At 44.3% G+C, this 64,485-nt stretch overlaps 1 pseudogene across 1 annotated transcript; it reads left to right on the top strand.

The window, feature by feature from the left end:
• Window positions 1-23,133: 23,133 nt before the first annotated feature.
• Window positions 23,134-64,262, top strand: LOC311137864 (E3 ubiquitin-protein ligase TRIM62-like; annotated as a pseudogene). The gene is made up of 6 exons (XR_014615468.1): window positions 23,134-23,190; window positions 24,222-24,803; window positions 52,469-52,564; window positions 55,692-55,948; window positions 56,767-56,882; window positions 61,664-64,262. The product of XR_014615468.1 is annotated as an E3 ubiquitin-protein ligase TRIM62-like (transcript).
• The last annotated feature ends 223 nt before the right edge of the window (window positions 64,263-64,485 follow it).

Genomic DNA, 64,485 nt, shown 5'->3' with positions numbered 1-64,485 from the left:
AATTCTCTAAAACAACGCTGGAGGCGGCTTAGGGTAGAGACATTAACATTAAATTATCTGGCAACAGTTCTGGTGGACATTCCTGCAGTCAGCATACCAATTGCACGCTCCCTCAAAACTTAAGACATCTGTGGTATTGTGTTGTGTGGAAAAACTGTACATTTTAGACTGGCCTTTTAATGTCCCCAGAACAAGGTGCACTTGTGTAATCACATCAAATCAAATTGTATTTGTCACATGCGCAGAATACAACAGGCAGTTTTAAGAAAATAGAGTTAAGAAAATATTTACTCAATAAACTAAAGTAAAAAAATATAAATAAAAGTAACACAATAAAATAACAATAATGAGGCTATATACAGGGGGTACTGGTACTGAGTCAATGTGCGGGGGTACAGGTTAGTCGAGGTAATTTGTAAAAACAAACGCAGATAGTCCGGGTGGCCATTTCATTAATTGCTCAGCAGTCTTATGGCTTGGGGATAGAAGCTGTTAAGGAGCCTTTTGGACCTAGACTTGGCACTCTGATACCGCTTTCCGTGCGGTAGCAGAGAGAACAGTCTATGACTTGGGTGACTGGAGTCTTTGGCAATTTTCTGGGCCTTCCTCTGACATGCCTAATATATACAGTTGAAGTCGGAAGTTTACATACACTTAGGTTGGAGTTTTTCAACCACTACACACATTTCTTGTTAACAAACCATAGTTTTGGCAAGTCGGTTAGGACATCTACTTTGTGCATGACACAAGTCATTTTTCCAACAATTGTTTACAGACAGATTATTTCACTTATAATTCACTGTATCACAATTCCAGTGGGTCAGAAGTCTACATACACTAAATTGACTGTGCCTTTAAACAGCTTGGAAAATTCCAGGCTTTAGAAGATTCTGATAGGCTAATTGACATCATTTGATTCAATTGGAGGTGTACCTGTAGATGTATTTCAAGGCCTACTTTCAAACTCTGTGCCTCTTTGCTTGACATCATCGGAAAATCAAAAGAAATCAGCCAAGACCTCCGAAAAACAAATTGTAGACCACAAGTCTGATTCAATCTTGGGAGCAATTTCCAAACGCCTGAAGGTACCCCGTTCATCTGTACAAACAATAGTACGCAAGTATAAACACCATGGGACCACGCAGCCGTCATACCGGTCAGGAAGGAGACGCATTCTGTCTCCTAGAGATTAATGTACTTTGGTGCAAAAAGTGCTAATCAATCCCAGAACAACAGCAAAGGACCTTGTGAAGATGCTGGAGGAAACAGGTACAAAAGTATCTATATCTACAGTAAAACGAGTCCTATATCGACATAACCTGAAAGGCCGCTCAGCCAGGAAGAAGACAGTGCTCCAAAACCGCCATAAAAAAGCCAGACTACGGTTTGCAACTGCACATGGGGACAAAGATCGTACTTTTAGGAGAAATGTCCTCTGATCTGATGAAACAAAAATAGAACTGTTTGGCCATAATGACCATCGTTATGTTTGGAGGAAAAAGGGTAAGGCTTGCAAGCCGAAGAACCCCATCCCAACCGTGAAGCACGGGGGTGGCAGCATCAATAAAGTCAAGGTATTGGAGTGGCCATCACAAAGCCCTGACCTCAATCCTATAGAACATTTGTGGGAAGAACTGAAAAAGCGTGTGCGAGCAAGGAGGCCTACAAACCTGACTCAGTTACACCAGCTCTGTCAGGAGGAATGGACCCAAATTCATCCAACTTATTGTGGGAAGCGTGTGGAAGGCTACCCGAAACGTTTGACCCAAGTTAAACAATTTAAAGGCAATGCTACCAAATACTAATTGAGTGTATGTAAACTTCTGACCCACTGGGAATGTGATGAAAGAAATAAAAGCTGAAATAAATCATTCTCTCTACAATTATTCGGACATTTCACATTCTTAAAATAAAGTGGTGATCCTAACTGACCTAAGACAAGGAATTTCTACTAGGATTAAATGTCAGGAATTGTTTTAAATGTATTTTGCTAAGGTGTATGTAAACTTTCGACTTCAACTGTAGGTCCTGGATGGCAGGAAGCTTGGCCCCAGTGATGTACTGGGCTGTACGCATTACCCTCTGTAGCGCCTTACGGTCGGATGCCGAGCAGATGCCATACCAGGCGGTGATGCAACCAGTCAGGATGCTGTCGATGGTGCAGCTGAAAGCGGCAGCTCTACCCTTTAGTTCAGTGCGGATGCTGCATGTAATCAATGGCTTCCGGTTGGGGTATTTATATAAGGTCACTGTGGGCACAACATCGTCAATGCTTTTATTGATGAAACCGGTGACTGAGGTGGTATACTCCTCAATGCCATTGGATGAATCCCGGAACATATTCCATTTTGCTAGCAAAACAGTCCTGTAGCGTAGCATCCGTGTCATCTGACCACTTCCGTATTGAGCGAGTCACTGATACTTCCTGCTTCAGATTTTGCTTGTAAGCAGGAATCAGGAGGATAGAATTATGGTCAGATTTGCCAAATGTAAGGCGAGGGAGAGCTTTGTATGCGTCTCTGTGTGTGGAGTAAAGGTGGTCTAGAGTTTTTTTTTCCTTTGGTTGCACATGTGACATGCTGGTAGAAATGAGATAAAACTGATTTAAGTTTGCCTGCATTAAAGTCCCCGGCCACTAGGAGCGCCGCTTCTGGATGAGCATTTTCTTGTTTCCTTATGGCCTTATACAGCTTGTTGAGTGCGGTCTTAGTGCCAGCGTCGGTTTGTGGTGGTAAATAGAAGGCTATGAAAAATATACATGAAAAATCATTTTTAGGGGGTAGATCAGCTTTAATATTGCATATATATTGTAACTTCCATCAATGTAATTGTCTGCATCACTTCCAATCCCCCATATGTTTTTTTTTCTTTTTCGCATATATATATATATATACACATACATATACATATACGCATATACATACATATATATACAGTGGGGGAAAAAAGTATTTAGTCAGCCACCAATTGTGCAAGTTCTCCCACTTAAAAAGATGAGAGAGGCCTGTAATTTTCATCATAGGTACACGTCAACTATGACAGACAAATTGAGATTTTTTTTTTCAGAAAATCACATTGTAGGATTTTTAATGAATTTATTTGCAAATTATGGTGGAAAATAAGTATTTGGTCACCTACAAACAAGCAAGATTTCTGGCTCTCACAGACCTGTAACTTCTTCTTTAAGAGGCTCCTCTGTCCTCCACTCGTTACCTGTATTAATGGCACCTGTTTGAACTTGTTATCAGTATAAAAGACACCTGTCCACAACCTCAAACAGTCACACTCCAAACTCCACTATGGCCAAGACCAAAGAGCTGTCAAAGGACACCAGAAACAAAATTGTAGACCTGCACCAGGCTGGGAAGACTGAATCTGCAATAGGTAAGCAGCTTGGTTTGAAGAAATCAACTGTGGGAGCAATTATTAGGAAATGGAAGACATACAAGACCACTGATAATCTCCCTCGATCTGGGGCTCCACGCAAGATCTCACCCTGTGGGGTCAAAATGATCACAAGAACGGTGAGCAAAAATCCCAGAACCACACGGGGGGACCTAGTGAATGACCTGCAGAGAGCTGGGACCAAAGTAACAAAGCCTACCATCAGTAACACACTACGCCGCCAGGGACTCAAATCCTGCAGTGCCAGACATGTCCCCCTGCTTAAGCCAGTACATGTCCAGGCCCGTCTGAAGTTTGCTAGAGTACATTTGGATGATCCAGAAGAGGATTGGGAGAATGTCATATGGTCAGATGAAACCAAAATATAACTTTTTTGGTAAAAACTCAACTCGTCGTGTTTGGAGGACAAAGAATGCTGAGTTGCATCCAAGGAACACCATACCTACTGTGAAGCATGGGGGTGGAAACATCATGCTTTAGGGCTGTTTTTCTGCAAAGGGACCAGGACGACTGATCCGTGTAAAGGAAAGAATGAATGGGGCCAAGTATCGTGAGATTTTGAGTGAAAACCTCCTTCCATCAGCAAGGGCATTGAAGATGCTGAAAGTCTGTTGTCAATTTGTTTACTGTAAAATAGCATTGTATCTGGTCAAACACAAATTTTTTCCAAAAGTTTACTAAGGGTTGGTAACAGGTTGATTTGGTCGGCTATTTGAGCCAGTAAAGGGGGCTTTACTATTCTTAGGTAGCGGAATGACTTTTGCTTCCCTCCAGGCCTGGGGGCACACACTTACTAGTAGGCTTAAATTGAAAATATGGGAAATAGGAGTGGCAATATCGTACTCTATTATCCTCAGTAATTTTCCATCCAAGTTGTCAGACCCCGGTGGCTTGTCATTGTTGATAGACAACAATATTTTTTCACCTCTTCCACACTGACTTTACGGAATTCAAAATTACAATGCTTGTCTTTCATAATTTGGTCAGATATACTTGGATGTGTATTGTCAGCATTTGTTGCTGGCATGTCATGCCTAAATTTGTTAATCTTGCCAATGAAAAAATCATTAAAGTACTTGGCAATATTAGTTGGTTTTGTGATGAATAACCCATCTGATTCAATAAATGATGGAGCTGAGTTTGCCTTTTTCCCTAAATTTAATTTAAGGTGCTCCAAAGCTTTTTAGTATCCTTCTTTATGTCATTTATCTTTGTTTCATAGTGTAGTTTCTTCTTCTTTTTATTCAGTTAAGTCACATGATTTCTCAATTTGCGATAGGTTTGCCAATCGGTTGTGCAGCCAGACTTATTTGCCATTCCTTTTCCCTCATCCCTCTCAACCATACCATTTTTCAATTCCTCATCGATCCATGGGGATTTAACCGTTTTTATAGCCATTTTCTTAATGGGTGCATGCTTATTAGTAACTGGAATAAGCAATTTCATAAATGTGTCAAGTGCAGCGTCTGTTTGCTCCTCATTACACACCATGGACCAACAAATATTATTTACATCAAGAACATAGGAATCACTACAAAACGTATTGTATGACCTCTTATATACTATATTAGGCCCAGCCTTTGAACTTTGTTTTTCCTAGATATGGCTACTATATTGTGATCACTACATCTGATGGATCTGGAAACTGCTTTCAAGCTAATTTCTGCAGCATTAGTAAAGATGTGATCAATACATGTTGATGATTTCATTCCTGTGCTGTTTGTAACTACCCTGGTAGGTTGACTGATAACCTGAACCAGGTTGCAGGCACTGGTTACAGTTTGAAGTTTTTTCTTGAGTGGGCAGCTTGATGAAAGCCTGTCAATATTTAATTCACCCAGAAAATATACCTATCTGTTGATATCAAATACATTATCAAGCATTTCACACATGTTATCCAGATACTGACTGAGATCCTTGTCCCCTCCCCACTGACGTTCTACCAGGGGTGCGTTCAGTTCGCATGAACGTTTGTTACGTTGTGGAAAGGCTTGTACTGAACGCCACGATTCCCCAAAACGTTCTTGTACGTTCTTGAACAGACTTTGAGGTACGTTTGCTCCCGTTTTGTGGGTGTGCTGGGGTGTGGCTTGAAGCAATGAGTGACGTATTTAAAGGGAAGCGGTGCATTTTGAACCCATAACCCAACCCCACCCTGTTTTTCAACTTGTCGTTCAGTAGAGCACCGTTTCCGTTCAATTGAACATTTTATTAAGTTTTTATGTACTGAACGCAGCCCAGCAGTATCAACTTTGATAGTTTCCAGGTTAAAAAATCATCAACAAAAAAGCTTTCTAACCAGCTAAGTACAGTACTGTATTCAAATAAGTCAAGATCACAATTCTTTCTATATGCAATCATATAGCTAACAACATAGCACGGTTAACATTTAAAACATTTGTTTGGCATATTAATCTAATTTAGGTTGCAGCAATAGAGATAGATGCTTTGTATCTGTGCTATTATAGCGTCTGTGACAGCATGGGCAGCGCCTTTGAGGCAATCTCCATTTTGAAGTAGTACATTTTATTTTTCACGATCATCAGATCCCTCCTGATGACCTGGTTGGACATGACTCCGCCGGGGTCACCAGGAGGGATCAGCCAATGAAGTTGGAAGTCCCACCCAGTTGACTACATTAAAATGGTGGAAGCCCTCTATGGCGCTGCCCATGCTAAATGACCTGCTGGCCACTAGAGGCCTCTATCATTCTCTATGGTTGCATGGTTGTACCTCCTACAGTTTAGTGCTGAGGTGTGTTCAGATCGCTTGAACGTTTGCTACAGAGCGTAACGGTTTGTACTGAACGACACCTTTTCCCCGAAATCTTCTTGTACGTTCTTGAACAGACTTTGAGTTACATTTGCTCCTGTTTGGTGGGTGTGGCTTGAAGCAATGAGTGATGTATTGTGATGGAAAATGTTTGTGCTTTTCTATTTATAAATTTCTGTGTTCTCTGTTTGTGCTTTTCTATAAACCAATTTCTGTGTTCATGCAAGTGACTGATTGAACGAATCCTCACTATCAGTATCTGCAATTTGGCAGTACGCCCAGCACCTTGTTTAGAGAAAGGGATATCTCAGTTTCAAGGTCTCAGCTTAGAGAGCCTCATGAGGGATTGGTCTGTCACATGCATGACCCTGTATTGGTAAGTCACATGAATGAAGCAAACGTTAATGATGAATTAATTATGAATACGCTAAATCGTGCAAATATGACTTGTCTGCAGTATATAAGAAAATTAACGGGACTGCACCATTAGAGCTCACTTCAGACCAGTACTTTATGCATCTACGTTTAACTGTGACCTCTCCAGCTTGCTGACAATAAATAATGATTCATTTAAGATTGACTTCGAGTGTCCCTGTGTAAGGATTTCCACGATAATATTTAAAGGGTAGTGGCCGTGCCGACAACGAGAGAGTTCTATTACGCTGGCCCAGGTTAAACCGGGCAATGGCCCGTCACGTCATCAGGCAAAAGCAGGGAGGGAGGAGCGCCTTCCTCTAATCAAACAGTAATCATGTTGTCAACAAGGCAACATGGTGCATCTTCCAGAAATATATATCTCTTTTCCATAAAATGTTTCAAACTAGTTTTAATTGGGAAGGATAAAGCTTTTTTATTATAAGCATTCACTTTTGCATGTGAAAGCACAGAATCATTTTTAACCCGGTTCAAAGTCCTCCCACCAGGGTAACCCGGGCCATATAAACTAACCTCCTCATAAGTGTGTGATTGCGGCCTGCAATTTGGGGAGTTTCTTCATGTGGGCATTCCTGCATCTGCAGGAACGCCCCCCCACCCTCGAACATTCTATTGGTTCCTGTGTGGTGATACTGATGGTTTGTCGGGACTGATGGTTTGTTGACAACTGTAACATTTTAGCTAAGCCTAACCCAGTTACAGACAGAAGTGACTTCACGTAGCAGGTTAGGAAAACTAACGCAGTAGGTTAGGAGAATTAACGTAGCATGTTAGAAGAATGAGGTTAAGGTTAGGAAAAGGGTTAGGCTTATCTAAAATGCTATAGTTGTCAACAACTACACAACAACTAGATGGAGCTGTGGGGGAAGTAAGTCGAAAAACCGCCGGTGGAAGATGGCGGATGGTTTGTTTGAAACTGATGGCGCGTCGAGTGGAGATGAGAGTGAGGAATGGACTGCAAAGGCGAACAAGAAGGAAAATAAGAGAAGTAAAGTGGTCATGGAATCTGGCAAAGCCAAGCCTTCCTCTGACTTTTTTAGTTGTTGGAGTGAGGGTTTTAGACCAATGGCGATATCTGGGAGATCTTGTTTGACATCCCGATGAATATCATAGATGCATTGGATAAAGTTGCGTCAGTGAGGATAAGAAGAAGTGGGCTTATTTTATTTTTTTGTGTGTGTTTCCGAGGAGCAGAAGGAGAGTGCAATGCAACTGAAAAGGATATCGGATTGGAATGTGTTGTGTGTGGATCTTTGTAGCAAAGTGCCTATTAAGGGGGCTGTCTTTGGAGTGGTGCTGTGTGCAAAGGATGTAACTGAAGAAATATACTGAACATAAATATGAATGTAACATGTAAAGTGCTGGTCCCATGTTTCATGAGCTGAAAAAAAGATCCCTGAAATTTTCCACACGCACACAAATATTATTCATCTAAAATGTTTTGCAGAAATGTGTTTACATCCCTGTTAGTGAGCATTTTATCCTTTGTCAAGATAATCCATCCACCTGACAGGTGTGGCATATCAAGAAGCTGATTAAACAGCATGATCATTACACAGGTGCACCTTGTGCTGGGGACAATAAAAGGCCACTCTTAAATGTGCAGTTTTGTCACGCAACACAATACCACAGATGTCTCAAGTTTTGAGGGAGCGTGCAATTGGCATGCTGACTGCAGGAATGTCCACCAGAGGTGTTGCCAGAGAATTTAATGTTAATTTCTCTACCATAAGCCGCCTCCAACGTTGTTTTAGAGAATTCGGCAGTAGGTCCAACCGGCCTCACAACCGCAGACCACGTGTAACCACACCAGCCAGGATCTCCACATCCGTCTTCTTCACCTGCGGGATTGTCAGAGACCAGCCATCCGTACAACTGATGAAACTGTGGGTTTGCACAACCAAAGAATTTCTACACAAACTGTCAGAAACCGTCTCAGGGAAGCTCATCTGTGCGCTCGTCGTCCTCACCAGGGTCTTGACCTGACTGCAGTTCGGCATCATAACCGACTTCAGTGGACAAATGCTCACCTTGGATGGCCACTGGCACGCTGGAGAAGTGTGCTCTTCATGGATCAATCTCGGTTTCAACTGTACCGGGCAGATGGCAGACATTGTGTGGGCGAGCGGTTTGCTGATGTCAACGTTGTGAACATAGTACCCCATGGTGGCGGTGGGGTTATGGTATGGGCAGGCATAAGCTACGGACAACAAACACAATTGCATTTTATTGGTGGCAATTCGAATGCACAGATACCGTGACGAGATCCTGAGGCCCATTGTCGTGCCATTCATCCGCTGCCATCACCTTATGTTTCAGTATGATAATGCGCGGCCCCATGTCACTAGGATCTGTACCCAATTCCTGGAAGCTGAAAATGTCCCAGTTCTTCCATGGCCTGCATACTCACCAGACAGACCATTGAGCATGTTTGGGATGCTCTGGATCGACGTGTACGACAGTGTGTTCCAGTTCCCGCCAATATCCAGCAACTTCGCACAGCCATTGAAGAGCAGTGGGACAACATTCCACAGTTTAACTGACATGGCCTAGAAAGAAAATGTCCATACACTGCCACATAGAAAAATCTGATTAGAAAATTCCTAATAATTCATCACTCACAGCTGAAGATAATTCATCACTTCGTCACTCTCAGCCGAAGATATTAACATTTTATATTCATCCAATATCTACCATTATTTTGAAGTAATGACGTCATCACTGCTTGCTCACTGTGCACACTGAGTGCTAGTGCGCATGTGAGTCCCCTGTAGCTCAGTTGGTAGAGCAAGGCGCTTGCAACGCCAGGGTTGTGGGTTCATTTCCCATGGGGGGCCAGTATGAAAATGTATGCACTCACTAACTGTAAGTGGCTCTGGATAAGAGCGTCTGCTAAATTACGTAAATGTAAATGTGATGTTGGTTGTATAATCTGGCTGCAACCCTGATATAGACTGTTCATGAATTGGAGTGTGCGAATGTGAGTAGATTAACTTGAAAACAACTGTCGGACATCTTGAACACAGTCTCCAGTTCTTATTATACCTCAGTGGTATCATCCATTCATTGGTTATTTGATTCAAAAGGAGACGTGGAAAAATTGAAAACGTCTCGTTTTACGTTTTTGGTTTCTGAATTTGAAAAACAAACATCGGAAATTGACTCGTTTTGTCAAAATTGGAACATGGAATAACGGAAAACGAATAACAACAAAATGAATTAAATGTTTTGATTTTCGTTATGCTCATACTCAGATTTTGTACGTTTGCCCACTGACAAAGACATGATCAGTCTATCATTTTAATTGTAGGTTTATTTGAACAGTGAGAGACAGAGTAACAACAAAAAAATCCAGAAAAACGCATGTCAAAAATGTTATACATTGATTAACATTTTTAATGAGGGAAATAAGTATTTGACCCCTCTGCAAAACAAGACTTAGTACTTGGTGGCAAAACCCTTGTTGGCAATCACAGAGGTTAGACGTTTCTTGTAGTTGGCCACCATTTTGCACACATCTCAGGAGGGATTTTGTCTCACTCCTCTTTGCAGATCTTCTCCAAGTCATTAAGGTTTCGAGGCTGACGTTTGGCAACTCGAACCTTCAGCTCCCTCCACAGATGTTCAATGGGATTAAGGTCTGGAGACTGGATAGGCCACTCCAGGACCTTAATGTGCTTCTTCTTGAGCCACTTCTTTGTTGCCTTGGCTGTGTTTTTTGGGTCATTGTCATGCTGAAATACCCATCCACGACCCATTTTCAATGCCCTGGCTGAGGGAAGGAGGTTCTCACCCAAGATTTGACGGTACATGGCCCTGTCCATCGTCCCTTTGATGCGGTGAAGTTGTCCTGTCCCCTTAGCAGAAAAACACCCCCAAAGCATAATGTTTCCACCTCCATGTTTGACGGTGGGGATGGTGTTCTTGGGGTCATAGGCAGCATTCCTCCTCCTCCAAACACGGCGAGTTGAGTTGATGCCAAAGAGCTCGATTTTGGTCTCATCTGACCACAACACTTTCACCCAGTTCTCCTCTGAATCATTCAGATGTTCATTGGCAAACTTCAGACAAGCCTGTATATGGGTGAGAACTTGCATGGAGCCCCAGGCCGAGGGAGATTGACAGTTCTTTTGTTTCTTCCATTTGCGAATAATCGCACCAACTGTTGTCACCTTCTCACCAAGCTGCTTGGCGATGGTCTTGTAGCCTATTCCAGCCTTGTGTAGGTCTACAATCTTGTCCCTGACATCCTTGGAGAGCTCTTTGGTCTTGGCCATGGTGGAGAGTTTGGAATCTGATTTATTGATTGATTGCTTCTGTGGACAGGTGTCTATTATACAGGTAACAAGCTGAGATTAGGAGTGCTCCTAATCTCAGCTCGTCACCTGTATAAAAGACACCTGTGAGCCAGAAATCTTTCTGATTGAGAGGGGGTCAAATACTTATTTCCCTAATTAAAATTCAAATCAATTTATAACATTTTTGACATGCGTTTTTCTGGATTTTTTTGTTGTTATTCTGTCTCTCACTGTTCAAATAAACCTACCATTAAAATTATAGACTGATCATTTCTTTGTCAGTGGGCAAACGTACAAAATCAGCAGGGGATCAAATACTTTTTTCCCTCACTGTAAGTACACACACACATCTTTGCTGCTAATAAATGTGCAAAAAACCCAAGCAACCAAGAATCTGTTTCGAAAGCGGTTTGTTATGCACGCATTTATGAACACTTGCAATCTCACCTTTGAGTAGCTGTCAGGAAGATTAGCCACCACCACACACACACACACACACACACACACACACACACACACACACACACACACACACACACACACACACACACACACACACACACACACACACACACACACACACACTGTGGGAGGGGTAAAGGTTTGGTGAATCTAGCATAGAAGGTGTTGGAGGAGTCTATGACCATTGGAAAACATTGAATTGTAAGCATATCTTGCTGTGGTTTAAAAAGTAGAAATGGTATCAAAAAGATTGTCTCAGGTAATGTAGTCTGAAGCAGTCTGTAATGTTAATTTGGTGTCTCTAGCTCAAAGGGTTTAGAGCAGGGTGGGCAGAAGAAAAAAGCACACTAAAATCCTGAAAGTACCACTGCTTAGTTTAGTAGCATAATGTGTGTGACTAATTGCATTAGTAGGTCAACATAAATAACTTAGGTGGAAAAATACTAATTTGTCAATGATTGTCAATTATTTATTGCTTACAACATAAAATATACGCATGGCCTACACACAATGCCCCATAATGTCAAAGTGGAATTCTGTTTTTAGATTATTTTTTTGACAAATTAATACAAAATGAAAAGCTGGAATGTCTTGAGTCAATGAGTATTCAAGCCCTTTGTTGTGGCAAGCCTTCATAAGGTCAGGAGTAAAAATGTGCTTAACAGTGGTTTAAAACAGTTACAGAGTTTAATGGCTGTGATAGGAGAAAACTGAGGATGGATCAACAACATTGTAGTTACTCCACAATACTAACCTAATTGATATAGTGAAAAGACGGAAGACTGTACAGAATAAAAATATTCCAAAACATGCATCCTGCTTGCATAAGGCACTGAAGTAAAAATGCTAAACATGTGGCAAATAAATTAACTTTTTGTCCTGAATGCAAAGCGTTATGTTTGGGGAAAATCCAACACAACACAAGTACCACTCTTCATATTTTCAAGCATGGTGGTGGCTGCATCATGTTATGGGTATGCTTGTCATCGGCAAGGACTAGGGAGTTTTTTAGGATTACAAAAACTGAATAGAGCTAAGCACATGCTAAATCTTAGAGGAAAGCCTGGTTCAGTCTGCTTTCTAACAGACACTGGGAGACAAATTCACCTTTCAGCAGGACAATAACCGAAAACACAAGGCCAAATATACACTGGAGTTGTTTACCAAGGCGACATTGAATGTTCCTGAGTGGCCTAGGTGCAGTTTGGACTTAAATCGACTTGAAAATCTATGGCAAGACTTGGAAATGGCTGCCTAGCAATGAGCTACAACCAACTTGACAGAGGTTGAAGAGTTTAAAAAATAATAATGTGCAAATATTGTACAACCCAGGTGTGCAAAGCTCTTAGACTTAACCAGAAAGACTCACATCTGTAATCGCTGCCAAAGGTGCTTCAACAAAGTATTGACTCGGGTGTGAATACTTAAAGTTGAAGTCGGAAGTTTACATACACCTTAGCCAAATACATTTAAACTCGGTTTTTCACAATTCCTGACATTTAATCCTAGTAGAAATGTCCCTGTCTTAGGCTAGTTAGGATCACCACTTTATTTTAAGAATGTGAAATGTCAGAGTAATAGTAGAGAGAATGATTTATTTCAGCTTTTATTTATTTCATCACATTCCCAGTGGGTCAGAAGTTTACATACACTCAATTAGTATTTGGTAGCATTGCCTTTAAAGTGTTTAACTTGGGTCAAACATTTTGGGTAGCCTTCCACAGGTTTCCCACAATAAGTTGGGTGAATTTTGGCCCATTCCTCCTGACAGAGCTGGTGTAACTGAGTCAGGTTTGTAGACCTCCTTGCTCACACACACTTTTTCAGTTCTGCCAACACATTTTCTATAGGATTGAGGTCAGGGCTTTGTGATGGCCACGCCAATCCCTTAACTTTGTTGTCCTTAAGCCATTTTGCCACAACTTTGGAAGTATGCTTGGGGTCATTGTCCATTTGGAAGACCCATTTGCGACCAAGCTTTAACTTCCTGACTGATGTCTTGAGATGTTGCTTCAATATATCCACATAATTTTCCTTCCTCATGATGCCATCTATTTTGTGAAGTGCACCAGTCCCTCCTGCAGCAAAGCACCCCCACAGCATGATGCTGCCACCCCCGTGCTTCACGGTTGGGATGGTGTTCTTCGGCTTGCAAGCACCCCCTTTTCCCTCCAAACATATCAATGGTCATTATGGGCAAACAGTTCTATTTTTGTTTCATCAGACCAGAGGACATTTCTCCAAAAAGTATGATCTTTGTCCACATGTGCAGTTGCAAACCGTATTCTGGCTTTTTTATGGCGGTTTTGGAGCAGTGGCTTCTTCCTTGCTGAGCGGCCTTTCAGGTTATGTCGATATAGGACTCGTTTTACTGTAGATATAGATACTTTTGTACCTGTTTCCTCCAGCATCTTCACAAGGTCCTTTGCTGTTGTTCTGGGATTGATTAGCACTTTTTGCACCAAAGTACATTCATCTCTAGGAGACAAAACACGTCTCTTTCCTGAGCGGTATGATGGCTGCGTGGTCCCATGGTGTTTATACTTGCGTACTATTGTTTGTACAGATGAACGTGGTACCTTCAGGCGTTTGGAAATTGCTCCGAAGGATGAACCAGTCTTGTGGAGGTCTACAATTTTTTTTCTGAGGTCTTGGCTGATTTCTTTTGATTTTCCCATGATGTCAAGCAAAGAGGCACTGAGTTTGAAGGTAGGCCTTGAAATACATCCACAGGTACAACTCCAATTGACTCAAATGATGTCAATTGGCCTATCAGAAGCTTCTAAAGCCATGACATCATTTTCTGGAATTTTCCAAACTGTTTAAAGGCACAGTCAACTTAGCGTATGTAAACTTCTGACCCACTGGAATTGTGAATTATAAGTGAAATAATCTGTAAACAATTGTTGGAAAAATTACTTGTGTCATGCACAAAGTAGATGTCCTAACCGACTTGCCAAAACTATAGTTTGTTAACAAGAAATTTGTGGAGTGGTTGAATAACGAGTTTTAATGACTCCAACCTAAGTGTATGTAAACTTCCTACTTCAACTGTATGTTAAATGAGATATTTCTGTATTTTATTTTCAATAAATGTGCAGAAATGTCAAAAAACATGTTTTCACTTTGGCATTATGGGGTATTGTGTGTAAATAAGTGAGAGACTGTCACACCCTGGCTCGGGGACTCATTATGTTGAGCCAGGGTGTGTTCATTCTATGTTTTCTGTTTCTTTGGTGGGTGTTCTAGGTTGTCTATTTTCTATGTTTGCCGGTGTGACTCCCAATCAGAGGCAACGAGTGTCAGCTGTCGGCTGGTTGTCTCTGATTGGGAGCCATATTTAATCTGTCTGTTTTTCTTTCGGGTTGTGGGATTTTGTTCGTGTGTGGTTTGTGTTTAAACCGTAGACGTCACGTTTTCATTTGTTGTTTTGATCGTGTGATCATTAAATAAATATAAATATGTTCACCTTCAACGCTGCGCATTGGTCTCTCCCTGACGATCGTGACAGAAAATCCCACCAGTACCAGACCAAGCAGCGTGAGGAGGAGAGAGGAAGGACCTGGGATCAGTGGAGTAGGAGTTTCGGCTGGGCCCCGCTAAGTGAAGAGAAGAGAGGCTGGTCTATGGAGCAATGGATCAAGAGCTTCGACTGGGTCAAGCCCATTGAGGAGCTGAGTGACGAGGGTTGGAGACAGAGGAGCGAGAGGTGGGCGAGAACGATGGAGGCCTGGCCCACGGGGAGGAGAGACCCCCAGAAAATTTTTAGGGGGGGGCTCACGACGTGGACGACGGGGCAGCAGGAGGCCGCGAGGGAGCGGTCCAGCGGGTGTGAAGAGGAGGCCGCCAGGTTAAGGGGGCCACTGGTCACAGAGGAGAGGGAAAGTGTGGAGGCACGGCGAGAGGTACTGGGGTGTGTTACCAGTCCGGTCCGGCCCGTTCCTGATCCCTGCGTAGGGCCAGTGGTGTGTGTCCCCAGTACGGTCCGGCCTGTTCCTGTTCCTCGCATCGAGCCTGTGGTGCGTGTCGTCAGCCCGGCCCGGCCTGTTCCTGCTTCCCGCACCGAGCCTATGGTGCGCGTCGCCAGCCCGGCCCGGCCTGTTCCTGCTCCCTGCACCAAACCTGTGGTGCGCGTCGCCAGCCCGGTCCGGTCCGTTCCTGCTCTCCGCACCAAGTCTGTGGTGCGCGTCGCCAGCCCGGCCCGGCCTGTTCCTGCTCCCCGCACCAAACCTGTGGTGCGCGTCGCCAGCCCGGTCCGGCCCGTTCCTGCTCTCCGCACCAAGTCTGTGGTGCGCGTCGCCAGCCCGGCCCGGCCTGTTCCTGCTCCCCGCACCAAACCTGTGGTGTGCGTCGCCAGCCCGGCCCGGCCTGTTCCTGCTCCCCGCACCAAGTCTGTGGTGCGTTTCGTCAGCCCTGTCCGGCTCGTTCCTGCTCTCCGCACCAAGTCTGTGGTGCGCGTCGCCAGCCCATTCCGGTCCATTCCTGCTCCACGCACCAAGCCAGGGGTGTGTATCGTCAGCCCGGTCCGGTCCGTTCCTGTTCCACGCACCAAGCCAGGGGCGCGTGTCGTCAGTCCGGCTCCTGCCAGCGGGGCTAGACAGGACCAGGGGTACTTTGGGGGGTTGGAGAGGAAGTGGGGATCAAGCCCGGAGCCGGAGCCGCCACCGAGGAGGAATGCCCACCCAGCCCTCCCCTGTTTTTGCTCGTATTTAGGCGCGGTCGCAGTCCGCGCCTTTAGGGGGGGGTACTGTCACACCCTGGCTCGGGGACTCATTATGTTGAGCCAGGGTGTGTTCATTCTATGTTTTCTGTTTCTTTGGTGGGTGTTCTAGGTTGTCTATTTTCTATGTTTGCCGGTGTGACTCCCAATCAGAGGGAACGAGTGTCAGCTGTCGGCTGGTTGTCTCTGATTGGGAGCCATATTTAATCTGTCTGTTTTTCTTTCGGGTTGTGGGATTTTGTTCGTGTGTGTTCGTGTTGTACCATAGACGTCACGCATTCGTTGTTTATTGTTTTGTTCGTGTGAGCATTTAATAAATAGAATATGTTCACTCGCAACGCTGCGCCTTGGTCTCCCTCATTAGACGATCGTGACAGAGAGAAAAAAAATCAATTTTGAATTAAGGCAACAAAATGTGGAAAAAGTCAAGGGGCATGAATACTTTCTGAAGGCATTGTAGATAAGATTAGCTTGGGTTAGGTTGTTTGCTACCTACCTAGCAAGCTTGCTAGCTAGCTAACTGTCTATGTGTTGAGTGCCTTATACAGTTACTGTTAGCTAGCTAGAGCTTTCTAGCTAATGTTACTGATCACATTACCTTCAATAATGCCTGGGTATTAAAGTAATGTTAAATCAGACTTAAAATTCAATGGTGTAGCTAACGTTACCTAGCTAGCTAACTTGCTCGATATTGAGAACAGTTTTGAAGTAGGCTAACATTATGTGGTGCAGTGAGTTTGTCCTTGGGAAAATTGTAGGTTGGAAATTAACGTTAATTACTAAAAGACACAAGACCTTAGCTGCTAGGTAACCTGTAGGTACACATTTAAAATGAAGCCAAATGCAGATTATGTAACATTATAGGCGCCAAAGATGTTAACAAAATCAGTAGCTAATACATAAAAGACAATAAATACAAATGCATTCATTATGGCCCAGGGGAGAAGGCTCCACAAGGAGCCAACTAGTGACTGGCTATGACTTGGCCTCGTCTACTGGCCTGAAAGATTATGGTCTTGTTTAGTTTGTATCTGATGTTAGTTTTGTGGATTTTGTTATGTAATTTGGCGATGTGGTACTGCCTGAGTTTGGAGTAGATGTCGGTGATGATTAGTGCGTAATGGTGGTTTTCAATGCCAATTTGTGTTGCTTTAACATAAAGATGATGGGGGCAGTAAAGCGTTGGGCCAGTAATCAAAAGGTCGCTGGTTTGAATCCCCGAGCTGACTAGGTGAAACATCTGCTGATGTGCCATTGAGCAAGGCACTTAACCCTAATTGCTCCTGTAAGTCGCTCTGGATAAGAGTGTCGGCTAAATGACGTAAATGTAGATGAGATGTCCCTGCTCCCTTTCTTTGCTACAACTGTGCTTTGTAGGAGCCGGATGGGACATTTCTTCCCTATCATCAGGACTTCTGTGTGCTGTCGAAGAGCCTCGGATGGGATCATTAACACCCCTCAGTTCCTCAGGTGGAGGAGGTAGTAGCTGTTGTCATGCATAAGTGGGAGCCAGGCTCTCCCTGCACTCGTTGCAGCTGAGGGAGAGCATGGCCTTGCAGACAACGAAGCCCGCAATGTACACCACTGCATTTCCTATTAGCGCGTTCATCTTAGTGTCTGGTGGTGGCGACAGTGACCAGGCCAGGCTCGTTGGTGAAGGGGGACTCCACCTCCCCGTCCTCAGTGGCTGGTGTTATTACTCTATCGGAGGCCACATGGACGAAGTCGGTGGAGTCCTGGCCGACCACATTGCCCTTCACCCCACACCTTGTGAGAAGGCGGTGGAATGCAGTCTGGAACTGCCCTATGTTCGGGTTGTTTTTCCAGCCTCCTATAAAGACAGAAAATGTATATGTATACACTCATTGGTGTTGTACACTGTAGGGTGAGACAAGGCAAGGTAGTTCAAAACTTAGTGGCTCCCCTTACTGCATTGAAGGACAGCTCCAGATGGTCTTGGCTGAATTTATATGTGAGGACATACTTCTGTTCTTGCAGGAGAGCAGGGAGGAGCCTGATGAGGGAATCTATGTTGATCACCCATCCGGTGACTGCAGTGTGTCTGGGAGAAAAAGGTTTGAATTATAATGAATTGTAGATGTTTAGTTCAAGGTGAAATACAAAAGTAGGTTTGATTCTTATAGGTGGTATGGGTCTGCACTTAATTCAGAAAGAAATAACATTATTTTTTATTTTTTTTCTAACCCGATCTGATAACAGGTCTTCAGTAGGTGCCTTGAGGAGGCATCAATGGACACATGCTTTTCCTGGCGTTTAGAGGCTTGTCCCCACGTTTTAAGTTGAGCAGGTACCTCCTTGCTTCTGTCAGGAATGTAACAGTTTGGTGCAGATTGTCAGTGTTGATGGCAGCCTTTGAGCCGAGGCCTCTGGAGCTCCTTGTGTTGAAGACGTCAAACAGATTGTCTATGTCTGTAAAATAACAAGAAATAGCTTGGTTTGCATTTCAGATGTAATTTCCTGAGATCAATGTGTGAGGTAAGATATATGAATACGAAATTATTACCTCACAGAACCTGACTGTAGGCATGCAATCTTGAAACTTGTGTTCCCCACACATGTACAGCATATTCAGGGCCTGAGCAACAGAGCGGCTAAGGTTTCCTGCTGCCAGGGAGACATGCCTCCTTGAGAGCTTGTTTGCTGCGTGCAATCCAGATTTCTCCTGCAGCTCATGGAGGTCGACAATGTGATCACCCCATTCTCGCTTTTGAGGCATTTATATCAGCGCAGTGAGTTCCTAACAAGCTTGAGCATGTGGCATGCATCTAAAAAAAAACGTGTTGGCTTGTCAACCCCAGATGGTGTAAAGGACGTTACGGTGGTCTCTTGGGTCTTAAGGTCGAACTGGCAGCCAAAAAGATCACACATTGTTGTGTTTCAATGCATGCCCATCCATGGTCAGCGTCTCCACATTTATATTGTCATTGCGGGTAGCAATGATGTGCTCTGTTAGTGTTTTTTGGACCTCCCCAGTAAGTGTCCGGGTGAAGAAGTAGGGCACTGGGGCCTTCCAATAGCCTTGAAGGCCCACTATCATAAACACCAAGGCTTTGCCGGGCTTCCCTCTTACTGCCCTTGTTGTCTGCCATGTCAACAAGGCCCACATTGTCATCTGATGTCGAGTTATACAGGACGTTCTGACGTATGCTCATCCCATCCAGCATCAGACAGCACCTGCATGGATGTGGTCATGATTATAGAAAACCATGTACGATATTGGTTTGTGTCTAGGCTGATTTTGAAAGGAATTCCTACCCACCACCCCTCCAAAGTGGCTGTGATGATAGATTAGGAATTCATGATTGATTAGGGATAATCACATCTCTCACCTGGTATATTGTTCGGGATCTGAGATGGCTTTGGTCTTAAGAGCCTCGATGACTGATTGGTTGATCCCTGGCTTGTCGTCAATTGTTTGCAGCCACCTAAAAGTTAATGAAAGGCTTATGCATTAAGTTATCGCCATGAAGAGTTTGAGGATGGGAAAGTGACTTATGCCGTCATTGCCAGATAATTGTATACCCAATCCTAAATCAATGCCTAGCCTCTACCCCACTGTACACTTGTATCTGAGAGACAATCTGGATTACATTTAATATTCTTTTTTATTATCTATGGACATGTGTATGCCCCCCCTTTCTGTGTCTCCCCTGCCGGAGGGCCTGAGCCCTTAGGATCACCGCAGAGGACACCTTGGCCTGATGACTTCAAGTCGTGCCTGGCCCAAGCTCAGCCGATTGTGCTGCTGAGCCAGGTCTGTATTTATGCTGCGATGGCAGCTTATATTATCAGAAGAATGTTGTGCCCCCTTCCCCCCCCCAAAAAAAAACCTCTATGAAAACCAATGTGACCATAGGGATGTGAAGTGTTTGTGCCCTTTATAGCCATTATGGATATTAATGATATTATTTGACCCTGTCCCTCTCTTATTCTTATGAATATGATGAACACCAAGTTGGACACCTGCGAACCATTTGGAGAAGAGACCATTCCCGTAGAGAATGTACAGTAGTCGATGGTCGAGTGTCCCTGGCACAGAATTCATATGTGCCTCTCATGATCTTTACAAGTGTATAGGGGGCAGGGGTTGATTTGGGATTGGGTGGCTTTCCTGCACTGACACCAGTTAATGAAGACCTTGTATTGAGCATCAACAGTACCACATTAAAGTCCTGGGGTTAGGTAAGGGTAGTTTCTCACTGAGAAAATAATATTATTTGGGACTGTACAGGTGCAGGGTCAAGGCGAAGTGGATTTGTTCTCTGAAGTACTGATGTTCAGGTCTCGTAAACAAATCCATGAGGAAATCTAAAAGAACAAACAATTGGCTATGTTGTGAAACACTTCTCTTATGCCTATGCATTTTAGCTGTGTTATTTCAATAACATTGTTAATGATCACCACCATGTCTTACCGGAGTACAAATCATCATTTATATTTTGCTTTTCATTCAGGAGGTTTCTTTCCTCTAACGGTTTAGTAACACTCCTGCAGGTAGCCCGCAGTCTGTCCTCCCTTTTTGTTTTTGGTGTGCAATTACCTGATTAGCTCATCTCTGTGCTCCTCTGTCTGATACAGCTTACTTTTGAAAGCCACTGCACTTTCAGAAGCGTAGCTATGATCTCCATGTTTACAAGAAAAATTGTTTCATTTAAAAATGTTATGTTTTATTTATCTATGTGTTGAGTTTACATTCTAAGTCAATAAGCAGGGGTGTACTATGGCAGTGGTTCAACTTATTATTGAGTACTTCAGGGGTACAGAAAATGTGATTGGGGTACAATAACTCAAAAAAGTTGAAAACCACTGTAGAATAGGATGCTTACACTGTAGACTGCCTTTTGCGAAGCTGATGGTGTTGGGCTAGTGATGAAATATCTTGTGTGCTGAACCACTGTCACTTTCACAAAGTTGTAGTAATAAAATGCTCAACTACTTAAGACATTGGCTCTTCTTCTTCGATGAGGTTTAATAACGGTTGGCAGCCAATAAATGTTGCATTAGCGCCACCTACTAGACTGGAGTATAACCCCCTTATACTTTGCTAGAATCTTTTTAATAAACAAATACCCTACAATCTAACACTAGACTCAAAATAAAATAAAATAAACACCCTACTCCACTATTTAAATCTATTTATTCCTACCTCAGGCCAACAGCCTGAAAGAATGGAACACCACCACTTAACACACCCTGTAACTCTTCTGACATCAAGTCTCGCACACCCAAATACCTCTCTGCAGCTGCCACCACAACCTCCATTTTCTGCGACTTAAGTTCCATCCCTACAGTACAGTTGATAACTATTGCTATAAATGCTAAAAATCCAATCTTACTGAAACATATATCACTTGTTGGTTTATCCCTCTGTACTGGTACAGATCCACTCCTCTCAGGATCCCTCCCCCTTGACCCATCTCCCTCTACTTTCTTCACTGCCTCAGCATTTGACAACTTCTGCACTACTCTAACCCTGGAAACCTCAACCTGCCTCTCTCGCATGGGACATTTCTGATCCCCAGCCCCATGGGCACCCCTACAATTAACACATACCACTACTTTCCCCAATGCTACACATTCATTTGTCTCATGTCCTTCTGCACACTTCTCACACCTAGGAACCTCCCTCCTACACACTACTGACACATGCCCATAAGCTTGACAGCTGTAACAACGTAACGTATTAAGCACAAAAGCTTGTACAGGATAACTTATATATCCTAACATCACTTTGTCCGGCAAAGACTCAACATCAAAACTCAAAAGAACAGAAAACGACTTTTCTGTTTCACCACTCACGCCCCCCTGTCTGCGTCGCACCAAACGACGAGCATCACAAACACTGGGAATCTTCCCCTTCAGTTGGTCAACTTTCACATTTTCTGCTACCCCAGTAATCACTCCTTTCAATGGCACCCTTTTTTTTTTTAACAAAACAATTCACATCTCTTGCCCCCATTCGTTTAACGCGGAGCGCCTGCTCCCTCTGACCAGCAGAAACACAAACAATTATCACAAGACCACTTCTGGTTACCCTCACCGATTCCACAGCACCAAACTCTGTTTTCACCCATCCTGAAACCACAAATGGATCAGTCAAAAGGCAAGGGTCCATTTTTTTCCAAAAACTTCACTCCTACTGTCACAGACTCAATTTTATCCTGACCCTCGGTGCAAGCCTCGGGCTCCGAGAACTTCACCACACCTACCACCTCTGATACTTCTCCCTCATTCACTTCCATTTCTCCTCCTGTCTTCAGCTCACTCTGCTTACACTTTCTACCATTCTTCTTTAACAAACCATCTCCCTTTTTCCCGCCATTTCTAACCGACTCAAGTTCACCCTCTTCCCTCTCTCTTAGACCTCCTCTGCCTCTGTTTTTCCCTCCATTCCTCCTCCGTATTCCAAGTATAGGTCTCCTTATGATAATACTGCATTTCTCCTGACATACATCTTGTTCTTGCCTTCTCAAGGGACGCCATTTAACATACAATCAACACAAACCCCTCGGCAGACATTGGCTCAAATCTAGATTGTGCCTTTAGATTTCGAGAAAATGAACAGCTAATGAAGAATCTTTCACTTCTGTCATTGACGTCTCAAACCCCAGCCTGGTCTGCTTGGTCTGTTTCGAAAGCGTTCCCGGAAGTCTTGCAATGTTGTGCCTCTGGTTTAGAAACTCTGTGACTTTACTGCCTTTGGAGTTAGTGCTGCTGTGCTGGCGGAACTAAGCTTTGTCTGTCAGCTGAGCGCGAGGAAGTTTGCGCGATTCCATTCGTTTATAGGGGTACAACATTTCTCTCCAGTAGTAGACAATGTTTTTCCTTCATCAATGTACTTGTATGTACGTAATCACTTACGCTTTCTACATTTTAACTCAAACAAACAAACAAATAACATGTGTATGTGAATACGCAACCACAGATTGAACGAAGAGTTTTGATGTGGCAGTGTGACCCCCATAGTTGCGCAGGTGGAGTCGTTGGTTTGTTCTATTGCTGTGTTTCATTCCTTTCTGAAGGAGAGTGAGACTGAATGAGCAGCAGTGGATGTCAGTTTGGGTGCAGTGAATGCCGGTGAGTGAGGTTGTCTGAAATTATTTACTTGATGTGGGGCGGTCTTCTTTGATTATTTTGGAAAATGTCAGACAGGGTCGCGTTAAAAGCACAATTATTTAAAATAACATTATTTAAGGAGATTTGCTATGGTAAATTGATCAACTTCTCTTCCCTATGAAGGAGGCAGATAGCTATGTTTACTAATCCAGCTGGGCAGCAAGGCAACTAGCTAGTTAGCCAATTAGACAGCTAAGCTAAGACAGTTTTTTTATTGAAAATATTAGCTGACAAGCGAAACAAAATGCAGAAATAGCCAGGTAACAAACGTGAATTAAGTAAGTTGTATGGCAAATGAAGGGAGCTTGCTATCTCACTTATTTCGTTTTTTTATAAACATGTTGATTCTTAGCCGGTGGTCATTATTGGACGTATAACTAGCTAACTACAAAGCATAACTAGCTAACGTTAGCTAACTTGCTAGCTTATGACATTCATTCGGCCAGTGTCCAAGGCAAGGGAGGACAGGTCAAAATACTGCAGTTGCTGTGTTGAGCGACTCCATCGTCGTATAAGACAATGCGAATGTAACCATGCTGTTAAAAAAGCTCTATGCTTTTGCTTTACCACAGATGCCATTCAAAGGCCATAGAATTGACAGTGGTTCAAATTTCCTAGTTAACAAGTGGTAAAATCATAACTTCCAGCGACCACAACCTATCCTTGCTGGCAATTGTTTACCAAGAGATGAATACTAGTCCCGTGTAGCTCAGTTGGTAGAGCATGTTGTGGGTTCGTTTCCCACGGGGGACCAGTATGAAAAAAAAGAAGAAGAAAATGTATGCACTCACTAACTGTAAGTCGCTCTGGATAAGAGCTTCTGCTAAATGACTAAAATGCAAAGATGGCTGGTTTACTGCTTTAACCCTTTATCAGATTTACTTTTATGTATCTATTTTTGCATGACGTTACCCATATGTGTGAATTGCTGCTTTCTGTGAATTAGATGGCTATGTCTGTATTTTGACATGGCAGTTTTTTTGCCTCAACAGGAAGATCAAAGAATAGTGGCCAAGATTCTGAAGTGGGTGTCATTGAACAGCCAGTCAAGAACCAAACCCTGACGTGATCTCTCAGGCTAGAACACTGTATTGAAAAATATAGCCAGGTGCATTCTGCTCCCAAGCAGTGTGCAGTTAGATGCATTTCAACCTCAGTGTTTGCAAATGGCTTGCTGTTTGAAGGACGAGCTTTTGTGTTCCATTTGCCTGAGTATCTACCAGGACCCTGTTAGTTTTGGCTGTGAGCACTATTTCTGCCGAAAGTGTATAACTGAGCACTGGAGCAGGCAGGAGCCCCACGGTGCCCGAGACTGTCCTGAGTGTAGGAGGACCTTCGCAGACCCTCTTCTCTCCCCAAGCCTCAAGCTGTCCAACATCGTGGAGCGCTATTCAGCCTTCCCGCTGGACGCCATCCTCAACGCACAGAGGAGCTCCTATCCCTGCAAGGACCATGAGAAGGTCAAGCTCTTCTGCCTGAGCGACAAGAGCCTGGTATGCTTCTTCTGTGACGAGCCAGCCTTACACGAGCAACACCAGGTCACCACTATTGACGAGGCCTACGAGGAGATACAGGTCAGTTCCATTGGACGTCCTTTCTCCTCGTCTAGTACCCTGGGGTGTCCAGAATTCTAAGTTGTAACAGTGATAGTCATAGTCAGGGCTCAGGGGTTGAATTAGGGGGGAATGGAGTGGAACATACTCTGATTTTTACCATTATTAGATGGTAGATGGTCCTACCGTGGGAACTGATGTAGTTTAAAACCATCTCATGAAAACTAACCTATTTGTTTATATTCTGTTGTCAATTTTTGACATGCTTGATTATTTTACCCTTATCATTTCAAATATGAAAGTATTTTGAAACTGAGCTCCATTTAACAACCTGACTATTGAGAGGGGAACTTGTTGATGTATTAACCTCAAAAGATGAACAACACCAGAGGAACGCTATTGTCAGTCATACAATATTATTTTTTCTATAATGTAGTCTAAGCAAACATCTTCTGCCAAGGGGCGGAGGACCAACCATTGATTAGTAAATTACCACACCATCTTTGCCCCTCTGGCAGAGTAAACAGAGGTCGAATAAGGACATGAGATTTTTTATACGTGGTGGTTTATTTTCTATCAATGTTTTATCGGGCACTAGGAAATCCCATCAAGCCGTTTCCTCTACCCTTATGGGCTGACTTTCCATGACCTTTCAATTGCTACAATTGTCCTTAATTTGGACTCACAAAGAATAAGGATTCAGCTGATTTAGTTACATCATGGCATTACATATGTAGTCTGAAAAAATTAATAGCATCTCTGTATAGACTAATGCTAGTGTATGTAGAGCAACAATCCAATTCAATTGATATTCCCAATATTCCCACAAACTTAGTCAATGAATATTGTTAGCCTTTTCTTCCACACTTTTATTAGTCCCACAGAGACCCAATCCCATAACTCTGGCATTGTAGCTAATCCTGTTCTCTTCTCTTTCTTTGCACTCCATTGTTACAGTATGTGTAATAGTACAAGTCCAATCCCATTTTGTGGATTAAACCCTTAAATCTGTCAACACTCAAGGCAGCTATAGACGCGTTCTCTGTCCCGAGCCACTGTCGGACCAGAGCAGAGGTGTGATATTGCAGCACTTGATTAACACTGTGGTTGGTCAACACCAGGGAGGGAGCTCTGAAAAAGGACCAGACTTGAGTGCTTATGGTTAACACTCGAGCTGCTGTTTTCAGCCTGAAGGGGTTACACAATCTCCTGACTGACTGCAGTAGTTCACACTGACTAAGAGCATCTGCTAAATGATGTAAATGTATTTGGGGAGTGAATATTGTAGTACAGTATTTTCCTACTGATAAGAACTACATCATGACGTTTTTTCATAGCTAGCCACACCAATTATCCTGCTCAGTGTACTGGTTATTTTACGATGGGGGTACAATACATATAATTGGATACACTTGTGTGATTTGAAGGTCAGTTTGACTAGTAGTTAGCTGGTAAATTGGGCTCTGGTAAGATTTCAAGGAATTTGAAGGAAACGTGTAATATACATTTTGTATCAAATGGGAGTCCGGAAGGGGAAGTGGGTGAAAATGTGCTCCGTTCATGTAGATGTAAAATGCATGACCAGAACTGGCTTCTTATGTCTTTGTGCCCTTTGAAATAATTTCCTCAATCCCCCTTCTGCCCTACAGCCATTAGGCTATCTGTGGGATGGCTGCAGGCTCTGAATGTTCATTATGTTATCCCCTCATTGCACACTGTAGTCCCCTGTAGCTCAGTTGGTAGAGCATGGCGCTTTCAACGCCAGGGTTGTGGGTTCATTTCCCACGGGGGGCCAGTATGAAAAAGTTTGCACTCACTAACTGTAAGTCGCTCTGGATAAGAGCGTCTGCTAAATGACTAAAATGTAGATGTAAAATGAAATTGTGTTTTCTTAGACTCCTCTTTTAATGTTGAGTACCTGACAGTCAAAGGCTTGATAGCCTATTTCATATGTCCTTCCCTCTAGTTCAATTGGGTCTACTTGCTGCTGTCTTCTTATAACATTATGAAGTGGGAGCAGAGCTCTAGGAGCCTTGAAACTGTCCATCTTGGTGTAGTTAGGCTGCCTTGGAGCATTCAAAAGGTCAGGGCAGTGTAATCTCAAAAGAGGATTAATTAGTACAACATGCTGCTCTTCTTGGACAATTTCTCTCTCTCCTTGGAGCCTTTTCCAATGGGAGCTGTTGTGACATTTAGTATTAACATTACAGCAGGAGGTTAAAAAGCTGCCCCGATCTACAGGACCCCGAGAGAAGCGACGGAAACAAACATGTCCCTATGAGTTTGACTTCAAATACAAGTCATTATATTTTATGAGAGTTCTTTCAGTTTCATTTTCATTTTCATTTTTTCATTGCTTTTAGCTGACAAACACCAGTTGGACGGTTAAAGAAACGTGTTGTTGCGCAATGGTTTTGCCTTTGGGTAGAACTTCACTTTGAACACCATGCCCTGGTAATGCTGAGTTAAGTGTCACGGTGTGATGAACAGAGGTGTCTAAAAGCAATGTTCAACTCAGAAGAAAGTGTTCAGAAGGCACTCGAGGTGCCAGGTAGGACGTCTCTGTTGAATGGGATTGATCTCGGTTTTTGTCAGGTGAGACTGAGGGGTATTTGTTGCTGGGAGGGATGGAATTTGGTGGAGACACACACACACACACACACACACCTTTCTTCCTCTTGTTCCCTCTCTGGCTGTAATGACACTGCATCTCCCTGAGGAGGTTCTCAGTCAGAGAGCACTCATCTGTACAACAGGCCACTGGGAGGCGGAGGAGGAGGCAGAGAAAACGGCTGTAGTCTGACTGACTCCTCCACCAGGTCTACTGCCCTAGGTTAAAACATTGCTTTTCAATTCACCTCTCAAAGCAGTAGTTTGCCCAGGGAAGCTTGCTTTTAGGTTACAGTATACTGTAGCTATATCGCCCATTCACCTATTGGAAGACGGGGGATATAGCAAAATGTCTCTGGTTACCTTGCTGTTTACGCATAAGCATTTTGGTTTTGCACTGAGCGCCTTAAAGATGATGAAATGCCCTGGCTGTTGCAACATATATGTTGAGCCAGGTAAGTGATGTTGTTGATAGTCTGTTGGCCTGGCCCTGCCCACAGATGAGCCCAGCCAGGGCTTTGGTTGTCCTGGGCAGGAGCTACTCTTTGGGCTGTGAGCGAGAGAAGGTTTAATCTCCATAGCTTGGCATGTCTCCTGAGTGGCGCAGTGGTCTAAGGCACTGCATCGCAATGCTAACTGTGCCACTAGAGATCCTGGTTCGAATCCAGGCTCTGTCGCAGCCGGCCGCGACCGGGAGACTCATGGGCGGTGCACAATTGGCCCAGCGTCGTCCAGGGTAGGGGAGGGAATGGCCGGCAGGGATGTAGCTCAGTTGATAGAGCATGGCGTTTGCAACGCCAGGGTTGTGGGTTCGATTCCCACGGGGGGCCAGTATAAAAAAAAAAAATGTAATCACTAACTGTAAGTCGCTCTGGATAAGAGCGTCTGCTAAATGACTAAAATGTAAAATGTTAAAAAAATGTCACTCCTCTGCTCTGACCGGGGGCAGGTTGTTGGTTGTTGTTGCTCATGTCAGGGGGCTTTTGCTCCTGCCGATTGACATCCTTTTCTCCTGTGGATCCATGCTGCAGTCAAATCTATAATGCGCTAGATAGCATGTCCTCCACTTCAGCTCAGTGACACACATGCTGCTGCCCACGCACACGCACGCACGTACACACACGCTGTCTGCGCACATGCCTTTCAATGTAAAGGATATTAAGGTGGTATAGAGAGAGATTTGTTGGCAGCTCTGCCATTTGCTTGAGGGAGCAGAGATTGAGGGAAAAAGTCTCATGCACTCTGCCTAGGAGGGTTGTATGCCTCTGTTCATAAAGGATGGCATGGCTAGCAGCACTACCCCTGTACAAATACAGAAATTGAAATCATGTTTAATTGGTTATTGGTTTAACCTAATTTAAATATTGATTTCATTTGCTTGCCTATTAGTCTGAAGTGTTGTGGGTGAATTGACTACTTTGTTTGATGCGATAATGGTGCTCGCTGGTTGTTTTGTTTTACATGTTGTTACCATCTAAAAACAGACTGGGAGATTGCTGTTTCAACTGTATCTTTCACCACACAGCTTATCAGACCTGTATGGCTGCTGTGAATGTGTGCTTTATTTTCAGCACATTTAGTTCCATATAGACAAATTGGAGTCACTAAGGCCAGTTCCTTAATTGTAATGAGGTCTGTCAGTGTGCAGAACAGCATGGGGACGGGGACAGGAGTATTTTGGGGTTAGAGAGAGCCTTTGCCTGCTTTCCAGTGGCCCCAGGGACATGTACCTCTTTCTGCTCCGCTTGTAATCGGACAGCGGTGATGGGAAACCCAAACTAGAGGAGAAGTGTTCTTTAGCCCCGGTTATACAGGGATTTGGGGACTAACTGAGCTCCAGAGACTTTGTTTTGAGGGATAGGCTGGAGGCTGTGGTAGGGGTGCAGCACATCTGTTTGCTTTAGCAAAGTCTCCAATGGCCCCCTGATTTGCTCTACCGCTATGAGGTCTACGGGAGCGCTGTGGTGTTCAACATCTCCACCAAGGTCTTTCAGTTAAAGGGAGCTCCTGTATACCATTCTCCGTTAGACCTCCCCAGTTATTATTTCATCGTTATCTGGTCCAGAACACAGAGGTTGAGGATGTGTTAACATTTTCCTCCTACCTGCTCCACTGGTATTTGAACCAGGGGAAAGAGAGGAGCAAGTGTCCCTCCAGGGGTTAACCAGGACTCTCTCTCTCTTTCGCTCAATCTTTCACTTTCTCACACAGCTCTCTCTGAGCCCCCCTTTCACATGTATGGCCATTGCTGCAGTAAATGATTCAGGAAATTTCAAGGGCACCCAATGGCTCTCTCCTGAGGCCTGTCCCAGTCCGCTCCAGCTCTCTTTCCTCTCTCTCACTCTCGTTTACTTTCCTGTTCTCTCTATCCCGTCATTAATCTTCCTCTTCATTCCTTATTCTTCTGAGAGAGGTGGTTCCCAGAGCCAGGCAGAGTAAAGAAATCTATAAAAAAAGAACTCGCTAACGTTTGAACAGTTTAGCGGTCAGTCAGGGTGGCATTGCAGAGAGAAAGAGACAGCGTTTGCATTCATGCGGAAACAGAGCCATGGGGAAAGGCAGAACAGTCATGTTCTGTTAGACGCATACAGACATAACGTCCTCAGTCATGAAGATGCAGTAGCTACTTCACTTGTTACTGCTGCTACCACTGAGGCTGCTTGCTGAGCCAAGCCCTGCCAAGGGCTCTCAAGTGAAACAATATGTTTTTAAAACTTCTTTTTTTTTATCTACGTAGAAAGTGCAAGTGTTGTTAAAACCTTGTTATGGGTTTATTAACTGACAGATCAGATAAGCACAAGACTGCAGACGGTAGTTACACAAACACACACACACACCCTACATCTGCTGCTCTGTACTGTTTGAATAGAGGAGTTTCTGTATATTTACAATGGGCAAGTCGGATGTTGTGCATTATACTTCTCGGTTCCCATGGGAATATGACAAGCTCACCCATATCGTCTTCATTCATATTCATTTTACTGCATGTTTGTCTTTTTTAACACTGTGTCATTGAAGAACTGAATTGAGCATAATTGAGATAATACATGGACTGTTGCGGCAGGTTGCTGGTTTTGCATTCTCTTGGTAAGAGATTTGAATGTATTACGCTGAAGGAGTGGTCACTCCACTGTTCAGATTTGGATTAGTCTCCACTGTTATCGACTGATTGACCAACATTCCTTTTATCTTGAGGCCATTCTTTGTTCTTTGGTCCCCGCATCTGTTTTATTACAGTCCAACTCTCCCTTTTTCTATAAGCTGTAAAATGTCTAATTTTACATGTAGAATCGGGTGAAAAATGTTCTACAGGTGATGGTCCCTAAAACACAACGCGCTGAACAATCAGAAAGTGAACGCTAGATCCACATTTGGTGCGATGGGAGCGAGCCTTAAGAACACAGGGAGAAATAGGGCAGTGGGTTTATAATGCCCATTTCCGCTAGTTCACCTAGTTGATACTGTGGCAGTGGAATACCTTAGGATAAATTATGTGTAATGATGTAGATATATAGCCTAGTTGTTTGTAGTCAGTCCATGCTGGTCACACCCTGGGCCTGTAGAGCAGGCCTCCTGCCAGACTGCCTGGGGAGGACTGTGTGTGCAGGAGAACAGGTCTGGCAGGAGAGAGGAGAGGATCAGGAGAAGGATTTGCTGGCCATGTCTGCCTGGCTATGAAAGGAGAAGTGCTGTGTCCTGACTTTGACAGCTTAAGGTACAGTAAGGTCTTATCCCCAGCACTGGATGTACACAAGTCAGTGTAATTCAGATCAGCAGGGAAATTGCCTCCTGACACGGTTTTGCTGTACAGATCAGCAGGGAAATCGCCTCCTAACACGGTTTTGCTGTACAGATCTGCAAGGAAATCTTTTACATGGATATAATTTTGTCCTTGCGACAACCTCATCTGAGTATTAAAAGTTGATATTAAATGCTAGTCTAGTGGGGTATGTAGACTGTAATAACCCATACACAGCCCTCCTTTAGTTCTCCTTAGAGCAGCCTAAGTGGTAAGCATGTACGCAATGTAATTAGTATTGTGCTGTGTCTGTGCGGGCATGTGTGGACGGACAGCCTCAGACCCCCTGCCAAGCCCGAAGGCTCTGAGCTGTACACTCCTGATTAGTTTTGGATTTAGCATCCCAGATTACAAGCCATTGTTCAGGGGCCAGGGCTAGTCTGGGCCATAATCTCCTGTGATTCTTTCCCTGTGTCCGTGATTAGCGCCAGATGATTTAATTAGGCGTGCTGTTGATGGGAGTCCTCATTACTGCTCCATCAGTGAGCCTCACAGCCCAACCCCTTCATTCCCCCTTCATTCGAATGGTGCTCCAGGTGTGGGGGGAGAAGCCTGTCTGGTGATGTCGTTTACCTGTTCACTGTGTTTCTGCTGCTTTATGAATGTAGGTTAGGCCTATCTCTGTTTACCCAGTGACTCCGATATCTCCCCCTTCTCAGTCCAGGTGCAATGGGATGAGAGAGGGCAATTCCACATTAACAGAATGATGCTGAGACTGATTTTTCACTTTAAAATGTATGCCAAACAAAAACCAGTGGGAATTGTTAAAAGTAGTTATTGTGCATAGTTTATATGTTTGTTTAACTTTGGCATACACTTTAAAGTGAAAAATCTGAGTCTCGCGCCATTCTGTTACCGGCATCGTTCTGTTACCAGGCATGCAGGGAAATCCTTATCGCTGTGTAGTCTGACCCCTGGGCTTGTTGTGCATGTGGTGTCAAGTGAACCTACAGGGAGCCCTCCAGTTCCTTTAAATTCCTCACTGGATTATTTAGGTGGAAAGCCAAGCTGAATATTAAAGCAGCTCTGGAAGGAGAGGGGGTGGAGGAAACTGAGTGTGTATGCTGGTTGTCCTGAAACTAGACCAAGTTGTTGGTCCTGTTGTTGTTCCGGCCCTGCATGGTATTAATCACCCCCCCCCCCCCCACCCCCCACACACACACAGACGGGACACTACACAACTGCAGTCTCTACCCCCACCCCCAGGCCACAGCAAGTACTTGGAATCTAATTGGCCAGTGGCCACTTTGGCCTGTTTTTGTTCAGTCTATGTTTCAAGCTAAAGTCAGGGTAGAGGTACCTTTGTCCCATGGCCCAAACCTTTAGCATTGTGGTAGGGCCTGGTTCACCCCTGTGTTTATTGACTTGATGGAAAGTGAATGGATGGACTGGGAGCTACAATGTGTATCTGGCCTGGCCTCAACTCTGACAGAGTGTGAGTGCCTGTGTTTATTGACTTGATGGAAAGTGAATGGATGGACTGGGAGCTACAATGTGTATCTGGCCTGGCCTCAACTCTGACAGAGTGTGAGTGCACGTGTTTATTTTGTGTGTGTGTGTGTGTGTGTGCATAAGTCCAATGCTGGCAAGCAATAAAATAACGAAGCCAGCCACAGTGAGACAACGCTACTGAGTGCACAACTGCGTCCAGGGCGGCCAAGATGGAGAAGGCAAACAAATCTGCCTGTTAACTCTGTAGTCTCGCTGCACGTAGCGTGCAATGACAGGATGTTCTCCATGGAGATTTATGTCTCTTACACATACTCCATACATCATTTTTAAATTAACAAACATGCATACGGTCAGAGCGTTTGCCTAATCTTATGAAGCTTTATTTAAGATGACATGGTCACATATTATCCAAGATGGCGTAGCAGTGCGGTCGTGTATTCTGTAGTATGCTCGTGTAAATAGCCAATTATTTTTTGTTGTCTTTTTCGTATATATTTATTTTCATCCTTCAACTAAATATACACTGCTCAAAAAAATAAAGGGAACACTTAAACAACACAATGTAACTCCAAGTCAATCACACTTCTGTGAAATCAAACTGTCCACTTAGGAAGCAACACTGATGGACAATACATTTCACATGCTGTTGTGCAAATGGAATAGACAACAGGTGGAAATTATAGGCAATTAGCAAGACACCCCCAATAAAGGACTGGTTTTGCAGGTGGTGACCACAGACCACTTCTCAGTTCCTATGCTTCCTGGCTGATGTTTTGGTCACTTTTGAATGCTGGCGGTGCTTTCACTCTAGTGGTAGCATGAGACGGAGTCTACAACCCACACAAGTGGCTCAGGTAGTGCAGCTCATCCAGGATGGCACATCAATGCGAGCTGGGGCAAGAAGGTTTGCTGTGTCTGTCAGCGTAGTGTCCAGAGCATGGAGGCGCTACCAGGAGACAGGCCAGTACATCAGGAGACGTGGAGGAGGTCGTAGGAGGGCAACAACCCAGCAGCAGGACTGCTACCTCTGCCTTTGTGCGAGGAGGAGCAGGAGGAGCACTGCCAGAGCCCTGCAAAATGCAGCAGGCCACAAATGTGCATGTGTCTGCTCAAACGGTCAGAAACAGACTCCATGAGGGTGGTATGAGGGCCCAACGTCCACAGGTGGGGGTTGTGCTTACAGCCCAACACCGTGCAGGACGTTTGGCATTTGCCAGAGAACACCAAGATTGGCAAATTCGCCACTGGCGCCCTGTGCTCTTCACAGATGAAAGCAGGTTCACACTGAGCACATGCGACAGACGTGACAGAGTCTGGAGACGCCGTGGAGAACGTTCTGCTGCCTGCAACATCCTCCAGCATAACCGGTTTGGCGGTGGGTCAGTCATGGTGTGGGGTGGCATTTCTTTGGGGGGCCGCACAGCCCTCCATGTGCTCGCCAGAGGTAGCCTGACTGCCATTAGGTACAGAGATGAGATCCTCAGACCCCTTGTGAGACCATATGCTGGTGCGGTTGGCCCTGGGTTCCTCCTAATGCAAGACAATGCTAGACCTCATGTGGCTGGAGTGTGTCAGCAGTTCCTGCAAGAGGAAGGTATTGATGCTATGGACTGGCCCGCCCGTTCCCCAGACCTGAATCCAATTGAGCACATCTGGGACATCATGTCTCGCTCCATCCACCAACGCCACGTTGCACCACAGACTGTCCAGGAGTTGGCGGATGCTTTAGTCCAGGTCTGGGAGGAGATCCCTCAGGAGCATGCCCAGGCGTTGTAGGGAGGTCATACAGGCACGTGGAGGCCACACACACTACTGAGCCTCATTTTGACTTGTTTTAAGGACATTACATAAAAGTTGGATCAGCCTGTAGTGTGGTTTTCCACTTTAATTTTGAGGGTGACTCCAAATCCAGACCTCCATGGGTTGATACATTTGATTTCCATTGATAATTTTTGTGTGATTTTGTTGTCAGCACATTCAACTATGTAAAGAAAAAAGTATTTAATAAGATTATTTCATTCATTCAGATCTAGGATGTGTTATTTTAGTGTTCCCTTAATTTTTTTGAGCAGTGTACTTCCCTGCAACCCGCCTCACCCAATGTGGAACGGATTCTATTCTTTCTTATACCTTTTTATCAAGAACCTCCATCTGAAACTAGCCAGCTAGCCAGCTAACTAACTACTCGCTAGCTACTTGCAATTAGCCACCGTTACCGGTTTTCACCATTGTCCGTGGCCTGCACTACCTACCAGTCAGCTCTAGCCTGGGCAATTATCGGCCAGTCTGCACAGCACGCTATCGACACAGAACATATTGGATTTTCTGCCGGAATCATTGAATTACTGGACCTTTAACACCGGATCATCGCAACTAGCTAGCTGCAACCGAATGGATGTTGTTGTTGGCTAATCACCACTGCCCTACACTGCCCCGAAACAAGCACCAGTTAGCCTTGAGCTAGCCTCGAGCCAGGCCCATCTCCCGGCTATCTACCTCTCTGTCAACCGGACGGGACCTCCTAGTGTCGACATGGAGCCCTGCCGATCCATCATGACTGGTCTGCCGACGTAATCGTCTGATGTGGTTTCAACAGGCTTCCCGTTGCGACGACCACGAAGATCCATCTGCTAGCCCCGGCCCGCTAGCATACGCAATCAACAGCCGTGCCTCCTGCTAGCCTGTGCAATAGCAGCCATCGAACTGCTCCCGGACTCTCCTTTTGCTGTTCACTGGACCTTATGATCACCCAGCTACACAGCTGATGCCTGCTGGACTGTTCCTTTACACGGTACCCCATCCTGTTTATCTGTCCTGTTTATCTGTTTAGCCATTACCAGTTGTTGTCTTAGCTCTCTCGAATAACACCTGTGATTGCTTTATGCCTCTCTTCCATGTCAATATGCCTTGCCTATTGCTGTTTCGGTTAGTTCTTATTATACAATTTCACTGTAGAGCCCCCAGTCCCGCTCTGCCTGCCTCAGATAGCTTGTTTGTCCCACCCCCCATACACGCGGAGACTGGCTCAATCGGTGCCTCCAGTGATGCTATCTCTTTCATCGTTACCCAACGCTTAGGTTTACCGCCACTGTACTCATATCCTTCCATATCCTTGTCTGTACGTAATGCCCTGAATCTTTTCTACAACACCCGGAAATCTGCCCCTTTTATTCTCTGTACCCAACGCACTAGAAGACCAGTTCTTAAAGCCTTTAGCCGTATCCTTATTCTACTCCTCCTCTGTTCCTCTGGTGATGTAGAGGTTAACCCACGCCCTGTAGCCCCCAGTATCACTCCTACTCCCCAGGCGCTATCATTTGTTGACTTCTGTAACCGTAAAAGCATTGGTTTCTTGCATGTTAACATCAGAAGCCTCCTCCCTAAGTTTGAGTTTTTCACTGCGTTAGCACACTCCGCCAACCCTGATGTTCTAGCAGTGTCTGAATCCTGCCTTAGGAAGGCCACCAAAAACTCTGAAATTTCCATCCCCAACTACAAAATGTTCTGTCTAGATAGAACTGCCAAAGGGGGCGGAGTTGCAATCTACTGTAGAGATAGCCTGCAGAGCTCTATCATACTATCCAGGTCTGTGCCCAAACAGTTTGAGCTTCTACTTCTAAAAATCCACCTTTCCAGAAATAAGTCTCTCACGGTTGCCGCTTGCTACAGACCCCCCTCAGCCCCCAGCTGTGCCCTGGACACCATATTTGAATTGCTTGCCCCCCATCTATCCTCAGAGTTCGTACTGCTTGGTGACCTAAACTGGGATATGCTTAACACCCCGGCCGTCCTACAATCTAAACTCTCACACAAATGATCAAGGAACCTACCAGGTACAACCCTAAATCTGTAAACATGGGCACCCTCATAAATATAATCCTGACTAATTTACCCTCTAAATACACCTCCGCTGTCTTCATCCAGGATCTCAGCGATCACTGCCTCATTGCCTGCTTCCGTAATGGGTCCGCGGTCAAACTACCACCCCTTATCACTGTCAAACGCTCCCTAAAACACTTCAGCGAGCAGGCCTTTCTAATTGACCTGGCCCGGGTATCCTGGATGGATATATTCCGTCAGTAGAGGTTGCCTGGTTGTTCTTTAAAAGTGCTTTCCTCTCCATCTTAAATAAGCATGCCCCATTCAAAAAATGCAGAATTAAGAACAGATATAGCCTCTGGTTCACCCCAGACTTGACTGCCCTTGAACAGCACAAAAACATCCTGTGGCGTACTGCATTAGCACCGAACAGCCCCTGCGATATCAACTTTTCAGGGAAGTCAGGAACCAATATACACAATCCGTTAGGAAAGCAAAGGCTAACTTTTTCAAACAGACATTTGCATCCTGTAGCACTAACTCCAAAATGTTTGGGACACTGTAAAGTCCATGGAGAATAAGAACACCTCCTCCGAGCTGCCCACTGCACTGAGGCTAGGAAACACTGTCACCACTGATAAATCTACGATAATTGAGAATTTCAATAAGCATTTCGCTACGGCTGGCCATGCTTTCCAACTGGCAACCCCTACCCCGGCCACCAGCTCTGCACCCTCCACTGCAACTTAGAATATGTGGACAACTACAAATAGCTAGGTGTCTGGTTAGACCGTAAACTCTCCTTCCAGACTCACATTAAGCATCTCCAATCCAAAGTTAAATCTAGAATCGGCTTCCTATTTCGCAAGAAAGCCTCCTTCACTCATGCTGCCAAACATGCCCTCGTAAAACTGACTATCCAACCGATCCTTGACTTCGGCGATGTCATTTACAAAATAGCTTCCAACACTCTACTCAGCAAATTGGACGTAGTCTATCACAGTGCCATCCGTTTTGTCACCAAAGCACCATATACTACACACCATTGTGACCTGTACGCTCTCGTTGGCTGGCCCTCACTACATATTCGTCGCCAAACCCACTGGCTCCAGGTCATTTATAAATCTCTGCTAGGCAAATCCCCTCCTTATCTTAGTTCATTGGTCACCATAGCAGCACCCACCGGTAGTATGTGCTCCAGCAGGTATATCTCACTGGTCATCCCCAAAGCCAACACCTCCTTTGGCCGCCATTCCTTCCAGTTCTCTGCTGCTAATGACTGGAACGAACTGCAAAAATCTCTGAAGCTGGAGACACTTATCTCCCTCACTAACTTTAAGCATCAGTTGTCAGAGCAGCTTACTGATCACTGCACCTGTACACAGCCCATCTGTAAATAGCCCACTCAACTACCTCATCCCCATATTGTTATTTATTTAGCTCATTTGCACCCCAGTATCTCTATTTGCACATCATCTTCTGCATATCTATCACTCCAGTGTTAATACTCAATTGTATTTATTTTGCTCTATGGCCTATTTATTGTCTTACCTCCATAACTTACTACATTTGCACACACTGTATATATAGTTTTTATTGTGTTATTGACTGTACGTTTTGTTTATTCCATATGTAATTCTGTGTTGTTTTTATTGCACTGCTTTGCTTTATCTTGGCCAGGTCGCAGTTGTAAATGAGAACTTGTTCTCAACTGGCCTACCTGGTTAAATAAAGGTGAAAAATATATATATATACAGTGAGGAAAAAAGTATTTGATCCCCTGCTGATTTTGTACGTTTGCCCACTGACAAAGAAATGATCAGTCTATAATTTTAATGGTAGGTTTATTTGAACAGTGAGAGACAGAATGTTATAAAAAATATATATATAAATTGATTTGCATTTTAATGAGGGAAATAAGTATTTGACCCCCTATCAAGCAGAAAGATTTCTGGCTCCCAGGTGTCTTTTATACAGGTAACGAGCTACGATTAAGAGCACAATCTTAAAGGGAGTGCTCCTAATCTCAGCTTGTTACCTGTATAAAAGACACCTGTCCACAGAAGCAATCAATCAATCAGATTCCAAACTCTCCACCATGGCCAAGACCAAAGAGCTCTCCAAGGATGTCAGGGACAAGATTATAGACCTACACAAGGCTGGAATGGCCTACAAGACCATCGCCAAGCAGCTTGGTGAGAAGGTGACAACAAACACAAAAGAACTGTCGATCTCCCTCGGCCTGGGGCTCCATGCAAGATCTCACCTCGTGGAGTTGCAATGAACATGAGAGCGGTGAGGAATCAGCCCAGAACTACACGGGAGGATCTTGTCAATGATCTCAAAGCAGTTGCGACCATAGTCACCAAGAAAACAATTGTTAACACACTACGCCGTAAAGGACTGAAATCCTGCAGCGTCCGCAAGGTCCCCCTGCTCAAGAAAGCACATATACAGGCCCATCTGAAGTTTGCCAATGAACATCTGAATGATTCAGAGGAGAACTGGGTGAAAGTGTTGTGGTCAGATGAGACCAAAATTGAGCTCTTTGGCATCAACTCAACTCGCCGTGTTTGGAGGAGGAGGAATGCTGCCTTTAACCCCAAGAACACCATCCCCACTGTCAAACATGGAGGTGGAAACATTATGCTTTGGGGGTGTTTTTCTGCTAAGAGACAGGACAACTTCACTGCATCAAAGGGACGATGGACGGGGCCATGTACTGTCAAATCTTGGGTGAGAACCTCCTTCCCTCAGCCAGGGCATTGAACATGGGTCGTGGATGGGTATTCCAGCATGACAATGACCCAAAACACACGGCCAAGGCAACAAAGGAGTGGCTCAAGAAGAAGCACATTAAGGTCCTGGAGTGGCCTCGCCAGTCTCCAGACCTTAATCCCATAGAAAATCTGTGGAGGGAGCTGAAGGTTCGAGTTGCCAAACATCAGCCTCAAAACCTTAATGACTTGGAGAAGATCTGCAAAGAGGAGTGGGACAAAATCCCTCCTGAGATGTGTGCAAACCTGGTGGCCTACTACAAGAAACGTCTGACCTCTGTGATTGCCAACAAGGGTTTTGCCACCAAGTACTAAGTCATGTTTTGCAGAGGGGTCAAATACTTATTTCCCTAATTAAAATGCAAATCAATTTATTACATTTTTGACATTCGTTTTTCTGGATTTTTTTGTTGTTATTCTGTCTCTCACTGTTCAAATAAACCTACCATTACAATTATAGACTGATCATGTCTTTGTCAGTGGGCAAACGTACAAAATCAGCAGGGGATCAAATACTTTTTTCCCTCACTGTATATATATTTGGTTTCGGTGATAATCCCCTGGTCAAGGAGGTCTGAGGCGCAGGATGCTGTATTCTTTAGAGCTCCTCCTCAAGTCACTGAAAATCTAAACTGAAATGGCAGTGGCTCTCTCTCGAAAACCTCAGCTTGTCCTCTTCATAAATCGCATTTTATTGGTCACATACACATATTTACGCATTTGTTTTGTGTAATTGTTTTTGCGTGGGTGGGTCGAACAGAACGCAAATTTATGTCGGAGTCACTATTACTAACTGATTTATGAGCACAACTAATGCATTTAAGTTATGTCAAAGCTTATTTGCGCTACACTACAGTTTTTCTGCCTTCATCAGCGCAAGAGATATATTGCCCAATCTCAAATCAATCCCTAGCCCTAGACACGTCTTGATGCCTTGATTGTGGCATCTGAAAGACCTGTTTAGGTACGATAACAAAAGTCTCACTAGCTGAGTCTGTGGAACAACTGACCAGAATGTAGATATGGGTAAAGGTGGCGACTGAGGGAACACAGCAGTGGTCAGTTGTAAATAGCCGGTGGGGTCTTGTCTGCTGACGTACAGAACATTGGTCCCCAGACACAGTATGTAGGCTACAGTACATCAGGGTAAGTAATGGCTTCTACACAGCAGACCCAACCTAATCACCAGATTGGCCTGGATAACACAGGGACAAAGTATGCAGTCCACCCCACCAGCTAGCTAGCGGGCTAGAATTGCCATGCCTTCATGGAGCACGACCCTTCCACTGATCCCAACATAAGCACAGATAGGGCTGTGACATTTTTCCATGACAAAAATTTAAACACGAAGCAGACCAAACTTTTTGGTCATTTAAAAACCTGCTGTATGTAAAATATTGTGTGCTATAGCTTGAAAAATAAATACATGTGACTCTGGATGACAACATAATGATTTTTGTTTGTTTCCAACATTAGGGCTGTTTTCCTAAAGAAGATAAATCCGCTATGTGTTTTGTTTCCTTGCCACAGTACTAATGAGTATCGCGATACTGGTATCGTCCTGGCCCCATGACAAGCCCAGTCCCTGACACAGAGTAACTGACAAGACTTGAGGAGGAGACCATTACAGGCTATCGGTTTCACAATCAGTCAGTCCCATTAATATGGTCTTGTGGTATGAGCTCCATGTTTCCATGACTATAAGGGAAGGAATGCTTTTTTGGTTTCTTTATTCGTAAATGATTGTTCTCAGGAACAGTCAAGGAGGCTAGCTGCATGCAGTGCAAGATAATGCCATTGGAATGTAGTCCAGTCAGTGTGGGGGGAAAACATTTTACTAACAAGCTAGCCAAACCAAATCATAAAAATATGAAGTGTTTTTCTTCATGATTTATAAGTAGCTAATAAAAATAGTACATCTGATACCAGCAAACAGTTTTATCTCATAAAGAGTATGAAACTGGCTGAATAGTGGTGTTAATAAACTGCATTGACCTTAGCAGCATCATGCCAATGCTTGCCAACAGTGCCTTGGTTGTGTGTCTGGCTGTTGCTAATACACTGCCACTGGGGTAAGCAGTCAGGGAAAATATAATCACAAACAACTCTCAGCATCAGAAATGCTGTGTCAGGCCACAGCATTTTTCAGAAACATCCAAATGTGCACAAGCTGTGCCTCAAATCCCAGCCACTCATTTTCCACTCACATCAGCAGAGCCTGCAGCCTCTCCGGGGGAGGCCCTGTCCCTGCAGTGTGAACAGCACAGCACCAGCATCATCATCCAGGCTACAGTACCCAGCAGACTGGGCAAGGAAGACTGTGGCTAGAGGCTGGAGGCAACATAAACCCCATGCTGAGTCTCCTGAGTGGCGCAGTGGTCTAAGGCACTGCATCGCAGTGCTAACTGTGCCACTAGAGATCCTGGTTCGAATCCAGGCTCTGTCGCAGCCGGCCGCGACCGGGAGACTCATGGGCGGCGCACAATTGGCCCAGCGTCGTCCAGGGTAGGGGAGGGAATGGCCGGCAGGGATGTAGCTCAGTTGATAGAGCATGGCGTTTGCAACGCCAGGGTTGTGGGTTCGATTCCCACGGGGGGCCAGTATAAAAAAAAGATATGTATTCACTAACTGTAAGTCGCTCTGGATAAGAGCGTCTGCCAAATGACTAAAATGTAAATGTTGATGTAAATGTAACCTACAGTCTTTGATAGACATACAGCCAGCACCGTCTGTCAGGCCATGCTGACTAGGCCATGCTGAGATGCACAGACGGCGATAGCAACTGTATCACACACACAGACAGACTGGGCATTCCTCCTCCTCCCTCTCTGACCTCATCCTCACAGAGGATACATAGAAGATGGAGGGCCCAATGAGTGGTCTGGCAATTGCTAGCAGTCAGATTGGAGAGAGAACCAGGCTGGCTGACTGTGTCTGAGGAGTCATTCTGTGGCTGCTGTGACAGGCTCCCTGACCCTGACTGCCCAGCTCTTGCTACTGGATTATATGCCCTCTAACCAGATTACCACCAGTCAATGGAGGCCCAACACAAGTGGCTTGCTAAACAACACACACACATACCTACCTACCTTGGCCAATTACACCAAAGCGGGTCTAGCTCCTTGGAAACTTTGGGTGTTTTCACATATGAAGTTCGGTTTCCTGGAGCATTTTGTGAGAATTCTACAGAATAAGTTTTGCTTTCACAAGACCTGGAAATAACAATTTTCAGGGTGTGATTAGCAAGACGTACATTCTACATGTCGTTAGCGAGTTAGCTTGTTTACAATGGGCAAAAAAAGTTCCACGCGACTCGCGCTGCCGTGTCACGTTACCTGGTACTCTGGTCCTGTGTCTTGGACCATAAACTCATGCAGGTCCAGGATTCATTTCAGCCACGGTTAGTTTGTGTTTCACACATGCTTTATAGCACGGATCAGGGTACCAAACATTCCAGGATCCGGATCATAAGGGGATATGTGAAAGCACCCTTTGAAAGTTGTGGCTACAGTGGGGAAAATAAGTATTTAGTCAGCCACCAATTGTGCAAGTTCTCCCACTTAAAAAGATGAGAGAGGCCTGTAATTTTCATCATAGGTACACGTCAACTATGACAGACAAATTGAGAAAAGAAAATCACATTGTAGGACTTTTTATGAATTTATTTGCAAATTATGGTGGAAAATAAGTATTTGGTCACCTACAAACAAGCAAGATTTCTGGCTCTCACAGACCTGTAACTTCTTCTTTAAGAGGCTCCTCTGTCCTCCACTCGTTACCTGTATTAATGGCACCTGTTTGAACTTGTTATCAGTATAAAAGACACCTGTCCACAACCTCAAACAGTCACACTCCAAACTCCACTATGGCCAAGACCAAAGAGCTGTCAAAGGACACCAGAAACAAAATTGTAGACCTGCACCAGGCTGGGAAGACTGCATCTGCAATAGGTAAGCAGCTTGGTTTGAAGAAATCAACTGTGGGAGCAATTATTAGGAAATGGAAGACATACAAGACCACTGATAATCTCCCTCGATCTGGGGCTCCACGCAAGATCTCACCCCGTGGGGTCAAAATGATCACAAGAACGGTGAGTAAAAATCCCAGAACCACACGGGAGGACCTAGTGAATGACCTGCAGAGAGCTGGGACCAAAGTAACAAAGCCTACCATCAGTAACACACTACGCCGCCAGGGACTCAAATCCTGCAGTGCCAGACGTGTCCGCCTGCTTAAGCCAGTACATGTCAAGGCCCGTCTGAAGTTTGCTAGAGTGCATTTGGATGATCCAGAAGAGGATTGGGAGAATGTCATATGGTCAGATGAAACCAAAATAGAACTTTTTGGTAAAAACTCAACTCGTCGTGTTTGGAGGACAAAGAATGCTGAGTTGCATCCAAAGAACACCATACCTACTGTGAAGCATGGGGGTGGAAACATCATGCTTTGGGGCTGTTTTTCTGCAAAGGGACCAGGACGACTGATCCGTGTAAAGGAAAGAATGAATGGGGCCATGTATCGTGAGATTTTGAGTGAAAACCTCCTTCCATCAGCAAGGGCATTGAAGATGAAACGTGGCTGGGTCTTTCAGCATGACAATGATCCCAAACACACTGCCCGGGCAACGAAGGAGTGGCTTCATAAAAAGCATTTCAAGGTCCTGGAGTGGCCTAGCCAGTCTCCAGATCTCAACCCCATAGAAAATCTTTGGAGGGAGTTGAAAGTCCGTGTTGCCCAGCGACAGCCCCAAAACATCACAATTGGTGGCTGACTAAATCCTTTTTTCCCCCACTGTATGTAGAGTTAAAAGGAAAAGAGAGGAAGCGGTGATGCTTGTCAAGTCATATAAATGATGATTGTTCCGAGCCTGCTCCACTTCCTTGAGTGGGCTGAGACTGAGGAGAGCATGCACATCTATCCTACCCCCTCCAACTACAAGAAACACATGAGGGTAGCTTAGAACCTTACCAGGGATTCCGACAAGATTTCCCTTTTCAGAAACTAACTCATATTTCTGAATCGGCTAATGAAAGGGTACACCTTTTATGGAAAGAACACAGTGTTGAAAGGCTTAGTGTTTGAACAAGGGAGCAGTTCAGAGATGCAGTGTATGGGCAGTAGAGTTTAACCTCTTAAGGATCGGACCCTTTTTTTCAATTTTCGCCTAAAATTATGTACCGAAATCTTAACTGCCTGTAGCTCAGGACCATTTTTCTTCTTCTTTTTTTAGGCGGTAGATCAGCTTTAATATTGCAGATAGATTGTAACTTCCATCAATGTAATTGTCTGCATCACTTCCAATCCCCCATATGTTTTTTTTTTCTCGCAAATATATATATATATATATATATACACAGTGCTATGAAAAAGTATTTGCACCCTTTCTAATTTTCTCCACTTAATTTGATTTGATACATACATACATACATACATACATACATACATACATACATACATACATACACATATATATATGACAAAAATATGTAAATGTAAATGTTTACTCCAATTAGGGAAGGGGTGGTGGGGTTGGAAAGTAATAAAGGGAAATATATTTTTAAAAAGGAAATGTGTGTGTGTGTGTGTGTGTGTGTGTGTGTATATATATATATATATATATATATATATATATCCAGAGCGACTTACAGTTAGTGAGTGCATACATTCTTTTTTTAATTCCCCGTGGGAATCGAACCCACAACCCTGGCGTTGCAAACACCATGCTCTACCAACTGAGCTACATCCCTGCCGGCCATTCCCTCCCCTACCCTGGACGACGCTGGGCCAATTGTGCACCGCCCCATGGGTCTCCCGGGCACGACAGAGCCTGGATTCGAACCAGGATCTCTAATGGCACAGCTAGCACTGCGATGCAGTGCCATAGACCACTGCGCCACTCGGGAGACAAACTAGTGAACAACAATGCTTAGGCCTCTACTTCCAGCTTATACATACTATATACATTTTATGGACACAGTCAATTTTACAATAATTCTATTTTGTTTGTTTTTACTCCTGTACTTCCTCTACCTTCAACCTCTCCGATCATTTTCATGATGTCTATCTGGTTTGCTTCTACAGTGAGGGAAAAAAGTATTTGATCCCCTGCTGATTTTGTACGTTTGCCCTCTGACAAAGACATGATCAGTCTATACTTTTAATGGTAGGTTTATTTGAACAGTGAGAGACAGAATAACATCTCATCTGACCACAACTCTTTCACCCAGTTCTCCTCTGAATCATTCAGATGTTCATTGGCAAACTTCAGACGGGCCTGTATATGTGCTTTCTTGAGCAGGGGGAGCTTGCGGGCGCTGCAGGATTTCAGTCCTTCACAGCGTAGTGTGTTACCAATTGTTTTCTTGGTGACTATGGTCCCAGCTGCCTTGAGATCATTGACAAGCTCCTCCCGTGTAGTTCTGGGCTGATTCCTCACCGTTCTCATGATCATTGCAACTCCACGAGGTGAGATCTTGCGTGGAGCCCCAGGCCGAGGGAGATTGACAGTTCTTTTGTGTTTCTTCCATTTGCGAATAATCGCACCAACTGTTGACACCTTCTCACCAAGCTGCTTGGCGATGGTCTTGTAGCCCATTCCAGCCTTGTGTAGGTCTACAATCTTGTTCCTGACAACCTTGGAGAGCTCTTTGGCCATGGTGGAGAGTTTGGAATCTGATTGATTGCTTCTGTGGACAGGTGTCTTTTATACAGGTAACAAGCTGAGATTAGAAGCACTCCCTTTAAGAGTGTGCTCCTAATCTCAGCTCGTTACCTGTTTAAAAGATTGAGAGACGGTCAAATACTTATTTCCCTCATTAAAATGCAAATCAATTCATACCATTTTTGACATGCGTTTTTTCTGTTTTTTTTTGTTGTTGTTATTCTGTCTCTCACTATTCAAATAAACCTACCATTTAAAATTATAGACTGATCATTTCTTTGTCAGTGGGCAAACGTACAAAATCAGCAGGAGATCAAATACTTTTTTCCCTCACTGTATCTGTTTGGACAATTTGCACATTCGGATCGAAATTACTGTTATTTAACATCACCCCTTTTGATTTAACATCACCCCCCCCCCCCCCCCCCCCCCCCATTACTTTTTCCACGCAACTGCATCTAGAATTGTTGAATGAGTTTCCTGTAAACAATAGATACTATATTCCTTCTCTATGAGCCATGTAAATATTGTTCTTCTTTTGTTATTATCTGCTAAGCCATTACAATTATAACTGGCTATACTTATTTCACCATATACCATAATGAGATACAAGTTTCAAAACTATTTATCATTATATGTTTGTAAATTTACCCCCAAAAAAATACCATGGTGATTGAGTGTCCATATAGCTGGACCATGATATTTGCATTGCTACTAAGTAACCCTCCAATTGTTCTCCACTAATTCCCCCGCTAAAGCCCCTCCCCGTCCCAAGTTGGGCTGTCATCCCAGTGATCGGCATACCATGTTATTTTCCATCATTATCAATTATTATGCGTAATAATGTCAGCAGTTCATGCGTAGGATTTTAACCTAGAACCCGGATTGCCATTGTATTACATTACATTTTTGACAAGCAATTATTATTTTAGCAAAAAATTATTGTGGTTCATCCTATGTTCTCCCTAACATCCTTACCCCCCTTGCAACAGATGTGGGATAAACACACACGCACATACTCTAACACACTTAACCCCTTTCCTCCACAATCAACCATAAAATCAGATGCTCAATGGTTGTTACATCCCAGAGCCCAACTCAATAAAGGACCTGATTAACGAATGCATAAACGAATGCATATACAGTTTGAGAAAGCATGCAAGATTGAGCAAAAATTTACAACAATATGAGATTTGATTAATCTATGTCAAGTCCTAGGTGATGGAGATCAGATCCACCCTCTTCACCTGAGACACAAACACTCTGGTCCCCCGTTGTAACCATTTTTCCCAAGCATGTCCGTGCAGTCAGACCTTTTGATTATTTTGTGCCACCTGGGCCACAATGATAAGCCCCCTCTCTGATTGTCCGAGTGTGACCCCCTCCCCATGGGTTACTGCAGCCAGTGTTGCCAGCACTGCCACTACCTGGGTGGGCGTACCCCACCGGAATCCCCACCGGCTAGGTAAAAGGTCGTCAAGGTTCTCATTAGCAGCTTTGAGAATTTCCTTGTATATTATGCTCTTCCATCAGGGGGCTCTGGCTTTGTAGGACCAACCCTGCCAGGCAGGCTCAGAATCTTGAGGGGGCGGTGCTGCTCAAGTAGGTCTCTGACCGCATTCATCTTTCTGTTTTGGCTGCATATAGTCAACTCACAGCAGGTCCATAAAACAGATGGGGACTTCTCTTTGGTGTATGGGTCGCTCAGGTGGGTGTCTAGGATATAGGGTTGGGGATGGTTCCATCATGATAGGACAATACAAATATATATATATATATATATATATATATATATATATATATATATATATATATATATATATATATATATATATATATATATATATATATATATATATATATACACAGTGGGGAAAAAAAGTATTTAGTCAGCCACCAATTGTGCAAGTTCTCCCACTTAAAAAGATGAGAGAGGCCTGTAATTTTCATCATAGGTACACGTCAACTATGACAGACAAAATGAGAAAGAATAATCCAGAAAATCACATTGTAGGATTTTTAATGAATTTATTTGCAAATTATGGTGGAAAATAAGTATTTGGTCAATAACAAAAGTTTCTCAATACTTTGTTATATACCCTTTGTTGGCAATGACACAGGTCAAACATTTTCTGTAAGTCTTCACAAGGTTTTCACACACTGTTGCTGGCCCAATTTTGGCCCATTCCTCCATGCAGATCTCCTCTAGAGCAGTGATGTTTTGGGGCTGTCGCTGGGCAACACGGACTTTCAACTCCCTCCAAAGATTTTCTATGGGGTTGAGATCTGGAGACTGGCTAGGCCACTCCAGGACCTTGAAATGCTTCTTACGAAGCCACTCCTTCGTTGCCCAGGCGGTGTGTTTGGGATCATTGTCATGCTGAAAGACCCAGCCACGTTTCATCTTCAATGCCCTTGCTGATGGAAGGAGGTTTTCACTTAAAAATTCACGATACATGGCCCCATTCATTCTTTCCTTTACACGGATCAGTCGTCCTGGTCCCTTTGCAGAAAAACAGCCCCAAAGCATGATGTTTCCACCCCCATGCTTCACAGTAGGTATGGTGTTCTTTGGATGCAACTCAGCATTCTTTGTCCTCCAAACACGACGAGTTGAGTTTTTACCAAAAAGTTATATTTTGGTTTCATCTGACCATATGACATTCTCCCAATCCTCTTCTGGATCATCCAAATGCACTCTAGCACACTTCAGACGGGCCTGGACATGTACTGGCTTAAGCAGGGGGACACGTCTGGTACAGCAGGATTTGAGTCCCTGGTGGCGTAGTGTGTTACTGATGGTAGGCTTTGTTACTTTGGTCCCAGCTCTCTGCAGGTCATTCACTAGGTCCCCCCGTGTGGTTCTGGGATTTTTGCTCACCGTTCTTGTGATCATTTTGACCCCACGGGGTGAGATCTTGCGTGGAGCCTCAGATCGAGGGAGATTATCAGTGGTCTTGTATGTCTTCCATTTCCTAATAATTGCTCCCACAGTTGATTTCTTCAAACCAAGCTGCTTACCTATTGCAGATTCAGTCTTCCCAGCCTGTTGCAGGTCTACAATTTTGTTTCTGGTGTCCTTTGACAGCTCTTTGGTCTTGGCCATAGTGGAGTTTGGAGTGTGACTGTTTGAGGTTGTGGACAGGTGTCTTTTATACTGATAACAAGTTCAAACAGGTGCCATTAATACAGGTAACGAGTGGAGGACAGAGGAGCCTCTTAAAGAAGAAGTTACAGGTCTGTGAGAGACAGAAATCTTGCTTGTTTGTAGGTGACCAAATACTTATTTTCCACCATAATTTGCAAATAAATTCATAAAAAATCCTACAATGTGATTTTCTGGATTTTGTTTTCTAAATTTGTCTGTCATAGTTGACGTGTACCTATGATGAAAATTACAGGCCTCTCTCATCTTTTTAAGTGGGAGAACTTGCACAATTGGTGGCTGACTAAATACTTTTTTTACCCACTGTATATATATATATATATATATATATATATAGATGTATACTATATTTTAAAATGTATATCCCTCATCTGCACAAAATTGAAAGCTCTCTCACAACCCCTGCTCACAGACACACTTTGGTTCTGGGATATGCAACCATTTCCTTTCTCAATCACTTAACGTCACACTTATTCAAACACAAAAACGCACACCACACCTTCCATCACAATTCATCCACACATACCCACATACTGTGCCTTCTATGTCTTCTGTTTGCTATGTTTTTATCTCCACTATGTTGATTGACTACTTGTGTTCTAATTTAGTTGTATTTGAAGATGTATTATTTTGCTTGTTATTTTTTCTTGTAATACCGTCTTTTCCCTATATAAAATACTATACCTACTATAAATGTGTTTTATTATTACAATCCCTACCATGGCTAGTATTGGGTGTTCTATTATTCGACTCCTCTATTAGCACTTTCAGAATAGCCATGGAGTAGTCTTTGTGTCGCGAAACATTTGGTGTCAATATACAGTTTATCGACAACGAGCAACACGCTTCCCTTTTAATCTATTTTCCTTGAAGATTGGGTACAGAACTTTGCGCCGTTCTGCAATCTCCCTCGGGAACTGATCATTCATGCCTATTTTCGTGCCAGCAAGTCTTCTACCTAGGCTTTTAACCATTACTTTATCCTTAAAAAAAAGCAAATTTGGCAACGATTTGACGCTCATATCTCTGTCCTCTTTGTCCGAAACGGTGTACACGTTCGAGTTTGATTTTGTCAACAGCCTCGAGTGGAATTTGAAGCGCTGTAAGAAAAGTCCTTCACTATTTATTTCTGTAATCTCTCCCTCTTTTTCCTGGATACCCGTAAGTACTAGATTTTCTCTCATCGATCTAGTTTGTATGTCTAGTAAGGCTTCTCTCAGAAAGTTGTTCTCCTTTTTAAGTTCCAGTGTTCCAGTCTTCATCAGTGCAGGCAGCAGCCTTTTTTTCCCCCGTCTTCATCAGCGCAGGCGGCCTGTTTCGTTCCCGTCTTCATCAGCGCAGGTGGCCTGTTTCGTTCCCGTCTTCATCAGCGCAGGCGGCCTGTTTCGTTCCCGTCTTCATCAGCGCAGGCGGCCTGTTTTGTTCCCGTCTTCATCAGCGCAGGCGGCCTGTTTCGTTCCCGTCTTCATCAGCGCAGGCGGCCTGTTTCGTTCCCGTCTTCATCAGCGCAGGCGGCCTGTTTGAAGCCAGTAACCCTCTTTAGCTCTTGAGCAAGTTGCTGTATTTAAGGCCTGCAGCTGGCAGGAACGTTTGGGGAAAAATATAAAGCCCCTGTGCGTGTTTAGGAATTTTGAGGCAGTGATCTCATTTTCTAAGATGTAGCCTGGAGCTGTTAATGTGAGGGAAAAGGGGGAGGGGGGTGTGTGAAATTAGTTAGGTTTATAATCGGCCAACCAACCGTGACCCTGTTCCCTGCCGCTCGGCATCCTGGGGGAAATGTCACGTCAGACTTTGGTCCGCCTGCTGAGATGATCAGGGTTACCTTTTTAGCTTTGCTTTTCCTTAGGGTGCATTCAGTTTGTATTGTTCTTCTTTAGTTTTTTTATCCTCTTATGTTTGTTTTGTAGTAAATATTTCAGGTTTTATTTTCATTGTTTTTAATTTTTTGCTTCTTGTGAAGCACATTGTGTTGCATTCCATGTCTGAAATGTGCTGTATAAATAAAGCTTGACTTGATTTGACTCCGTAAAGCAGACAGACTGCAGTTTCAAACAGCATGGGACAGTGTTGCCTCTCTCTCTGTTAGTATCTTGGATCAAGATGATTCTTCATTTTTCGATGCTATAGGCCAATACAATGATCTGCTTACTATTGCATACAACAACCAGTCAGACAACAGAGTGAGGTCCCTGGCAGTGCAGAGGCCCATGTAAACAGTGCTCCTCTCTCCGGATTGGTCCTTAGCCTGTAAGAGGAGAGCGCCCTCTGACCTACTGCAGGCTGGAACTGGCCCTGAGAGAAATAGAACCCGCTGATCCTACTGTAGTCTTCGTATCATTACAATTTAAAGCCACGTTCCATCTCAGCACTGGGAGATTGTTTTACTTAGTGCATGTCCTTGAAAAGGGTCATTCAAAGCTGTATAGAAAGAAACTACCCACATTTGTCTGTTTCACATCTATTTTGTAGCCAATATTATAACCAAGGACATGGGCTTCTTCTGTCAGCACATCATAAACCAAAGTACAGTGAATGACTGCCTGGCCTGTTTCTGTGCCAAAGAGTGGAGAACTAAATTTGAAGACTGTTGGCTTGGATATTTGAGATAGTCAACAGGAAGAAATGTTCCATTACTGCATTGATATTCCTCTGAGTACTTTCCACAGCAGCAGCTAAATGACAGACTGCTGTTGTAATGACCCTGTCTGTCCTTTACTGACAGTCCCATTTAGACTTCTGTTATCCCTCTGGACTAGTGGTACTGGAGGAGAGCTATGACCTTACATTTTGAAAGATTTTTAGTCATTTTAGCAGACGCTCTTATCCAGAGCGACTTACAGTTAGTGAGTGCATACATTTTCATACTGGCCCCCCGTGGGAACCGAACCCACAACCCTGGCTTTGCAAGCGTCATGCTCTACCAACTGAGCTACACGGGACTAGACCTTCACTGGCAGCATGACATTGAACACATTCTCAAGCCCTGCACCTTAAGTCCTCCTGCTCCTCTTCTGACACTTAGCATTTCCAGTCAGATGAGCCTCTGCCTCTGTCTGACAAGTGGATTCTGTTGCTTTTATAATTGAAGTCACTGTGTGTGTGTGCAGCAGATTGGGCTCGGGGGACCTCTGTCTAGACTGGGCTCGGGGGACCTCTGTCTAGACTGGGCTCGGGGGACCTCTGTATAGCCCTGTGCTGCCCGTTGGTGACAGCAGCACAGAGTCCCACTTTCTCTCTGACGAAACCCTCTCTGGAGACGTCCGTTCCTCAGACCCAGTAATTTTTCTCTCCCTTTCACCCTCGCTTGCTTGCTCTCTTTCGCTCTTTCGTTCGCTCTCTCATTCACTCGCGCTCTCTTTCGCGCTCCCTCGCTGATATATTGTATGATATGTTGTGTTGCAGAGGGAGATGAAGGAGCAGCTGGCCACTCTGCAGGACAGTGAGAAGGGACACACAGAGGCCCTGCAGCTACTGCAGAGACAACTCACTGAGACCAAGGTAACACACTAAGCACTACTCACTGAGACCAAGGTAACACACTAAGCACTACTCACTGAGACAAGGTAACACACTAAGCACTACTCACTGAGACCAAGGTAACACAGTAAGCACTACTCACTGAGACCAAGGTAACACACTAAGCACTACTCACTGAGACCAAGGTAACACACTAAGCACTACTCACTGAGACCAAGGTAACACACTAAGCACTACTCACTGAGACCAAGGTAACACACTAAGCACTATTCACTGAGACCAAGGTAACACACTAAGCACTACTCACTGAGACCAAGGTAATACACTAAGCACTACTCACTGAGACCAAGGTAACACACTAAGCACTACTCACTGAGACCAAGGTAACACACTAAGCACTACTCACTGAGACCAAGGTAACACACTAAGCACTATTCACTGAGACCAAGGTAACACACTAAGCACTACTCACTGAGACCAAGGTAATACACTAAGCACTACTCACTGAGACCAAGGTAACACACTAAGCACTACTCACTGAGACCAAGGTAACACACTAAGCACTACTCACTGAGACCAAGGTAACACACTAAGCACACACATTCACTTAGACCAAGGAAACTTAGAGAGCCTTTTGACCTATTAGAGACCAAGGTAATGCTCCAGTGGTTTATCTCATCATATCTCTATCTCCACTGAAGTCTGTACTGAACTGACAGTGAAAATCCAAACAGCAAATTGGTTTATGAAGCATCTCTTTAATCTATGCACCTTGTTTTAATCAGCGGAGCGAGAGCATCCAGTCAATATAACAGCTTTTCCTTAGTCTCCTTTTCTGTCTCATCTCGTCCCCCTTTTGACGACTTTAAGCTTCACAAAGGGAGGGCTCTCCTGACAGTGGTATTTGTAATTTGGGAGTGCATTGTTCTTTCTGCTGTTAACATGCTGGCTGTCCCCTGGCCCAGCCAGTGCCCTCCCGTCTTCCTGTCCTGTCTGCAGGACTTTACTTTACCCTGGCTCTGGCCCAGAGAGGCAGACCTGCCTGCTTCCACTGCCATCCTGCCATCGCCTTCAGCTGTCCGAAGAGACATGCGTTGCCTGGAAGAGGGTCATAGGGGAACTAAATCGATCTCTCTGCCTCGCCAATACCTTTAGGTTGATGACAATGAAATGCTCTGTTGTTCTCCTGCTGTTCCTGCTTGACCACACACAGAAACCAAAGAAGAATTGATTTCTAGGATATGAGCAAAGCACCCACAAATTATGTTATGTAATCCTGAAATGGGAGACTGCCCACCTCAAACACCCATAATCCTCTCTACCCCTCTCTCCTCTCTCACCAGCAACATGAAGGTGTTGAAAGTGAAACTTTGAGCAGGGGGGTGTGAGGCTGCCATTACCCTTGTTTTGGTATTACTTAAATGTCCCCTAACACTGCTGTTTGTCACTTAATTGGTTTATATTGGTTCTGGTGCTCTAGTTTAGTTCCAGTCCTGGGCCCATGTGTTTAGGAGCGCCCCCTTCCCTGTCTGAAGAGCAGACGTTGTGTCTGATTCTCTGGCCATGGGGGTTCGTCTGATAAACATGCTGCTGCTCTGAGACCCAGCCTCCTTTTCCTGTAGGCTTAAAATGGGCTTTAAATATCCACCCTGCCATAGCTTTTAACACCCTGCTGGGGCAGACTGGCACCTGATTACTGCACTGCTGCAGGCCTCATCAGTCCTGTCCTCACTGTCACGAGGTGGAGGAGCATATCCCACACACATCCCACTCCTGCCCTGCTCTGTACTGGAGATAAATGATCTTAATAGGCTTAAAGCTCCCAGCAGCACAGAGAGAATATCTGCCTGCTTCTAGGTTCCTACAGGAACAGGAAGAACAAGCATGCTGCTGGATGGAAATTGATTGATGGCAGGCAGTAGCAATAAAACCCAGATTATGATGCTGCTGCCCCTGCTCCCCGGTGTTCCCCTGTGATGGAGAGGAGTAGAGACTACTAGAACAGAGTTTAGAATGTTCGACAGAGAGAATGTTTCCTTTGTACAGACAGACAGACAGAGCCCTGCATGAGAAGCTGCTCCCTCTCCAGTTGTTACTGGACTGAGCCTCTTTGATCTCCTCTCTCTGTTCTGTCTCTGCTGCTACTGTTGCTGTTAGCTTTGGAGATGATTCATTTCTTCTTCAAGTCCAGCTCCCTCCTTGATTTTCCCACGACTACAAATCAATTCACCCCACTCTCTCCTCTCCTCAGCTTCTGCTTCTTTTCCCCTCATCAACAGTACTGCTCTTCCCATAATAGCGTCCTTTTCACTGACTATCCGCTGGCCTTGTAAATGTTGCCTTCAACACACAGCTTGTCTGTCCCCAGCTGACCCCACAGCATCAGCCTTTTTAAACATGCTCTCCATCGAACTAGCAGCACCACCATTAAAACAGCACAATGTGACTGACTGTGCCCTCGGGCCTCTTCCACTGTCCCAACCTTCCACTGAGGCTGAGCTTTGCCCTATTCTACTCCTAAGGCTCTCTATATAGGCCGTTCTTACGATAGCACATTTTGTATTGATTTAATGAGTGTCGGGTGATCTATAACAGTAGATAGGGAATTATTGTCCCTAGAAGCCCTGGCTTTGACTATGTTAGCCAGATTTTGTTTTTATGTCAATGAATATACATTTACATAATAGTTAAGTGCTATAAAGGTTTTAATAAACTGGGTTGTTCGAGCCCTGAATGCTGATTGACTGAAGGCCGTGGTATATCAGACTGTATACCACGGGTATGACCAAAACATTATGTTTACTATTCTAATTACCTTGGTTACCAGTTTATAATAACATTAAGGCACCTCAATGGTTTGTAGTATATGGCCAATATACAACGGCTAAGGGCTGTATCCAGGCACTCTGCGTTGCGTCGTACATAAGAACAGCCCACAGCCGTGGTATATTAGCCATATACCACACCCCTTCTCGTGCCTTATTGCTTAAGTAAGCCATGGGGTTACTGACTCTTGTCCAACTAAGAGTGCAGAGGCAGAGTGACGGAGGCACTTGATCAGACATAAGTTTTCTATTGATGTTTAAGGGTTGTAGTATAACCTGCACACTTTCATTCTAAATAAATAACCTCCCCTCTCTCTCTCCAGTCGTCGGCCAAAGGCCTGCGTGCGACCATCGGCGAGGTGTTTGAGCGTCTGCAGCGGTTTCTGCGCGAGCGCCAGAAGTCCATGCTGGAGGAGCTGGAGACGGATACGGCGCGCACGCTCTCCGACATCGAGCACAAGATCCAGCGCTTCAGCCAGCAGCTGCGCGACGTCAAGGAGGGCATCGGCATCCTGCTGGAGCGCCTCAATGAGACGGGACGCCACGACTTCCTGGAGGGCGTGGCCCTCACCTCCGAGAGGTGCTCTGCTTACTGTCTGACTGACCATGGATCAGCTGTACTTCCAAACAGCCACAGTCCTAAACTTTTGTAAGATAGTACGCTGTCTGAGGTTATGTTATACTACCCTCCTAACATAAGACATCCCCTGAATGTAATGAATGTAACCCATTCTGCTCATCATCAGCATAGTGATACTGATAGTAATAATAATGTATGCTCTCACTAACTGTAAGTCGCTCTGGATAAGAGCGTCTGCTAAATGACTAAAATGTAAAAATTTAAAATGAGTGAAAGTGCAGAGTTGAGCAATGAGGCTTATCCCCAGGACTCTGACAGATGGCGTAAGAGGCCAGATATACAGGGCTCATTATTTGAAATCTGGGAAAGAGTGGGCTCAGGGGGATGGAGTTGAAGTATTTAAGATCTTAGAGGGATTGATAAGGTGAATCAAACTAAAACGTATCGTTCCTGTATCGTATCGGAGCCCATGCATCTAGATGCGTATCGAATCATCTTGAAAGATGCACATCCCTAGTGGAAAACCACCTCTTACTGCCTGAACCCAAGGCTACATGTGGGAGTGACGAGAATGACTAATGTGGGGGTTGACTCTGTAATAGCATTACAGCTGACGTCCTCCCTCGTCCATATCAATCTACACTGCTGTAGAAGATTATGCCTTGGGGCATCCAGAGTCTGACCAATGTGTTTAGCAACAACAAACAGAGAAAAGGGAGTCATTACTAGAGACATCTCACAGAGAGCGCAAAGAGAGATGTGAATGTAAAAGAAGATCGATAACTGACAATGACATTGATCGTCCTTCTCCCCCACAGGATAAAAGGAAAGATACATGAGACCAATTTAACATATGAAGATTTCCCGACCTCCAAGTACATGGGGCCCCTGCAGTACACAATATGGAAGTCTCTATTTCAGGATATTTCACCAGGTATGCTCCACCTACTACTACCGTTAACCCTCACATAATTGAACTGTGTAACAGCATGGGTTTCAACAGGAGCCTCTTATGAATTGTTAGATACTCCCAAATACCTCAACACATCAATCCGTAATGATACAAATAATTGTCTTCCATGGAAGGGTAGCATAGATTGAGGTTTAAATTGAGCTTTGATTGATGCCTTGTACGGAACAAGGAAATAATAGTAACCTTGGAAAAGACTCACACAGTGCAAGCCTCCTGTAGCTCAGTTGGTAGAGCATGGCGCTTGCAACGCCAGGGTTGTGGGTTCGATTCCCACGGGGGGCCAGTATGAAAAATGTATGCACTCACTAACTGTAAGTCGCTCTGGATAAGAGCATCTGCTAAAGGACTAAAATGTAAAAATGTAAATAGATGGAATGTTTGTGAGCTTTAGGAACTGCATGAAGAGAAGATGGTGGCTAGAGGGTTGAGATGCCCTTCTCTGTTAGGAGAGCTGATGAAGAACTCTCCTCTCCTCATATTCTCCCTTAGCCCACAGCCATCACTCACTCTCAGAGAAGGTTATTTAAAATAATGCACCAAGGAATATTTCACTCCTTCAATAAATTCACCCATTTTGGCCTCCTGTAGCTGGTGGTTTCTTGGCCTCCCTTGACTGCGTGCCAAATGGAACAATTGGTTCCGATCCATCACCACTGACTGCCACGGTGACAGCACAAAGCCTTTCGATCCCATCATCTCGCTCTTTCTCTGCAGATTATAGTTTAGGGGAATAATAACAGTCTACCTCTTCTCTCAAACCCAGTGCCTTTTTTTCATCTATGTTCCCAATTAGAACATTGGCATGTGTGTTGGCGTGTGTGTGTGAGAGGAGGGGGGGGGGGGGGGGGAGATGAACGCATTTGTTTGTATGTGTGCAAGAGAGAGTGACATTTTAATGGATTGATTGAAACACACTGCCTGGCAATGTCATTGTGTGGTGAAGACATTGTCCTGCCTGCTGGCTTCTGGCCAGGCCTCCTGTTTATACTGTAAGGTATAACTACTGAGGAACAAGGCAAATTCCCCTCTGTTCTGTTCTAAATCAGCTCTATGTATGTTTCCATAATGACTGAACAAAAAAACAAAAAAGGTGGTGGAGCAGCCAGGGGTGGAGTGTATCAACCAAACTCCCTCCATAACCCACGGTTAACCCACAGAACTACATGTAGCTGGCTGCCTCCAGCCATGCCAGGCCAACATAGAGCTGTGGAGTCATGCTCTATAAGGTCTATAATTACTGCTTCCCACCACAGCTCTATTTCCATACCTTTGCATGACACTGATGCGGAGTACAACATCAAACAGTGGAGGCCAAGGTACTTTGAATGTAGGGTAACATGGGGTAAGAAGCCCCCCCCCCCCAAGATCAATGTATAATTGCTGACACAACAAAGCCAAGTTTGGAGAAAAAGATTGGACGTGGATGATGGCCATGCTTAGGGTAACAAACTATAAAGGAAAATAAATGACTACAGTTGGCAGATTGTTTTGTTATTTAATCCAATGTATTTTTTAGGAAAGGGGCATTTTTCCCAGCTACTCGGGTAACATGATTTTGGAACCTGGAACAACCTTTTTCAGTGGCGCCACAGCTTTCTTCATTCTTCAGTGTCACAGCTTTCTTCAGTGTCACAGCTTTCTTCCTTCTCTCTTAGTTTTTTTGCCTTGTCCTCCAGGATCCTCTTGTCAGGACTGTAGCCGACTCAGCCTTTCTCTTCCTAGGCCTCGCCTCCTATATCCTTGGCCTGGGGGACAACTCCAATATGACCTCTGCTGCTGTTTGTTGTTGTAAAACTGGTACTTTAAACAAAAGCAAACAAATAAACAACAACTCATGAGTATTCGTTCAAAAAAACACTTATTTCTAATCACTCTATATGCTACTTTATTTTTCCTAAAATGAGTGCTGACATTTTGTTTTTCTTACCAACATTCGGAGTAAGGTCACTGGAGACCTGTTGTGGCGGAGGTTGATGTTGTGACAGAGGTTGCTTGTAGGATACGGATGGATAATTCTGTGTGCTGCTTCATGAAACCAGTCTATGCCTGCCAGTCTAACCCTGGCCCCTGTTCTAACTCTGACTCCTAATCCTAACCCTGCTAACTGGGGGTTAGCTAGCTATGCTAGCAGACATTGGCTTATGCTAATTAGCTGGCTAGCATTTATTTAACCTCAGACTTTCTGCTAGTGAGGTTGTTAGTTAGCTAACTGGGCTAGCCAGTGCCTAAATTAAAGCTAGAAACAAATTATCAACCATAAAGTGCTTGAGGCGTCACTACAGACCCCCTGGTTCGATTCCAGGCTGAATCACAACCGGCCGTGATTGGGAGTCCCATAGGGCGGTGCACAATTGGCCCAGCGTCGTCCGGGTTTGGCCGGTGTAGGCCGTCATTGTAAATAAGAATTTGTTCTTAACTGACTTGCCTAGTTAAATAAAGGTAAAATAAAAAGAATGTAAAAAAAAAAGAAGGGAAAAAACCATACTAACCTAACATATTACTACTTTACTCAAAAACTATCAACATGTTTCTCTCTAAACAAGTGGATGATTTATCTTGAGGCTTCCCTACATGTATATAAACCATTTTGTATTATAATTGGATCTAAATGACAAAATAAATGTATGAAACAGGACATTTGTAGTTGATGAAGACTAGTGGCAGCCAGAGGAACTGTTGGGGGAAAATGGTGACATCTTGTGGATGTTGTGAGAATTACAGGGGGGTTTTAAGTTTTTAGCATTGTCAGTGTATTAACCAACAGTCCCAAACATAGCTTATGTAAATACTTTTTCATGATAACAGTAGATGTAGGGTGTATTACAAGAGCATATTATTAGGCTACCCATGAGTCATCCCAATCCCAACACCATGACGGTCCCTTATTCTGTTCCTGATAGGGTCCTTCAGCTGCATCAGCTCATATTATTGCTAGAGCAGAAACACCAGCCTGAAGCTACAGTCAGTCAACCTACAGTGGCCACTGCAGACAGAGACTGTGCCATTGACAGAATGTCATTGGTCTTCTCCCAGCCATCTGATGTATCACTTTTTAAAGATAACATTTTGGAAATCAATTTGTATGCACTTGACGTCAGATCAACTCTCCAGTTCAGTGACTGGCTGAAATGGGATGCCGGGACATTTTCACTGCCTCAGCATATAACTCAGTACAGCGATGATAGTGAAAAATGGAGTGCACTGAATGACACAGCAGTTCTGGAGCTAGTGTCTGTCTGAGAGAGGGAGTGTCTTCATAACATATTTATATGTTTCTCTCTCTTGGCAAACAGTATTTGTATTTTATTTTATTTTTTATTTCACCTTTATTTAACCAGGTAAGCCAGTTGAGAACATGTTCTCATTTACAACTGCGACCTGGCCAAGATAAAGCAAAGTAGTGCAATAAAAACAACACAGAGTTACATATGGGGTAAAAAACATAAAGTCAGAAATACAACAGAAAATATATATATACAGTGTGTGCAAATGTAGCAAGTTATGGAGGTAAGGCAATAAATAGGCTATAGTGCAGAATAATTACAATAGTATTAACACTGGAATGCTAGATGTGCAAGAGATTATGTGCAAATAGAGATACTGGGGTGCAAAAGAGCAAAATAAATAACAATATAGGGATGAGGTAGTTGGGTGAGCTAATTTCAGATGGGCTGTGTACAGGTGCAGTGATCGGTAAGGTGCTCTGACAACTGATGCTTAAAGTTATTGAGGGAGATAAGAGTCTCCAGCTTCAGAGATTTTTGCAATTCGTTCCAGTCATTGGCAGCAGAGAACTGGAAGGAATGGCGGCCAAAGGAGGTGTTGGCTTTGGGAATGACCAGTGAGATATACCTGCTGGAGCGCAGACTACGGGTGGGTGCTGCTATGGTGACCAATGAGCTAAGATAAGGCGGGGATTTGCCTAGCAGTGATTTATAGATGGCCTGGAGCCAGTGGGTTTGACGACGAACATGTAGTGAGGACCAGCCAACAAGAGCGTACAGGTCACAGTGGTGGGTAGTGTATGGGGCTTTGGAGACAAAACGGATGGCACTGTGATAGACTACATCCAATTTGCTGAGTAGAGTGTTGGAGGCTATTTTGTAAATTACATCGCCGAAGTCAAGGATCGGTAGGATAGTCAGTTTTACGAGGGCATGTTTGGCAGCATGAGTGAAGGAGGCTTTATTGCGAAATAGGAAGCCGATTCTAGATTTAACTTTGGATTGGAGATTCTTTATGTGAGTCTGGAAGTTGAGTTTACAGTCTAACCAGACACCTAGGTATTTGTAGTTGTCCACATACTCTAGGTCAGACCCGTCGAGAGTGGTGATTCTAGTCGGGTGGGCGGGTGCCAGCAGCGTTCGATTGAAAAGCATGCATTTAGTTTTACTAGTGTTTAAGAGCAGTTGGAGGCTACTGAAGGATTGTTGTATGGCATTGAAGCTCGTTTGGAGGTTTGTTAACACAGTGTCCAATGAAGGGCCAGATGTATACAAAATGGTGTCGTCTGCGTAGAGGTGGATCTGAGAGTCACCAGCAGCAAGAGCGACATCATTGATATACACGGAGAAAAGTGTCGGCCCAAGAATTGAACCCTGTGGCATTGCAAGAAGATGTCCTTATCTGTATCCTGTAGCTGTCTTTATCTGGGCTAGCCCTGTCTGCTTGTCTCTGGTGTGTCTCCACGTTAACCCTGTATCTCCATACTAAATGTGTCCCTTCTCTCTCTCTCTCCGTAGTGCCAGCAGCTTTGACCTTAGACCCCATCACAGCCCACCAGAGACTCATCCTATCAGATGACTGCACCATCGTAGCCTATGGTAACCTGCACCCCCAGCCGCTGCAGGACTCCCCGCGGCGCTTCGACGTCGAGGTGTCTGTGCTGGGGGCGGGGAGGGCTTCGGCTCGGGGGTGCATTACTGGGAGGTGATGGTGTCAGAGAAGACCCAGTGGATGATCGGTGTGGCCAATGAGACGGTCAGCCGCAAGGGCAGCATCCAGATCCAACCCAGCCGCGGCTTCTACTGCATCGTCATGCACGACGGCAACCAGTACAGCGCCTGCACCGAGCCCTGGACCCGCCTCAACGTCAAGAGCAAGCTGGAGAAGGTGGGCGTGTACCTGGACTACCCCAAGGGCCTGCTGGTGTTCTACAATGCTGACGACATGTCCTGGCTGTACACCTACAGGGAGAAGACGTTCCCGGCCAAGCTCTGCCCCTACTTCAGCCCCGGACAGAGCCACGCCAACGGCAAGAATGTCCAGCCGCTGAGAATCAACACTGTGCGTCTATAAGAGCTACACACAGGGTCATTAGACAGATCAGATCACTCACCTCAACCCTCCCTGACGATAGGACAACGACGATGATGATGATGATGATATAACTAAGATCCTAAAGACTACTAGTTTTAAAATTGTAAGAAATATGAGGAAAAAAACAGGGTGTAAGACTATGGAATGTTAATTTCTTTGTCTGGTTTGTGGGTCCTGCTCTTTTTGCCTGTCGGTGTGGCTCCAACTGGAGCCCTGGTTAGCTTCTTCAGTGGTGTAAGGAGAGGCTCTGTCTGCATAGATGATGTCATCCCACCATGGTTTAGTAGGAGGATCTCTGTGTGCTGTTACTGTCTGAGGCCCACCTTGCACAGGCCCAATGGCTCTGCTCTCCTTACAAGTCCCCAGACTGACTGACAGATGACTGCTCTGTCTGTCTCTCTCAGCAGCCAGACATTTGACACTGGTCACCGTTCTTTCTCTGTGCAGTTGTCTTAGCTGTGTTTGTGGAATGTGTCTGACACCCCTATGGTCCTTTTTCTTTGGCACAGTTAGCAGTTGTGAGCTGGTGAGTGAACGCCCGTCGGGGTGGCAGTGAGTGCTGTTCCATGTCCCTCCATGCACCTGTACCCTTTACTGATGAAAATGATGTCGCAGCTCTTGATTCTTTTCCCTCAGGTCACACGTCCACTTTTCCATCAGTGACAATGTCAGTCAGTCCAAAACGTGCTGGACATGTCTGATAGTCATTTGTAACGGCAGTATCATGGTCCGTGTGGTCTAGTGATGGTCCAACTGGTCACTGTAGTGGTGTTTGCTGTCCTCACCCCTCCCTCCTTTCCCCACCGTGTCATGCTTTGTTGGTTTCTTCACCTCCAGCACGCTAGCGCTCTACTCAACCTGTCCTGTACCTGTGGTTATGTATTCACTTAGTGTTAGCACTCGTACATTCCTGATTCCATATCCCTGCCTCCTCCCTCCCATGACGTCTCGTCATCGCATTGTAGGTGTCAGAGGTCAATCTGAATAAATGAATCTTGACATTTGCTGATTTACACTTGGCCAATGGGGCAGAAACCACTTACGACTCGAGCAGCATGACGCTGCAATTAATGAGCTCTGGAATGTTTTTAATCAGTCATTCTGTCTGTTTCATTTTTTTCTTCAAATATGTTGAAACTAGTAAATGCTATGGACACCAATGTGTTTCTGTTGTTTTTTTATATAATACATTGTCTAAATAGTTTAACGACATTAAGGATATAAAAATGGCCAAGGAGAGCGATATTACAGCACATTATTATACTTCCCTGGCCTGTACTGTTGGCATTCTTTAATATACATTTAGTTCCGTAAGGCTGTTGCCACTGTTGCAGTGTAAACAGAATACAATTACATTTACATTTTAGTCATTTAGCAGACGCTCTTATCCAGAGCGACTTACAGAATACACTGATATATATTCTGAGGCACAGTTCCTGTTGGCTCCTCTGCCCCATATGCCTCAAGTGCATTGTGATCCCCTGGTTGAAGACCAGTCCTCCAGATTGTGTAATAAGAAGCTCTTGTCCCTTAACAAAGTCCAGCACGGAGAGAGCCAGGAGAGTGAGTGTGTGTTTACGTCTGTATGTTAGTGTGTGCGCATGTTGGTGGTATATGTATGTTTTGGCCTCTTGTCTGTGAGGTGAAGTGATAAAATATCACATCTGTACCCCCTATATCCCTGCCTTTCCCTGTTTGTGTGTGTGTGTGTTGTCCACTTTAAAGAAGTGGGGAAGTTCCCTACTTTGTTGGTATATTCTGATGAGTATGTTCATTATGATTCAGAACCCAGTGGGGTCTATTTGAAGCAAGACTGCTGTCCCGTGATATGGATACAAAGCAGGAGATTATGATTGTGGGGTGTTAACTGGTGGTGGTGATCATAATAATGGTGATGATATTATTATTTAATGAGGATTGTGTCTGGATGATGGCCACTGTGCACCCATCATTGTGCGAACATACTCTGGTGTGCTTCTGCTGCTAGAGGTTGATGAGAAATGTTTTCATGTACAATTAAAGACGGGTAAAAGCAACGTCTCGTTGACTTTGTCCGTTAGAAACACACTGGCACACATACTGGTACATTAAAATGTAGCTCTAATGCATTGTTGAGTCTTTTGACAATATGCAAGTGAAATGCTTACACAGATAGAATGTCTAACAGAACTCATAACTTATTTTTTATTTTTATTTTATTTATTTCACCTTTATTTAACCAGGTAAACCAGTTGAGAACAAGTTC

The sequence above is a fragment of the Coregonus lavaretus genome (genome assembly GCF_964263955.1).
Source record: "Coregonus lavaretus genome assembly, chromosome: 12".
Taxonomy (NCBI): Eukaryota; Metazoa; Chordata; class Actinopteri; order Salmoniformes; family Salmonidae; genus Coregonus; species Coregonus lavaretus.
This window is presented reverse-complemented; position numbering and strand designations above follow the sequence as displayed.